This window comes from Manacus candei, unplaced genomic scaffold, assembly GCF_025592945.1.
Source record: "Manacus candei isolate 608988 ecotype Guabito, Panama unplaced genomic scaffold, ASM2559294v1 h1tg000017l, whole genome shotgun sequence".
NCBI lineage: Eukaryota > Metazoa > Chordata > Aves > Passeriformes > Pipridae > Manacus > Manacus candei.
In genome coordinates, this window is record NW_026138065.1 from 19105567 (window position 1) to 19170037 (window position 64471).

The following is a 64471-nucleotide window of genomic DNA, read 5'->3' on the forward strand; positions in this document are numbered from 1 at the left end:
TGATATGGCCATGGATAAACACATTCCTTGCATTTTTTTTCCAGTTGGAAACTGACCCACGTTTGGTTTGAATTAAAGATTCATCGCACTGAAACAAATAACTAAATGGAAAGATATGAGTCCCTTTGAAGAGCGTGCAAATCAAATTTGGGTGATAATTAGCAGCAGACAATTGAAACCTACTGTTTATTTGCACGGAACCTGATGTTACTGAAACATGGCTTGAATTCAGGCACAACTGTGAACCAAGTGACTGAGTTTTCAGGAATTAATTTAACAGTTTAATATCTGAGGTAGAAACAACCATGCTTTTAACAAAACGAGACAAATCTAAATAGGCTCAGACCCTTCACTCTAGCTACTGTCCCTTTCTGTGCAGTTACTGAGCTTTCAAGGCTTTATATGTCGTAATTTGTTTTTCCCCAAAATACTCCTCTCTTGGGAAAGTGATGCATAGGGATGCCATAATTGGAGAGAAGAATAAGCGGCTCACAGTCAAGTTATAATGAAGTATTACCTCCTATAACATCTGCCCAACTTAGTCCCTGTTTGTTTAACTTAGTTTGCCAGGGAGCATAAATACACGTGTCATCAGCTGCATGTTTGGCAAACCAAGCAGTTTTTTCTCAGGATGTGTTTGGCCTCAGCATAAGAGAAAGCACAATTCTGCAGCACAAGTGAAGATGAGAAAAATGTCTCTGCAGCACAGAGCAGGCTAGAGTAGCAACTCCCATAAGACAGATTTGGCCAGAGCACTGAAGTGAAATTTTGGTGTATTTTTCACTTCACCACATGTTTTATAGATTTTTTTTTTTTCAGTCAGCTTGAGCCACTGGCAAATAGAAGGAGGCTGATAAAGATTTTTAAAGTATTAGAAATTACAGAATCTTTGTGATGAAAGGAACTAGAAATCAGGTTAATGAATTCCACAGGAAAAAAAAATGCCATTTCAAGTTTTAAGACACAGATCTCCCTGTATCAGGAGACAGGTCCCAGTCTGAGCTGCTAAAGCCATTACTCCAAAAGGAGGAGACAGTGTTCATTTCACACCCACTTTTATCTGCTGGAGTTATGAACTACGACAGTAAAATTTGATTCCTATAGATTATTATTGCCTCATTGTATAGCGATCTTCCATGACAACAGGGATGTAGGGATGGTCATTAGTGCAGCACAGAAGGTAACACCTCTCCCATGCAGGTCTGGGGGGAGAGAGCAGCATCCTGGGCCATTCATGCTGGAGGCTGCTGGGCACTTTTAAGAAGCATCAAGGGCACCTACTGAGAGAGACTGTTGGTGTTCCCAGCCTTAGGCATGGATCAGCAAGGGGCCATCCCCATCCAAAGAGAGCCCGTGGGTCTGGTCCTTGCTCTAGCCTGAGCAGGGAAACCACACAGCTGTCTTTGCAGCTCTCCACTGGGTTTTGCTCTGAACTTGATATTGCCAGAGAATTTGAGGCAGTCCCTCTCCTTCTCACCCAGACAGAAAACAAAGTGAAGCTTTAAGGAGACTGCTGTCCCACCTTGCTAAATGTGACCTGCCTCCCATATAGGTATTCTTGAGTCCTGTATCAATCATAAAACAGCAAAGCCAACACATGCTTTCAGGACTCTGGAAGTAAGTTTTGCCGCTTTGAGGACAGATAACTCACATAATTTAGCACAGCTACAGAGATAAACTATCTCTGGCCAAGTTACATACTTCAGAATAAATGTGTTTTTCTTCAAGTAGTTTGGAGGGTGTTCCCATATACTTACCCCTCCACCCAGAGAAAGCACATTCCCATACTACCAAAGCAGAATTATTTCTGTTAAAGCTAAGATTCTATTAATCATACCTATGGTCACCTGAATTTTAAGCCTCTCCAGGAATTGGGGCTTGGTCATCTGATTGATTTACCGCACTAACAGATTGCCACTAATCAACTGAATGTATTCTTTTAGCTGTCACAGAAGCTGGCAAAGCTTGACTCCTGTGAACCTGTTCCAGAAAAGTTTATGTTAACGTTATTTAGCTTGTACCAAGCTAAAATATGTAAAAGAGGAGAGACCAAACCTCATCTGAAGTACAGATCACATATCCAAGCTGTTAGAAATTTCAAAGTCCTGGCTATGAGCTAGATGACCTACTATTATAGGTATATCTCTCAGAAGCAAGAAGAAATTATGGCTTTAACTGATGAAGCTATGCTGGAAGAAGCCCTCATGTATTTTGGCCAAAAAAATACAGTTATCATAGAATGTTCAAGGTTGGAAGGGACCTTAAAGATGATATAGTTCCAATCCCTCTGCCATGGGTAGGGAAAAGGAACTGGCACAAATAATACCAATAAAGGGAGAACACAAAAAAAAAAAAAAAAAAAAAAAAAAAACCACCAAAAACCAGAAGCAAGCAAGCATCAACTAAGCTAATCAAACATCTGCCCCTGCCCCCAGAAAATAAAAGCTCTGGGGACACAGTAAAATACACTCCTTTGTACATTTTAGAACACATTCATGCACATTTTTTCTGATGTAACACCATTTATGAAGTCTGCACCTTCCTCACCTCCCACTTCTTTTTAACCTCACACTGCAGCTCATAGATGTTTCATTTATTGCAACATGATGCTTGTGGGAACAGAAACAAGAAGCTCACACAAAACGTTCGGGCTAAAGAGAAGCAAAACAACCTTTTGTGTAAGCTTACAATGGCAAACTAGGACAGACTTCTGCCAAGAACAGTATAGGCACAGAAGATCACGTATTGAGGATGAAATGGCTCCTCAAAATGTCTGTCCAGCCTTCTTTCCAAGCAATTCACTATTTCAGTCTTCAGTTCTACTCCTGTGTTCACTTATTGAAAATCACCTTACTAACAACCCATTCCAATGGCTTTTTATCTTGATACAATTGAATTAGCCCTCTGCAATGCTGAAACAACCTTAGCACTCCTGCAAACACACTTTAACACCTTGAAAAGTAACTCACATGATCTGCCTTAAGACAATCAGCTAAAACAGAAGCAGCATTGTGTAATTCATATGAGTATTAACAGAGATTTCATTTTTTTAACAGAAATGCACTGAATTGAACGTCACAACTAACCAATATTTTCTATTTTGGGCTGGCCTGCTTCAGCACAGGTAAAAATAAAAATCAATCAGGTGATAGGGTTTAAAACAAGGAAAGGAAATTGCAAATTAAATGGGGTTTGATTTTTAGGAGCTGCAAAGACTAAAAACGGAGGACCCTGAGACAGACAAGCTTGGGGATAATTTTGCAAGGTAAGTCATTCCAAATCCCACCACAGCCAACAGAAAACCTGAAACACTGTTCACAAATCCAAATCCTTAGCAGAAATCTAAGACAAATTATAATATTTTTAAGTACAGACACTAGCTGTTCTATAAAGAACACCAGTTTTATAGTGAAATAGACCTCTGGGACTGAATACACTGCAGGCACACTGAATCTCAGAGAACCAGGTTTATCTGCCAGCCCCTTGCAGTATGACCACAGGACAGGCAGCACACAGCTGTGGGACTAAGCTTCTCCAATGGAGAAGTAGACACGATCATGTCAGCATCCTTCATGCTTGGACAATGCTCTCAGGAACATGGTGTGATTCTTGGGGTTGTCCTGTGCAGGGCCAGGAGTTGGACTCAATGATCCTTGTGGGTCCTCTCCAACTTCTATTATTTTATGCAGCCCTTAAAGACATTCTGATGAATCATAATATTGAAATCTCCACTATCGTTCTTAAAAGGAGCAAACCAGCAAGAAACGCTTCAGAGCCCGTTTTTGCGGACTCCCTCCATGCAGTCCGAGGGTGCGGGGGCTGGCGTGGGGAAAGCAGGGCAGCAGGAACCCCGCAAGCTGCCCCGCAGCCCCTTCCCCACGCCGCAGCCCGAAGCATAAGCTGCTTCCTCCACCTCGTGGAGAATCAGGAAACTGATCTGCAAATGCAGCCATCAAGAACTGACAAAATACAGAACATTTAAATCCAGAAAAATACCCCTTCCCCAGCTCAGAAAGCTCAGAATTTTTGTAAATAATTTACCGTTCCATCTGGTCTATCATAAGTGCTTAAAAAACTTCCCTCTGTTTTTTTAGTATAGAATGTCATTAAATAAACAAGAGATTCAGAGAAGCAACCTAGAGATCACTACGGAGAAGGAATGATCAGATCTTAAACTACCTTGGAAGTTATAACATTTATAAATTGTTTTATCATTAAAAAGTAGGGACAGTCTCCTCAATCAATCACCCAAAAAAGGTGGTTTTTTTTCATCTCACTTCGCTCTAGGTTTCAAGAATTTGTACCAGTAAATACCATTGTTATTACACAAGACAATAACTCTGTTACTATTCTACAACAGTTATATTCTTAATAAAAGTGATTTTACCTCACTTGATGCTTATCTTTGTTTCATCAGCTGTCTTGTTCTCCTATCAAGTTTACATGACAGTATTGGATTTATCTTCTCTTCATCAGCTACTGTTTCATCAGTACCAGGTACTTTACCTGGTACCTTTAAAAAATGTTCCTGTGGGTTTAGAATTTCCTGTCTCTCAACTCTCTTTTTGCTATGTTGTTTTTTGGTTGTTTTCTTTGCTGGTTTTGGGGGGTTTTGTTGTTTTTGGGGGGGGGCTGGTTGGTTGGTTGTCTTTGTTTGGGAGTTTTGCATAGCAGAAATTAACACTTCATTCAAAGTAATTTTAATAGAATTACAATATTAACAAGTTTTCCTGGTTTATTCTTGCTTCCATAGCCTCAGATTTTGTCTGCTATTTGACTGCTAACTTACCTTATATGGATGTTTTGATTGAAGTGTCGGTATTGACACCCACCCCAACACAAAGTATTGTACCACACAGCTGAACTAACCAAATGTATTAATTGTGTGCTAATTGCATAGAAAGCAGCAGTGAAATTAGGTTTTAAAATCAACACTCCATTAAGACAGCTGGGAGAAATTCACACTTTGCAGTACTATTGTGTCTGTCTGCTTAGAGAATCTATACATGCTAATTCTTTCTGAAAAGTCATCAAAATGCAGGATTAAAACGCCCTGCAGAGCAAATTTCAGCTTTTACCCAGACTCTAGTGTTTACCTGCCCCCAGTTCCTTCTTCCTTCTCTTGGGAAAACAAAAGTTTAAAGGAACCCAACCAAAAAAAAAAATCCACACTCCTAAAAACTCGTTAGCCAGAGGTACGAGGTTCTTCAACCTAAACACAGTCACCTGGCTAAGGGCAAAGGAGGCCAGACCCTTACACAGGCTCAGTGCAGTCATGCATCCCAACAGCTAAGGCAGCTCTAACATCCTCACCCAGCTGGTGCCACACACCCCTGATTTGTGAGGATCCTGACCCTGGAGGTTCTATACGTTCCTATGAGTAAAAGAGGAAACAGGATTGCACAATCCTGAATACAGGGTTTTTTTGCAATAATCTGTACCAAAACTAAATGCCACTGTAAAGAGCTGTTACCAATTAGCAGGGCTAGCTGACAACTTCACTACCACCTCTACAGGCAGCAGTTCCCCGATCGGATTTACCCTTTTCCCTGCTGTGGCTGTTAAGTGCCTGGCCAGCCGGATGGCAGATGGCTCCTTGGCTGGTTCCATCATAGCACAAAGGCACTAAACAAATAATAATGTTTTTGCTGCAAAGACTGATTTCAAGGTAGAGAAAAAGCAGAGGCTCAAATGTCTGAATAAGGCCCATCTAAGTTTGCCACCTGTGCTCAGAGAGCAGTTGCCAGCACTGCTTTCACCATGAGCTGAAGGAATAGATCAAGACTGTTCTCAGGGCGGGAGCTGCCAGCTACTGCAGTGGATAACAGACAATTTAACAGAGAGTGTGGATGAGGACAGACAGAGAGTATTTCTAATGGTGAAAAGAGACAAGGCCTGTTAAAATGAAGAGCATTCACTGCATCCAATGAGCATCTTATGAATGACTGCCTGGAGTTACAAGCCACAGAACACAGGAGACTTTCTAACAGAGGATCAGTAGCTGTTGGCATGTGGTAAATATTTAAGAAACGGCTCTGCTAAAGGTGACACCTACTTTACTGACAGTTGTTATTTTGGCTTCACAAAGACTGGTACTGGGAGTGCCCAGGAATCTGGGAGGTGGGTGCTCTTATCCCAGCAGAGTCAGAGGAGGAAATCTGGCTTTTGGAGGAGGTTGAGGAAGTAGGAATTGATGCTTTTTCCTAGGGGACAGACTCTTACCTAAGAAAGGCAGATGCTGTTCAGATGGAGCTTCTGTCTCATAAGGCTTGGTGAAACTTTATACAGCACACAGATAAGCCTTCAGATATACCTGACTCAAGTACAAGATACCTGTGCTGTGTATGGAGAGAGGCGTCCATGGAAGAGCAGGCAGTCACGTAATTAAAAAGTCAAGTAATTAAAGTAATTAAATAGTCAAGGATAATCACAGGTCCAGAAGCTCAGAATGTGGTGAATGTGTGTAAACACATGACTGCACTGTATGACCATGTGCACACAGCAGCATTAACATGTTCTCACCACTTAATCTGTAAGAGCACAAAAATTAAAAATATGCTCCCTTAAGCAGGATAAATAGTCCAAATTGCTATTGCACCTGCAATTCTGTTTTTCTCTAAAACACTAACCATTTGATTGGTAACAATGTCTTAACATGTTTCTGACAATATTCTCTTTCTAGGTCATGAAGAACTGAAATTCATGTATTTTTCAATACACCCCATCGCCTGTGTGACCCCAAAAAGTTCAATTCAAAACTGCAGTCAGTGAAACCAAAGCTACTTTTAGGAGTGCACACTTAAATAACCTTTCTACACAACATCTATTGAATATTACTAGCACAGAATCATTAAGGATGGAAGAGACCTCTGAAGGTTAAAGGTCTAAGGTCCCTGCTCAAGCAGGGTCACCTAGAGCAGGTTTCCCAGGACACTGTCCACGTGACACAGTACTGCAGAATATCCAGGGCAGTGCTTGACATCTACTTAGTCAGTCACTCCATCAGATGTCTTAAATTGCCTTATTTCTTCATTATAGGCCTACAGTTTTTAGTAGATGCTTTTGGTTGAGGAAAGGCATGAGATCATTATTTCAAGGCCCTCAGAGACCATAGGCTGCATCACCACAGACAGCAAATATAGTCTGGATATAAAGATTAAAAGGATAATTACTGGAATAGAACAAATGTCTGTGCAAAGGACTGACCTGATGTTGTGTAAGGGAAACAATATCTGGGGGGAAAAAATTCTTCACAATGGGATTTGGTTACATCTGTATAATGTTAAAACTGCCCCTCATTACTCAAAGCCCACCAGAACCAGGCCATTTGGCACAATTATTTAAGACCTTTTACAACTGACGAAGTCCTTTACAAACTCGCCAAACAGGCAAAGCCAATTCACAGATTGCCAAAAATTCACCTCCCCAGTGAGGCCATGAATCAACACATACACGAAACTAAAATTAAACTGATATGACTGTGGATAAACATATTCCTTGCATTTTTTCTCCAGTTGGAAATTGACCCACGTTTGGTTTGAATTAAAGATTCATCGCACTGAAACAAATAACTAAATGGAAAGATATGAGTCCCTTTGAAGAGCGTGCAAATCAAATTTGGGTGATAATTAGCAGCAGATAATTGAAACCTACTGTTTATTTGCACAGAACCTGATGTTACTGAGCTACCTCTGGAACAGACAAATAGAGCTGCATATTCTGCTTTCCACCCTCCTTTTTCTTTTTATAAAGCTTTTACAGAAGATTGCCAACTCACTAACGCCAAAGCTTTTGTAGCCTTGTTAAATAAATAAAGGGGAGGAGGAAGCAAACGAAAATCCTTTTTTTTTTTTTGCTGTTCTAAAAAATAATGGACCTTTAACAACTTACGTCTGCTGCTTCTCCTCTTCCTCTCCCGTACACATGACAAAACTGGATTTTGAGTCAAATATTGCCTTCAGATTGCAGCACAAACAAACAGATCTGTATTTGAGCACAAGGTTTTGAGGCTTCTTTAACCCAGTCACACCATCTGTGGCATGGTTTACTCCAACCTTCAGTCTCAAATTCTTTCAATGCCTGGACCCTGGTATCAGAATCATAAAACTACTATTAACTAACTTTTTGGACTGAAAGAGCATGGCAGATGGGAAAAAAAAAAGGAAATAAATCCAGTTTTCTCTGTCACCCATCATTTCACCCTGATATCTAGACTAGTATTTATTTCTACTAAGCTAACCAGGTAAGAAAGAAAATACCTTCACTTCTCTTGGGGTAGATGCTGCAAATAGCATCTGCATGCAAATAGTGGAGGGGGTCTTAGCTAGAGAGTTTACAAATTGAAAACATAAACCTGAAATCCCCCAAAAGTTAATACATCTCACTTATGGAAAATGGGAGCACAGATAAAAAGTGATTATTATTTCTAGGATCCTGCTTGATCACAATGGCTCTGAAACAAACCAGGTAGCCTCTGACAGTGCTGCAGAAGCATTTCAAAGTGACTTAAGGCTAGAAGTATCTGAGAATGCTTTATTACTTACTTAGGAGCTTCAAATCTATTGCCAAAATGAAACGAAAGAAAACAAAATCAGAGTGGGGTGGCATCTCCCTTTTGGCTTCAATAAAATCAAATGTGGTATAATTCAACTTTTAAAAAACACAAGTCTTCAACTCTGGGAGGTAAGTTTTAACTCTCAGAGTGGCTGTCACAGAATTAAAATTGCTCTCAATAGATGAAAGTAACATAACCCATTTTCATAAAGGGAATACTAATTACTAGAGGTGTCATAAAGTTGTACATGTTTTCATTAAAAACTCAAAATATACTCTAATCAATGGGGAAAATTTAACCTCAGAAAAAAACAGTGTAGTAGCAAATAGATTCCAAACCTCCCAAAGACTATGTTGTCAATGATGTTCATTCAGTATCATAAAAACACCTCCCCAATTCCACAAAATTTTGGAATTGACTCACAGTTTTTAGTAATGTTCTTGCTCAATTTAAAATCAGACCTTGCATATTTGGTGTGTTCTTTCACAAACAGCTATCAAACTGTGTGCTGAGCCCATCCTTGCAACTATTAAGACATACAAATCCCCATCTGAATACAATATTCACTAAATTCATTCTTCACCCAGTGACATCCAAGTATTTTCACAGAGATGCAAGGGGGGAAAAAAAGGCAGTACGTTTAATATTTTTAAGTATGTTAATCATGTCATCTACTACATAAATGGATACACTAGTATACAACTCCCTGTGTGTACAATACATCCTATGTTTTCAAAATCAAGTTTTAGTCATTTAGATCTCAAAGGTCCCCACAAAATCCACCCCAAACACACACCTGCCCACCTTCCTGCTCATCTCTTCCAAACTCTGGAGCCTCATCTCCCTCAGCCTCATCTGAATTTCCTTCTCCATACACAAAGCTTTCCAAGTCCCTGTTCCTGAGCACTCAGCATCCAGCCTTCCACAGACACAGCAGACTATAGTCTGCTCTTTGCCCTTGTTAACAGGGGCCTTCAAAATCCCTGATTAGTTTTCCCATGCAAGTAAGGGGAAATTCAACTGTCCAACCTCACTAATATTAACCACATCCATTTTTATCCTGTAGGCCATTTGTCAGCCTCAGATACACCCAGCAATATCACACAGTGAGATGAACCACAGCATGTTTCCACTGACAGTGACTCCACATCCTGGACAGTCTACTCCAGTGTTTAATAACCTCTTCTGTGAAGAACTTCCTCCTACTATCCAGCTTGAACCTTCCCTGGTGCAGCTTGAGGCCACATCCTCTCCTCCTGTCACTAGTTGCCTGGGAGAAGAGGCCGAGCCCCCGCTATACATAAATAATACAAAAGAGCTTTAAATTCTGATTTAGCCTGTTCCTCCATTTCTAAAACTTTTTTCCCCACAAACTAATATGATATAAAGTCCAGAAAAAAATAAAACAGGGGTTTATGCTCAGCACACAACAAGGCAACTTAAGAGGTTTTTGCTTTTACAACAAAAATATTGGTTTAACTGAATACTTTGTGTCCTTTGATGGTTTTCTTCCCTCGTACAGGAAAGCTCCCTCAAGCTTGCTTGGTGTTTAACTACTGCAACTCGTTATTATTTATACATTTTTTTCCATTTCCTATACAATGACCAGTTGTAAGACTAGTATCACACACAGACAAAATACACACAGTGCATTGCATCTGTGCAGCAGCTCCCCTGCTGATCAGGTCTTCACTGGAACTTATTTTTGGCAATGACTTTCTTTAACCAAAGTCACAGCTGACTCCCCCCAGGTTGTCATGAAGACTTCTTGCATTTCTTGAAGCTGTCCAACAAATGCATTGTTGTGAAAATGCCAAGAAAAAGAGCGTATAATTTTAAAGGAAAAATTCAAATGGTTCAACACTTCCTGAAGACGAAAGGGATTTCTCTAAGGTTTAAAATTACTTATTTGCCAAGCTTATTCTGGAAGTTCTTTTTCTTTGTTCAGATCCTCAAAATGAAAGGTGTTCTGACTTTCTCAAATAAGCTGCACATTAACACACGTACCCAAATCTTCAGAAATTCTGCCAGGAAAGCTGGAATAAACATAACAAATCCTACATAAAAATGCTACTGAAAGGCAATTAAAAAAATACACCAAGTTCCTGTAACAAAAAAAATGTTCTAAAGTGAAGACAGCTGCGCAGTAAACTACATAAAATGTTCACCAACACAAAAAATTTGCCTGGTAATTCTATAGGGATATGACAAAAAGAAAAAAAAAAGATGCTTAGCCATCCTAACCCAAATAGAGATTAAAATAATATATAAGTGATTTTATTAATTTTGTTACTGTCCAAATCAATGTGGGAAGGCACGTTTATTTTGTCTCATTGGCAAAATAACAAATACTGACCATGAAGACTTCTACCTTTCAACACTGCAGGCCCTACTCCAAGTTGAGAGGCAGTGCACTTCACCAATGTTCTGTTTCCATAGCATCCAAAAATAAAGCGCTGAAGTTCCAGGCATAAGAGTTTTACTACATCAGAATCTCAGCATGATTTCTGAAAACTTCAATCACAGTAAGAAAAGGTTTATCACCCCTCTAAAAAAATAGTAGGAAGATTCATTGTATCACCTGCAATTGCAGTATCTTCTCACAGCCAAAAGGAAGGAACTGGAAATATTGCAACACAAGTACCTATAACGAAATACAAGGTACTCAACTCTAAATCCTGTAGCAGGGATGCAGTGGCTGACTAACAAAAGCCCACTCTTTTCTTTTGTCTCCCTGAGGTATCAGGAAAGTGACGTGTCTGCCTTGTGAAAAAACAGCGGAGAAGGAGAGGATGTCTCAACAACCACACCAGGGCAAGAGTTCTAACAAGGTAAGACCATTGGCTCTCTTGTAATTTGAAGATTAACATTACTGTATGTAGTTATAAAGCTAGAAGAAACAAATCCTAATAGTGTATGTTCAGAAAGAAGCATAAGGAGTATGGAAAGTTGGCCTATTGAGTATTTTATAATTTGCATTATAAAAAGCAGAGGAATAAGAATATTTTGCAATCGTGTTACTTAAAACTGAGAACAATTCTCTTTTGCAAATGTAAATACTCAACTTGGTTAAATCAAGACAATCACAGATAGACATTTTTTCCCAAATCTTTGGCTGTATTGCAATGGTTGTTTCAATTTGTAATCTCCAACTAAACATTTCCTATCCATGGATTAACAATATATTTACTGACTTGTGTCTTTTAACAGTATTTATCCAACATAACAAAATAAACTGCAATTTGTTATACTTTTTTTTTTTACAAAACATTTTATAAATATTTTTACAAAATGTATACAAAGCAATTTCAAGTGAGACATACTTTACAAATGAAGGTATTTAAGCAAATAAAGTCCATACCACACTGACAATAAGTGACACATCCTCTTTAAGTGAAGTCAGTCTGTAAGGCCTCCCTACTCTAACAGATAAATTATACTAAAATCTTCAAAATGAACATAGTTTTCTTAATTGCCAGTTTAAAATTTGTTTTACTATTAGGCAGTATTAAATAACATTGAAATCACAATGCTGATCCAGCAAAATAATGAAAACATGTTTAAAGTCATGCACATTCACAATACTTTGCTGGACTTGAGCCCATATGATTAATAAACTTTTTTTAAGCACCACAAAAATACAATTCTTTCATTTACTGCTTCATCACGTACCAGAATTCCTTTAGAATTGAATTCAAAGGAGGGAACAACAGGACATTAACAAAGATCAATCTTGCTAGGATTGTTCAATGGGTTCCTCTCACAAGCAGTTCAGAGAAATGTGTCTGACCAAATCAATCACGATTACTTTTTGTAATTTGCCATTTTTTATATACCATTTCCCCCCCTCCCCAAATGAGATCCAATAGAAGACACATAGCCTGATACATCAATTATGTATTTGCTGTAGAGAGGCTGGAAACCCCGCATCCATTTTGAGGTGGTACAAAAAGCAAGGGGATTAATGAATGTGCAACTTCACTTTTTTTCCTTCTCTATAAAAGAAAAATTTAACTGGTTAACATACAGCTGTGAAACTTACTGCTCTCCTTCCAAGATAGTTTAGAATGGTTAAATTTCCAAAATGATAAAATAAAATATGCATCAGGATACACAGCCATGAGCATATTATTAAATCTAAAAAGGCAATAGGTGAAGTCTATATTGTCAGTTTTGCCAATAAGAAAACAACTAACTGCTTGAGAGTCTATTCTATGGACACCGAACTAAAAATTTAAAACTGGCAATACTTCTTATTATATTGAATATGTTATACAACACTTGGGAATGTTGGGTTTTTACAAACAGGTACTTTATAATTGGCACAATTTTTTTAAATGGCAATTAGTAACATACAAAAATCAGTATTTCCATTCATGTTGAAGGGGAAATGAATTTTAAGGAAGTTCATCTTTCTCACATTGCTTTCTAGATTTGGTTTCCTTTAGTGGTCAGACAGTGGACTGTAGTTCAATACTGAGTTGCACTGTAATCTTCTACTATCGCAAGGATCTAATTCTGCTTTCTTCTGTGCTATTCAGACGGACTGAATTACACAACAGCAAAACCTTTTGTTTTCTCTCCTGGCAATCTGACTGACAACCACAGCTTGTCACAACGAGCCTCTATCTCACGAAAATCATAATCAGCAAGTCTGAAAAACGGTTGGTAATTTTTCTAAGAAACTGTGGAGAAGTTCTGGGGAAGAACACGAGCATACCTTAAAAACCACAAAAGCTATATCCTCCTGAGCAGACATATGTACTGCACGCACGTGACCAGTGTCAGCGCGCTTATGTGCACAAAAGCACTCATGACCAAAGTAAACTAGGACAAAGCAGCATGGGCAGCAAAAAAAAAAAAACAAAACAAAACAAAAAGTCATAGATTAAAATAAATAAATAAAATAATAAGATTCTATCTTAATAACATGACAGCAAGCCAGATACAAACCATGCAATGGTTTCACTCGGCTCTACAATATGAATTAATAATTACACATTTTTTGATATGTTTAAACAATGGGATTGCTGATCAACTTTGGTCTGTACATATCTTGATAATTATGACTGCTACGGTGGATGATTTAACATTCTCTGACAGCAAAATAGCAAAAAAAAATCAAAAATAAACACTGGCCTTTAAATTTAATCAGAGTAAGGCTAACGTCCTCTTAAAATATAAGCTACAAATACAGTTTTCAAATAAAAGTGCTTTTGACACTTGGTCTAAAAAAAACAAACAACAAATAAAAAAAAAAAGAAACATTTATACCACTTCAGAAAGACTCAAGGCTGACTACATCCAATTATAAAATGCAAAATCTTTTCCTCAAGAGTTAACATATATATGTATTATATATATAAATTCATGGCTCTCTCATGGCCTCATCCTGTACACTTTGCCATTTACTGGCTTCCATTCTACCTTCCTTAGTCAAGCATTTATTACTTCATATCATGCCACTGTGACTAAGATCATATAATATCATCCCACAGACTAAAGTTACCCACTACAAATATATCATCAAGTACTAGTTTCTGCTCAGAAAGCAATAGAAAAGCACTTAAAAGTTTAAATTATGAAGCCTTGTAAACACACTGATGATTTCCTTCCAACTCAAGAATCCTAGAATACAGATTCATCAACAAAGCAAATAATCACTTCTGAATAGAGGTACAGTGGGTTTTCCAGAAAAACTAAAAATTTGATGATTTGTGGAAGAGAGGGTAGGGGAGAATTGTTGCTTCCATCACTCTTTAAAAACATTTTCTTAATAAATATATCCTTTCAAATGACTGTGATTGTCAGTATATTACCGTATTATATAGGGCCTGACAACCTGCAACCTTGTTTTATGTTGCAGCACTGCTCAATTAAAAGCGCTATCATAATAATACTTGAAACAGTAAGGCCCTAACAGACTGCATTCTAACAAGGATTAACTTTACTTGGATATCTCACTGTAACCACAATGAGTATTGCTCTCAAACACAGAACAGAATCTAGTTTAGAAAGGTTAACCTTAAATGCATGTCAGGCTGTACTTGTGGTGTCATTCACATTTGCTTCTGCTAAGAGAAACATAACTTGTCCATGGTACTGTAACTATTAACACTCTAAGATACTATTTACAGCTGCTTCTAAAATAGAGTCAGTTTCTACAACACTTTCACTGTGGTCTGGAATAAATTTTTCCAGGCAGTTCTCTTGTGAAGCAATAGGTGAAAAATTGGGAAATTCTAGTTCAACAGAGTCGCTACTTGCCGCCTCGTTTTGTGGCTGTCTCCCAGCTTTTTTAAGTTCCAAGATGTTTTTAAATGTAGTTTCTAAACTCTTACTGAGCAGTAAGTCTTGCTGGGTTTCACCAGAGCCTTTCCTGTTATCAGGATGCAAAACCTCATTCTTTGGAGAGCTCCTCAGAGTTTTGTCTTGAAGAGAATTATTACACGTTACCTTTGAGAAAGATTGAATTGTGTTCCTTGATATCTTATTCTGTGTCCCATGACTGCCTCTTGACACAGCTTTTGACAAGTCTTCAGAACTCGAAGAATTCTCAGTGGACTTGGCAAGATCTTTCCCAGTCATCCTTTCTTCAGAAAGGGCCACGTATTGGCTCTCAGAAGAACAATTAGCTTTTTCAAACTTTAAAGCTTTAGTGAGGCTCTCTGATTTTTTAGTAGAAGCTTTTCCTTCTTGTGGGGTCAGAATGTTGTTAGGCACTAGAGGAAGTTTACTGTGATTTGTGGACTCTGCTGAGCTGGATTTTGGTCGATCTCTTGCTTGGGTTTTGGTACTCTGACTTCGAGAAGGTAATGTTTTGCTAGACTGATGGTCACTTTTGCTGGTCTGTGCTTCTTCAGCTGTTTTCTCAAGTTGTTTGGCAGAACAACAAAAATCAGCCTGATAACCATCTGAAAATTAAGTAGCAACATTTTACTAAAATTACCTCCACATAAAAATAACTGACATTCCAATATTAGCTTCTGAGTATTAAAATTCAAATAACATCCACAGCCTACAGATTTGGGTCTTCAGGAGACGTTCATACACTTAAGTGTTCTGCTGCAAACAGTGCAAGAGATTATCACTAAATTAATCACTAAATTAATCAGCATACTAGGCACGTATGTGCACTTTAAAACCAGATTAAGGGCTCTTCCCAGCATTCTCAATATGCAAACACAGTCTCTGGAAGACTAATACTTTCTACAATACATCCTGTGAATATCTTTTAAAATACGCAGAACTTTTAAACAAATCGTAGCTGTTATCTTACACAAATAATGTGTTTCTAGGTGCTACATTCGACAACATTCTGGTTAAAAAAGGCTGCCATTTAAGTGGCCATGATACTCCAAAAGCAACATTTCATTAAGATGAATGAGAGTATCCATGCTTCATAGAGTGGTGTTCTTTCTGGCAGCAAGAAATTCACAGATTCTTCCCTGCTAGAACTGACATCATGCAGAAGTCATGACTATTTTCAAAAGAAACTCAGAAATATTTCTGCCAAACAGGTCAAATATTTTTTTTTTTCCAAAAATAACTGCTTCAACCTTACACTGTCTCTAAATTGTTAGATTTTGGAGTTATGAAAAGTTACCTTGCAACTGCTTACTCAGTATTTTGATTACTGCAATCCACAGCTATCAGTGCCCCACACTGTGGCCACAACTATTTTTAAACACTCCACACTTAATTTAGAAGTTAAGCATTACTTACCAGGATCGACAAGTGCAAGACGCTTATCCCGGGTCAGAGATGCCCTTTCCTCCTGGTTAAACATCCTATCAATCATAACCATTTCTGCAGAGGGATTTATCCGCTGCAGGAAAAGGAAAAAAAAAAAAATACATCTCTGTAGTGACTCATATGTTGGTACCAAATCAAAACATCTATTAGTTATTCTTCAGAGAAAAAGAAATTTCTTTCATTAGATATTTATGATGAATATTCACAATTCAACAATCTTCAGTCTGACCCAACCACTACTGAAACTTAATCATAAAGTATTACTCACATTTTACGGTAAATTTTATTTGGTAAAGATTTTAAACCAGGGAATTACTATTTCAATCATAAAAACTGTACTTTTTCAGCACTGAGTACATTTACTACTGTATACCACAATTGTTTTTACATCATACAGTATCTTTCTCTTTTAGAGAGACAATCAGCAAAAATCTGCAATGGGACCACCCTATCATCTTCTCTACACTTCTCTTCCATCCTTATAACTAGTTGGTGTTTGGTTTCATTTTGCTGACAGTGCCTTCAAGCCAGTTGGATCCATCTGTCATGCAAGAAAGCTCACTGCACTAAGTCACAACACAGGCAACTAGTTTCAAACCTGAATGATATGTGAAATAACCCCTTCAAAATTACTGAACGGTATTTGCTATACAACATACTAGATGCTAAAAGAACAAATTTCAAACTCCTTCCCCTCTTTGCACCTGCAAATATTTGATGGTTAGGAACTTTTTAAAGGAACTGATAGATTCCAAAACTGTACTTATTCTAACACTTATAGTCTGTATTCCTGACTCTAAAGCAGAGTTATATGTCTATTAAACTCAAAACTTTTCCAGGCTCGAAAACTAGCATATCTGAGACCACAATGACATTTCCTGGTCCTTGTAAAATACATTCTTAAAGTAACTTTGTGCATTTTATTTTACCTCATATCTGGGATTGTGAAAGCACTTGAATCAGAAGCATTTCTGATGAAAATATGAGATTCCATCTAGCTTCTAAGGACAAACAATGATTTCCTAAATTGGGATATGATTTGGCTCCAATTATAACATGCCTGGAGTCCTCTAAATAGACATTTTCAACATTATTTCACACTCCAACAGTGACAAAAACACACAGAAATCACCTTCCTGACTATCACTGTCTGTTCAGTGCAAGAGCAAAGCAGAAGCAGAGAGCAGAAGCTCATGTGCCTTCAATGCCTATGGAACTTGCCAGTTAACAGCTCCCTTGCTTAGGCAGTATCTGAAATACAAACTCAACTCATTTCACTGACTTTAAGATGTGTGCAGACACTGAAAAATGCAGGTTGGCTCCACTGAGCTTGCTGGTGCAATAATAAGTACACTGGCTACACATGCACCTCCAAAACCTTTACAATATATTTATCATCTTCATAAGGTGACAAACAGTATCAACAGAACAAATTGTAATATCAGTTCTCACCTTCCTGTAGGTGTATATTTTTTTAACGAACTGAATTACATCCAATAAACATGAAGTGTACCTGGGTTATACACCTTACCATTGCATCTTCTATCAGCAAACATCTGTATTTGTTCAGCATAGCCTGTGTCCTCTTCAGAAGCTGTGTGGCTACGGATTCAAATTCACTGTCCACTAGAAAGACAAAGTATACTTTCAAACACTGTTCTTCAGTAACCTGCACAAATTTTAAAATATTCCTTTTCTTATTGGTCTGACATACATTAAGAATCGTCTCAATACACTGATTACAAACTTACTGCCAATTTTTAAAAAGAAAATTACCTTTTCTTAAGTCCTCCTCTGTTGGCAGTGATCCCTGGCACACGTGGTATGAAAGGAGTCTTTGAACTGCGTCATTTAATGATCTGAACCGACTTTTATCTGGTGTCACAGCATGTACCTGATCCTTCTGTAATTGTTGTAGAATACTACAACAAAAATTAATGATATATAATTAACAAGTACTGTACAGAAGTTTTTACACTGACAAAAACTAAAAAATTTAGGTTTCTGCAATAAAATTACAAAAGAAGAATGACTTACAAAGCTCCTTTAGTTAACTGTTTAGCAGCAGGCCTTTTCTGTCCAACTAAATGACCATCCACCTAAGTTCAAAATAAAAGACAAATTACAACATATCCCCTCCTTTGCAAAGGCTATCAGTATTTGTTTCTGTCATTTATCAGCAACACTATCTGTAACCAGCACATAAGTATAAACACTTTCAACTATCTCCTCTTCTAATAGGATACTGTATCAACAAAATAGGGAAGTCACATAAATCAAAGGTCTGAAATGCTGTTTGTAGGCAAATACCACTGTAGTGCATATATATGCTTCACTAGGAAAGAGATTGCCAAATTTAGCAGATGAAAAGGAGGAAAGGTACAACTAAAAACTTTTCCAAATAAATTTGCTCTCACGAACTGTCTCTGCATTTCTCAGAAGATGATATTCATATACTCCAAAAAAACCCTTGCAAAGATTCCCAGTTTGTTTGCTTGCTCCCTCCCCCAACCCCAGTGGGGAGAAGAGTTAGAAAAAAGTAAACCTTGTGGGTTGAGAAGAACACTTTAATAACGGAAAATAATAATTACTATAAAATTGTAACGAAAAAGAGAAAGAGAGGGGAATTAAACCCAGGAGAAACAAGTGATGCACAATACAACTGCTCAGCACTCTCTCACTGATGTCCATCCTGCCCCCAAGCAGTGATTGGTAGCTCACAGCCAATTCCCCCATTTTTATATTGAACATGATGTTCTACAGCATGGAATATCCCTTTGGCTAGTTTGGGTCAGTTGTCCTGCCTCTGCACCCTCCCAGCTTCTTGTGCACCTCCTCACTGGCACCGCACGGGACACTGAAAATTCCTTGACTTATTGAGTAAGCACTGCCCAACAAATAAAACATCGGTGTGTTATCAACATTATTCTCACCCTAAATCCAAAACACAGCACTATACCCACTACTAAGAAGAAAATTAACTCTATCCCAATTGAGATCAGGACAGACAGGGAAACACACAAATAAAAGTATTCTCTACCTGTATACTCTGTTGAACTGATGTTGATCCTATCACTTTTTCTTGTGGCTGTGCTGTTCCTAGAGATTGCGGTACGATTTTTCCTCCAGAGTCCTGTCCTATAATAAAATGTTAAAAACACTCTGTCACCCTAAGTAAGAAAAGAATAATTTCATGTACCTATCCTGATAATTTTGAGTTTTTAGGAAGGATATGTCTTACATGCCTAAAAGCAATAGTGCAACTAACCTGTGGGGAAACCGGCTCACACAAATGAAACAGGACTGATATTTTGTGCTGCAAACTACAAAAATCCTCAGACATAAATCACCCCCTACCATAGTACTGCAAACTAAGAAGAAATTCAAGTATCCCAAGTTTAGTGTCCCAACAATTTACTGAAAATTATACAGTAAATTTTATCAATATTTTCAATACTAACCCTCCCTCAAGCATATAAACCAAATTTTTCTAGAGCTCATGAAAGTATTTAAACAGCAAGCATATTTTTCCCCCCCTATATTTTTTGGGTAGGCAGACTTCCTCCAACTGCCTTTCTCCATAACTCAAACAGTATCTTATCAGTCATGCTACGTTACACCCCAAACAAATAAGAATTTATTGGATTTTTTCCCCCCCAAAAAACACCCAACATACCGTGGTAATTGTAAAGAACTGCTGGGCAGTTTACACATTACAGCACACAAGCAAAAGAAAAAAAGCAAGGTAGAGTATAGGACCTTATTCAAAAGAGTTATATATGTACAAAGAGAACAGGAAGGTTACTGAATTTTTCTATTTGACTTGAATATACTGGTATTGTTCTTTTAGTAGCATGGTGCTGCTTGAAAAGCCCAGTATTTTGCCATGGACAATGCATTAACTATTCTAACTGGAAGTGGCACGTTAAAAAACAAAGTGGGTGATGACAGCCTGCACAAAATGTAATCACTGTTTTTCTTCCCTCCGTATCCGAAGCAGCCATCACAACAGAGAATCTAGAAGTTTCAGGGAATTTTAGCAGATGTCTGTATTTTGAAAATTACTTATTTCTACTTTCCTAAGCTGAAAAAAAAGAAAAATGAAAGAAGGTACAATTTTGGATTTTACAGAGGGGAGAAATAATTGCTAATTGCGGAGATTCAACTTTTCACTCTAGGAAATGAAGTACCATGGTTGGGAAAAAAATCAAAGGCAACATTCAATACTGAAAAAAATAGCTTGCATTCTTCTAAAAATTAAATTCCAACAACCTTTAGGACCCTATCAGCATGATCCATCAGTGTAAGTTTGACACACTCTCTTGCTGGAGAAAATTAAGAAAATTATGTTAAAAAGACCTTAGTTGACCTGATAGTGTGTTGCTCAGAAGACTTGTTAGCTGAGGCTGTCTCAAATTATCCTGTGTCTTCGATGCAGAAACTGGTGATGTCTGGTTCACAGCCTTTTTCTGTGCCACATACATAAAATAAATTAAAAAATATTTAAAAAATCACAGTGAAATATTTACTGGAAGCTTTAAGAAACAGAAGGAAAAGGTATTTAAAATTCATCTCTGTGTATACTTTTTTAACCTCAAACTCATCAGTGGTGAAATTTCAGACATCTCAATTTCTCCAAGATCAAGAATTTTATAAAGTAAATCAAAGAGGAATAGAAATTACACTAACAGTACAAATATATACCAGTTACATTCTACAAGACCTCTGATTTGCCACTACAAGACTCCCAAAACTGCAAGATGACAAAGTTGCTTTCACAACAAAAAAAAAACACACAATGGAACAAACCATCCACTGTTCAGCAACTAAAATGATAAATGGTTTATCATACAGTACAATGTTTAAAATAGAAGTACAAACAAACTAAAAAGATTCTGGCAAACAGTGGCATTTGTTCTCTGTAGTTCCCATTTTTAGCTCTGAAATTTCAGCACGGTGAACTTTTTAGCAATAAGAAATATTATGCTTTTATAACTGCTGAAATTCACTGACCCAGCACATAACCTACAAACAAGAAGATGTAGACACATGAAAAGAAAGTTAGAGAGGCCTCAAATTACTCAAACTACAAAATGTAACAACCTGCACTAGCAGTTCTGGCAAAGACTACAAATGTGGTTCTACAACATGTTTGTCCTTATTTTTTAAATACACATTATTTTCTAAGACATTATTTCATTGCAAATTTTGAGTTTGTTTAAAAAAAGAACTATTAGACCTTTGGAAAAAGAAAAAGAAGTAAAATAGTGCAAATGCATTCTCAGATAGTTATCAGAATTTTAAATGATCAAGAACAAACAAACAAAATCCAAAAAAAAGGACAGAGGTGGAATAACTCATTGCTAATCCTGTGACAAGTCTCTGAGTTAAATACTGGCAGCTGACTTTAGAATCTTTTTCTTTTTTTGTTTTTAAACTTTTGACAGTTTGGAAGCTCTCTTATGAAGACACATGAATTTGAGTTGAATATATATCACAGCTGTATCTACTGGAAAAAACAGACCACTTCTCACCCTAAAAGTAAATTCAGATTTTTTTTTTAATTATTACTAAGTAGACTTCTTAAAGCGAAATTTTTTTAATGTTATGCTTTTACAAACTGCTTTAAAAGATTTTTTTTTCTAGGATTCTCAGAACCACTTCTTGTCTTTGCTTCAAATTTGAAAGCTTCTAACTGCTCCAGACATAGGACACAGTGGGCAAAATGCCAACACAGCAAATAACAAAAAAAAAAAAAAAAAAAAAAAAAAAAAAAAAAAAAAAAAAGCCCAAGACACCTTTTCATCTCTAACTTGAAGAGGTCATACCTTGAAAAGCACATAGGTTTTAGTGAGGTCAAACGACTTTTAAGTGCTAAGAATATACCCGAGCCTTTACATGTAGCCTATGGTAAGGTTTTCAGAAGAGCTCACAGTTGTATAAACCTACAGTGCCCATTCCTTTAAACAGGAGCAGAAATAGATCAATGCTGAGCACTTCTGAAAATATTACTAGAAATCACCAAGTCTTCTGAATTAATCAAACTGACAGAGTCATTCACTCAGTGACAGATTTAGAAAATACCAAGTGAAAGGATGTCTCTGGATTACAGTAGTTTTCAGCAGTTCCACAATATCTGGAACAATACAAACCAGTAAAATTAATGTTCTCTGTATTAGCAGCAACATTAAACTTTGCTAACCAGCTTTCAGCACAGCTTAGAAGCATTTCTTTGGCTACACTCTCAAGCAGCTTTCATACCTGACCAAAGGCAAACTGCTGTTGTGTTACTCCACCAGATGTGTGACTGAAGGTGCTGACAGATTTGGAAGAGGACGCTGGAAGACGATGCGATGCACTGACAGAAACTTGAGTTCTGTTCTGTATGAGCTGATCTCCTGTAAAGTTTCCTCCTGATGCGACAGACTGAACGGATGGTCCCAAGCTAGGATGTACTGAACCAGAAGAACTTGCAACAGCAAATCTGTTAGAAGCTGACATATTTGAGACTGTGGACTGCCCGGGTGACATGGCAGTGAAACTCGATCTACCTTGAGAAACATTAGCTTGACTGGGTGACAAATGCAACACCGTTGGTGATGCCTGTTGCATTGGCACCTGCCCACCAACAATTTGTGAAGTTCCATGGTTTACTATAACTTGGTTTCCAGGAGCTGTGAATGTCTGGCCAGAAACAAGCTGAACAGCTGTGTTCTGATTATTCAGCATCTGTCCTGAATACGACTGGTTGGCTCTTAGCATGTTTGTAGAGTTCCTGTTGAGCATTACATGCTCAGCAGACACTTGGCCAGGGACCAGCTGGGAAGGCTGAGTCTGAAGAAGCTGTCCATTTATGGTCTGGACATGATGAACTGAATTAGAATTCACAGACAAACTTGTAGGTATGAGAAACTGGTTTTGAGATGCGTGAGGCTGTCCCATAGGAGAATGGATAACAATACTACCTCCAGCATTGCTAACTGTCTGAGGTGTAACTGATTTTCTGGTATTTTGTTGATTAACAATATTAACAGACATATGAGGACCAACTACTGAACTTTGAGGTGAGTTTGCAGAAGCAAAGGGAATCCCTTGCTGTACATGATGTTGCTGTATTCCCAAGTTATTCACATTGTAAGCAGTCTGCTGACCCATCTGAATCGGCTTTGGTTGGATATTAATAGGAACTTTGTTAGAGTTTGGTGCCAAACCCCTTTGAATGATGATATTATGGACAGGCAATGAAGTCTGAAAATTTGTGCTGTTAAATGGAACAGTTACAGGTTGTGCTACTGGACTTGAATTTGAGTTACTGAACAGCGAGTTCCCATTTGGAGTTTGTCTGTGAACCAAGAGCCCACTACTCATGTTTGCAGGTGTTTGCTGACCATTGCCTTTCAATATTATCTGAGATCCATCGAGGTTATTAATGGTCATCATGGAAGGTTGATTACTAAATGAACCAATTAGCTGTATCTGCCCAGAACCACTGATCTGGTTGCTATTAGACAAATGCTGGCTGGGAACACTAATTCCGACATGTTGCATAAAGCCATGTTGCACACCGACTGTATTGCTTGCAAAAGATGCTCCAACAGGTTGCTGTACCACTTGAGTAACTCCTATAGGTTGCAACGTCTGACCTGAGTAATTAGAAACATTAGAAGCCTGAGTAAAGGATGCTGATGAAGAAGGATGAAGCTGAGCTTGTGCAAACTGTTGGCTAGAACCTACGCTGGCATCCAAATATGCCTCTTCTGCCAAAGTCTGTTCAGTAATATTGGCCTCCTGCAAGGACTTCTGAAGAATATCAAAAGGCTGATCCTCAGTAAGATCAGGCAAAGGAGACGATACAAGTTCATCTTCAAGAAACTGAAGGCTACTGGACAGCTGCAGTCCATCACTAGGCCCCTCTCCAAGCTGACCGCTTACACCTTTTACAGACGACTTAGGATCAGTGCTCTGAAATGCAAAACAAGAAATAATTTTCATAAACTTCAACATCTACCTTGTTTTCTCATTTTTCTTCATGCAAGCAAATTTTCTACACAAAATTCCACTCTTCACATTGCACATATGAGGTGACATTCACCCCATACAGTGGGCCAGCACAACACATATATCACGGACATCTCACTCGTGCCCTCAAACAGACTGCTGGAGCACTACTTTCATTTCCCATCTCAAATCTCCCAATTCCACACCATCTAGTCTGCAGCTGCACTCTTTCAAGAGGATTTGAAACGCTCTTTAAGTACCAGTTTCCCTTCCTCAATCTGAGCACTGGACAGACAAAAGGATAAAAGAAAGGAGGAGTGAAAACACCTCTACTGTAATGCAATTTCGGGCAAGGCTTCAGTAGCAGCAGTAGTAGCAGGGAAAAGGAAGGAGAAAGCTGACTTCTAGCAAATGACATCCCTCTCTAAAATCCTATCAGCATTTCTATAATCACTTAGTGTAAACTTGTGACCATTTCATAAAGTTAAGAAGGAATTATTCTAATTCTTTAAGAAAAATTTTAGAAACAAAGCAGTAAGAAAAGTAATGCTACAGACTTTGTGGTTTATGCTACTAAAAAGATTACTGAGAACTATAAACTTTGAAACTACCACAAATATTAAGTGGCTTTAATGGAAAAAATCCTTCAAATCTACATCCATAAACACTGTGCTAAAGAAAATGAGAACCTATTTACTCTTGTCTACTGTTGTCCTAGTTAGAGCAGTCGGAACCAGTTCATCACTGTGTGGGTGTAACCCAAGCTCTGTATTCTACACCCTCTATGACATTTCCCAGGAACTGTTAACAACAGACCATTCGCAGCAGCTGCCCAGAGCACACCTGACCCCTCAGGCTATAAGCCGGGTGTTAAAAAGCCTGTGAGATAGGAAGATATTCCTATCCTCACACCAATGACTCAGGTGTGATAACTCCTCTCCGGGGAGTCATTAGCACCTCCACACTCAGCCTGAGGGGTCATGTCTGCTAACTGGCCAACAAGAATTCCAAAAATATCCCACAACTCACAATCATTCCCCGCCCTAGGGAAGGTACTGGGTATTCCCACTCAAACATGAGTGTATATAATTTTGAGGTCTTGTGACTTCTGGTACCACTCGTCGGATCCAGAGGAGGATCAGAACTTCAACCAGACTGCAGCCACCACTCTTGACCAGACTGCAACCAGCACTCGCACCAAAAGATTTTCCTCCCCTTTTACTTTGGACTCAGGGGGACCACGTGGGGCTCAGCACAGGAGCCAGAGAACACCACTCTGTTCATGTCCCAGAGTGCTGGGTTATACATCTGGGTTTTGGGGGTTAAAACCAATTGTTTGTCCGTATAATTGTATTATTGTATTATTTTTTATTAAATTGTAACTCTGACTTACAATCTCTTTTGAGTTGGGTTCATTTCTCCTGCCGGTTTACCTTTAAACCAGCACAACTGTGTCTAAGATTTTCCTAAAACAAAATTCTGTCCAGAAACTCTAGACAACACGAGTATCAGGGTTCTGCAGATGGAATGACAATTTAAACGCATAATAATACTTGCAGTAGTTTCAAGTTAGGCAGAGTACATCTTTCTACATTGCATAATTATATCTCAGCTGTTCAAAAACAACATCCAGTGGCTTTTTAGGTCAGGATAAATGTAAACCGTGGGTGTGCAATTACCAGTCACGTTCATACTCTGAGCCTTCACTCCTTGAAGGTCACAGACACTTGTTCTCACCTCATGTAAACAGTGTGACGATGCTGAAAGCCATAATTATCACATGCAACAATGTCCCCACCCTAACTTCAGTTCCCCAAGCATATTTATTCAGAATTTTACCCCAATCTGTTTCTAAAACAGCCTGTGTGTTTTTTGACACTTAGGTCATGTTTTGAAATATTAAAGGATTGTTATTAAGATTAAATAAAGTATTTTCAGATTACAACTATAAAACTACCAGAGGAATTAAACTAGTGCTTAAATGTCTCGATGCCTGCATCTCATGAACACCTAAAGCTCAGATCCTCAACTGTACCCAGTTACCATCGGGCAAAGCAAAAAAGGAATCACTAGGGAATTACTAAGACTCTTAACTGTCAGGTTCTTCAGGAGAATTCCCTATTGTATCTGTAATTTGACTGCTGGTACAATGACTGATCTGAAATCTTTAACGACTGTGTAACTTAAAAAGTTCCAGTTAGTTGTATTAACAATACAATTATTACTACTACCAATAATAATAATAATAAATAATATTACATGCAATCAAGATTAGTAGCTTGAAACTCTCCCATTGGAATAGAGACTCCCAAGTTTCATTTCCTGCACCCACAACTGTTTAACGTCCAAAACCAATTTTATGTGCATAAACTGGAACAAGAGCCCTTCAAAGTTAGTATCTGAATCACCTGCTGTCCAGATTCAGAAAAGCCATGCAGAACACCAGGCTAATTGCAGCAAGAAATCAAGCAACTTCATGAATCTGCTTACCAACAAGAGTCTTATTCTCACTGTCTCCATGAATATTCTGCTCTCTTATGCTATACTGTAATAGGATAATGGAAGCAGTCACCCAGTACAACCCAGGTAACAGGGCAATGGCTAAGGAACCCTCTCAAGAGGGTTGTAACAGACACTGCCAACCGCCACAGGAAACCAACCTGGAATCAGCAGAGCTGGTATGGAATCGTTCAACTTGGGGAAGGAGAGGATGGGGGTGGGGGTAGTGTAAGGGTGTGGGAAGAGTGGACAGTGCTTTCTTGTCCTTCAGGCAGGAGGAACTGAATCTTGCTTGTGTTAGGTGTTGGCTGAGCATGCTTACCCGCTGAGGCACTGAACCCTTGATACTGAATTTGTAAACTCTGCCACTGAAAGGCATGAGACGGGCATCAAGACAGTCAATCCTACTTCATGGTAGCAATTCTGAATATATACAAAGACAGAACTTTCAGTATCTGCAAAAACTTTAATGACAAAAAAATTCAGAAGCCTTTAACTTTTTGGGTATCCCATATGATAAGCAAGGACTGTGAAGTCTGTTTATATTTATATTTTAGATAACCCTTGTTCCTTCACAAGGCACTCTCTATTTGGAATTTGTAAGAATCTCTATTTGTAATCAAGTTGTTCATCACTTAGGTCAGCACAGGGCTCTCACAGGAAGGAGGGAAGAGAAGATGGCTTTGGTATTCATTATGAACATATAAAAGGATGAGGACAGAGCAGAAGAACAAGTGCCGAGAATGAAAATGCAGTGTGTCATCCTAGGAACATACACTAGGAATCCCTGCTCCTCTGACTACCTGCTTTCTAGATTACCTACTCCCCTAATTTCATATACCAGAAAGCTCTTGGCTTTCACCAAATACTTTTGTTTCCTCCAACTGCTACTCCCTATGCAACAAATCCACCTTATGCGGAATCTCCCACTTCCTCTCACTTTCTGAAAATACACCAGAAACACCTGACTTCTGCACACCCACACATGCTTATCAGATGAATGTCTACAAAGAAGTAGGAAGTCTAGGCTATGACAAATGCATGTCATATGTCACCCTCTTCTCCTGAAACCTTGTTTTTCTTAGGATGAGTCCTCAAAACCCACTCTGCCAATGATGCCTACAGGGAGCTGCTGTCTGCTAATGGCAAGCCTGGTACCAAGTTGAAACTACAGCTCCTGGTGAACTGAAAATTGGGCACACCCTATTACAGATGGTACTCTACTCCATGACCATTATCTCAACCAGCTCATCTGGAGAAAGAACTGTCACTCAACGTATACTTCTTTTACAATATTTAATAACGATGTTGAAAGGGGAAGAACAGAGCAAACACTTCACATTCCAATACTGTACCTACAGGAAAGTCACTAGTTCTCCACACACAGAAACACAGTTTTTAGAATTTACTTATGCCAATTATTTAAGGTCCCTACACACCTACAAGTATATCCATGTATCTGTTATGAACATGGGACAAACACACAAGAGTCAAGATAACAATACAGCAGAAAGAGGAATTGCCAAGAAAATCCTGCTCTATGTATTCAAATAACTTAATTGTGGGATTAAGAACTCAGTTGTTTTCTTTTTAAAGCCACAGTAATGAAATCAAAGAAATGTAGGTCAGAAGGAATCTCCCTAAGTCATCCAGTCCAAACTTCTACACAAAGCAGGACTCCGTCAACACTAGAGCAGATCAGCCTTGGCTTTATCACCAAGGATTGGGATTCCACAACCTCATTGTGTGACACTTGGTCCAGGGCTGCAATAGATTCCTGGCAAGAAAGAACACTGAAGACTCCTTGCAACACCTAATGAATTTAAAGTGACTTCCCTAACACAGAAGTTACAGGAAGGAAACAACCCAAGCTAGCTATTCAGTCCAAAATAAAAAAAAAAGGGGAAAAATAATCATTAATTTAAAAAAATTGCCAGCTCAGATTCTACTTAAAGTAAGAAAAAAATCCATCCTAATATACACAGGAAATGTATGCATGACTAACTCTTAAGGTCTATATTTGAGCACTACTAAATCTACAATCACTAAAGTTGCAAGGTCAGTTTACTGGAGGGAGCTACACCAGAGAGCATTTTCACTGCTCAGCAAGCTGGTTTACATATTTACAAAACATGTCCCAACAGCGCAGTATTTTTAATTCATTCCCCACCAAAATACTTAAAATACTAACAGCATGGGGGGGCAGTTCTATGTTACCATTCAGAATTTTCATAGGAAAAGGTTCAAAACCCACATCTACTTCATTCAGTTTTACAAAGGTCAAGCAAAGCCACACAGAAGCATGCAATCTCAATAAATATAATTTCTCTTCTGACCACTTACATTGGAGTTGGCGAAAATTGAATTTGAGTTGGCTACAGAATATTCTGTATTAGTCAAGTCTTCATTGCTCTGGTAAAAGACAGAAATAACTTTAGAAATAATACACTCAGTGAAGCTTTCTATATCTAACACACAGGAATGCTACTTACAGATTTACTACTAGGTCCATGTAGAAAATAATTCAGCGCCTGTGGGTCCCTTAAGGGGGAAAAACAATAAAGAAGTTAGCACTTTTTGGAAGTTCTACTAATGAGACTAATTTAACAAAGGCACATGCTGTATTCATATAAATCAGGTTTATAGTAAAAATACACTTCTTTCACTGAATCCAATGCAAAGTTGAAACTTTATATCATCTGAGGATTTCTGTTTCTGCATCAGCACAATTTTCAGATGTTAACTGTATTTGCTGCCACTGTAACAAGGCATTTCAAGCAATAAGCTATGCTGATCACAAAATCTTAGTTGCACTCTACTTCCCTTTATAAGGATTACTCATACGCTCTTAAAACACATGGTATTTTATGACAAGACACAGTACAAAACCTAAGGAATGTAGTACCACCAAGTAACATGAGAACTGAAACAGGTACCACCTTTTCTACAGCTAAACTATAATGCCTTGTTTAGCTCATATCTAATAATGGGGTATTTAGAAACCTGAATCTTTGACACGTTTTCTGCTGCCCTTAACATATATTAATAAAAACTTATGATTGCCAGAGTAACAGTCCTCTCACGGAGAAAATGTGGCACCTTTTCCAAGCGAAATCAACCACAGAAATAACCGGCTAAATATTATGACTTTCAGTGTATTTCATTAACTTAGCACTACCGCTGGTTAAAACTCAGATGAAAATTCTGGTCTGACAGAATGAGTACTGGGAATTCAAACAAATAAAAAATACATTAATAGACATATATAGACCAAGTAAAAACAGTAAAAGGCTGTGTTACATGGGATTATTCTAACGCAACAATTATATGGCATTTCCTAACATGTCCATTAGCATAAAGACTAAATTGACAGGTTTTTTATTTTAAAACATGTTTATTGATTAACACATAATAATACAACATTTTTTAGAAGCACTGAAAGCATCTCCTTCTTGCTTGATCATCCTAGAAAATAAAGAGGGAACAAGTTAAAGATCTTTCAGGTTTACAACTACTCTTCTAAAAGCAAAACATATGTTTACTCCTCTTTTTTTCACAAAAGTTGTTTACAAAAGACGTATTAGATAGTACTTGGCAGGGACCTTATGGTATATTATGCTTACAACATTGAAGTGGTTACACATATTTTAAAATGAAAATGTCATTTTCACAGTAGATTTCACTGAATTTCAAGAATTAAGCAGCACAGAACTCATGGTCTCATATGGGGCTCTATCATGATTACATGTTTTATCAGTAAAATAACCAGGCCATTTAGTACTAATTACCCTCACTGTCTTTCAATCATGAAAAATGCAATTAAAAATTAAGAACACTTCATCACCTTAAATATTGTCTTTAGTAAGGAAGGAATTTTAAAAGGCACTTACCAAATCATAGATCAGACGGAAAAAAGAAAACGTGTTTTCCATTCTTCTAGGTGCTTAAGACAATTATTTCTGCCAGCAGCAGGAAGAACACTGTAATTTTTCACACAAACACTCATCTGTATAGAGAGCACTTCATTCTCTGGACCACCTGTGATCTTGTACCAGGATCCTCATGATTCACCCTCATGCCAGAGCACTTAATTATCCCAGGATCATCTTTATGTTTCAAGCAGGAAGTGTTTTCATACTGCCACAATCAGTAACCTTGTGCAACAGTACACTGCACAGCGGTGCTTTTGCAACAGCATCCACAGAGCAACCCTCAACAGAGCAACCCTCAAACTACAGCAGCCACCATGGTGGATTTTTGTTTTTTCTGAAGTTAAAGCTCTCACTGGTTTCACTGGAAGTTTTCGGTGTGTAAGAAAGGTAAAAAGCCTATTAAGTTACTACACTTTAAAACAGTAAAAAACTTCTTGTATGAGCTGGAAATGATCATTTAGCAACTGCTACGAGACTGATGTCAGAGTAACTTCTGGTAGAGTTTGAACAAAATATCACATATGAAAAGCTCAATTATCTTCTGCTATGTATTATAGCATATTATCTGTTCCTGAGTACTGACGTGCATGGTAGCTAAAGGAAGGTAACTTGTCACATATAAAATCCAAAAAAAACTTGCTCGAGACCCAGCTATCTTAATTGTTTTTTTAGATTCCCATATAGAATTATAAAACTCCAAATAAATCTGTTAGGGATATAACGGGGGGGGCAGGGGGAGACCACACACAGGGGAAAAAAACACCAACTCACAGGACCATTTAAAATCCTCAATTTTACTAAAATCAAGTATCTTTGAGCAAAATGTTGATAAATACTTGTTCATTGTGAATACTTTAAAGTACAGGGAGTAATTCTTTTTTTTCTAACATTTACATACAAATGTGTATTTATAAGTACGAAAAAATCATTTCACCTTTCCCTTTAGAACACTGCAAGCAGAGTATTAATAAAATACCTAGTTCCACTACTCAAAAAAACCTGAGATCTTTAGATTTTCATTTTAAAAAAAAATAGCTATTTGCAATGAAGTTTGTAACAACATCCCTAGTAATGTACTTCAACACTGATCTGACATTACGAGTAGCTGAGAAGAGAATCCAAACTCCATGAGGACACATTCCCTAGCCCCTCCTGAGGAGAATGTGAGCAAGTGAAGTGTTCGCTAGTATGCACTGGGATTGAAGGCTTTGTGATACACAGATCTCCACATGGAAGAAGTGAATCATATCTGCCCATTTCATTTGCCAGTCACCTCATCCGTACACAATACTGAGATATAATCACCTTCTAGAAGATGATTTTGCAAAATTATTATTTCCAACTTTTCTGCAATAATTGCTTAAGGAAAACTTACCCAATAAGATCAAGGAGACAGGATTCATCATCGTCATCATCCATGACAACTAGAATGAAGAAGGAGAGGATGGATATTTGATATGTATCACATAACAGTTTGCTTTCAACAACAAAACCAATTTAGAATATCTCACTTTTTTCATAAAACAATTTATGAAGCTGACAGTTGTTTACTACTGGCAAAGTTCTTAAATAAATTTGCACTTTCTACAGACATCTGCTGGTTTATCTCAAAATCAAATTCAGTCACATGCAAAGATTTACAAAATCCCATGCCATGTTTTACCCTCCAGGGGATTTTTATAATTTTAAACCAGCAAAAGACAAATGATTCACCAAACTGATTAAACAGAACTTCTGTGACTTAAGGTAGTAAAAACATTGACACTGAATGCAGTCTAAGACTCCAGTTAAAATGCTTCTATAGGACTTTATTCCCAGCTAATACCAGTGAGGGAATAACCAAACACTACAGAACCTACATAGGCTGTTACAAATTAGTAGCTATAACACTGAGCAGACAAAAAGGTAAACAAATTAAGGGCAGTTTCATGAGGGGGCTGCTATAGTCTAGAACCAAAACTACAGCAGAGACATGACAAAACATTAAAAAGAACACTATTTTCTAACAGACCTTTCTTAGCAATAGCTAAATGACACTGTGGCCACTTCCAGTTTCTCCGCAGCAATATTCCAAAGTGTACTTCAATGAACTTGTGATTAACAATACAGTGTTCTGACAGTCCTTTTACCAACGGGTGGGGAGGGAATTCATTGGCACGAGCCAATCTGAGGGCAACTACCCCTTACTGTGTGCAGAGCATTTTTAGCTTCACCGTATCGTGACCACCAACCCTCTTATGCACTGCTGACTCCATCAGGTGCTGCCTCTACCAAACATACTCCATAACTCTCTCCTCTGATCGCTGTTCCTTCAAGCTTCTGTTTGATTATCCTGGGGTCTCTCGTTCACCGTAACTCTCGGAATATCATCTGAGACTATACCTTCTCCTTTGTTCTTGTCAGTAACTCTCAAGACCATCCCATCTAACCCACCAGTTCAATTATCAACCGATGCTAATGTTTCCAAAACCTCTTGGTACCCTAAGCTCTCCTATCTCATCTTCACAGTATTTTTAAATCACCTCAAGTTGATCAGTGCATTCCATGCTTGTTTTTTTCTAAACTTCCCTTAAAAATTCTGCTATCATACTGATCACCAAAATGTATTAATACAGTTTTGGTTTTAATTCATTTTGCTCTCTCTTACTTCTTGCCAAACAGAAGCTGACTGTCCCTGACCAGAGATTCATGTGAATTGTTCTTCAGGCCGTCTCTCATACAGATCTCCATAGGGATTCAGACAGTGAAGGGACTGGAGAACCCACTATACAAGAGGCTGAGAGCACCAGGACCATTCTGCCTGAGAAACAGAAGGTTATGGGAAGATCTTAGCCGTGTGTATAAACACCTGGTGGAAAGATGTTAAGAGTATTGAGCCAAACTCTTCTTACTGGCATCCAGTGAACAAACAAGAGGCAAGGGGCACAAATTGAAAAAATATAAACCAAAAAAGTCTACTTAAACATAATAAAAAACTTCTATTTCTTTTAAAAACTCTGAGGGTAGTCAAATACTAGGCTCAGGTTTTCCAGCAAGGTTATGGAGACTCTGTCCTTGGAGATATACAGAACCCAGCTGGACCACAGCCTTGACCTATCTGCTCTGGCTGAGCCCGCTGTGAGCAGGACAGGGGATGAGGTTATTTGCAGACATCCTTTCCCACCTCAGCTGTCCTGTGATTCTGTAACCTCTTTCCTGAAATTTTTCTCAACTCCACTGATTCTGAAAATAGTTTATGCTGTAGACTAGCAGAGGGTACTGTGTCCTCTATATTCTATAGCCTTATTTGGGTTTTTTCTTTAGCTGTGTTTTATGCTTACAGTGAGGGTGAAGCAGAAACAGAGCACATGTCACTATAAGGATCATTCAGTATCACCTCTCTGGGAGAACAGGAAAACAAAGCATGGCTACAGAAAACTACGTCAAATGCTGACAAAAATCAGCACTCATGAGGTGATTATGCATCTTAAGAAAAGTAATTTCTCCCATGATTCAGTATTACATCTGCTTACTATTGCATACAGCCACCAGCTTGAGCACTGATCTTGCAACTTAACTCTCAGCAAATTGCATGACATTGTACGATGTTACAAAATTTAATGTAAATATGCATTATTAAGAACAAATTAATAAGCAAATAGCATTAAGTGATTAGCATTCTGCTTTAACTGTACTGCTAGTACTACTTACAGAAAGCTGTTATTTCCTCTAACAGCTGAAAGCATACCCATCTCTCAAGAGCAAGGTTCCAAAGACTCCTAGCTAACCAAAATTCAAAAGTCAAAATTATCTTCGTTTTCACACTGCTTTTGAATATCCCATCCCATGTGTCTATAGCAATACTGACAGCATTATTTAAATACAATAAAATGTCTTTGCTTTACCTAACTAAATATTCTCTGTGATTATATTATAATAAGGGTTCACCATTAGCAAAAGTGACAACATAGAACTTTGTTCAATCGATACTCCTGGGGGTATTAAAACAACTAACACAAATTCAGAGAAATTTGGTAATTTCACTGAATTCTTCAAAACTCACATATAATGATCAGAAGGAAAATAAAATGCATGAAAGCACTGATTAGAAAAGATCTTAATGGTAATACATATTCTTCACTATTACGCCCTTTAGCTGAACATACAGTTGGCTTTATTAGATAAACATGATACAAGAAAGATTATCCAACATACTCTAAAAGCCTACCAGTTTATGATGGACAATAAGCCCCAAAGAAAACAGCTGCATTTTTTTATAAACACCAAGAATCAAAACCAGTTCCCTCCTGAAGTGCAACTTCCTAACAAGCTTTAACAACATTCTTGTCATCACTAGCAGAATTCTGTCACACATGAAAAAGAAATATGTCACCTTTTCATTTTTAAGGCTAGTTTACCAATGGGCTAACCTGCATAAAACCATCTCCAAGTTTTCATACAGCTGATCACTGTACATCACAGAGTCACTTATCATACACAGCTCTTGCTACATTCAGAAGTCATTCCAATCAGCATTCACTGCACGAGGGCCTACATGCTCCCACACCTCAAAAATTGCAAATAAAGCACAGATAGATCACTACCATCTTGCTATCCCCACAAATCATGGCACTAACAAGGTGCTGCATGGCAGTGCTTTTGTGAAGTAGCACAGGACCAACATGCAATTTGAACAGCACTCACAGCGGTATGTGGTCTGTGAAAGAACAATCAAGATCACAGCCAAGCCAGAAACCTACTTATTTAGACTAAATTCTGTTCCTATTTCACCACACATACCCAAAATTGACATAAACCATGGAACTGCATATTGTGGTTTAACCTGGCACGCAGCTAAGCACCACACAGCCACCTTGCTTTGCTTCCCAAAAACAGTTCAACTCAGGAGTTGAGACAAAAACAGCTTAATATGACAGAAAAAAAATAATAGCAATGATAAAAGAATATGTAAAACAAGGGATGCACAATGCTCACCACCTGCTGACTGATGTCCAGCTCAATCTAAGCAGCAGGTCATCACCCACCAGCCAATTCCCTTCAGTTTTATTGTTCTGCATGATGCCACATGGAATGGGATATTGTTTTGGTCAGTTGGGGTCAGCTCTGCCGGCTGTGTCCCCTCCCAGCTTCTTGCCCACCTCCAGTCTCCTCACTGGTGGGGTGATGTGAAAAGGTGCAAAGTCCTTGGCTTAGGAGCAGTCACTGCCCAGCAACAACTAAAACATCAGTGTGATATCAAAATCATTCTCATCCTAAATCATACAATTCAAATCATTGGTCGTTCTCACAAAAAACCAAATCCCCTTGAGGTTCATACAGGCCTTCCCCATCCTTCTGCATTAACCACTAAGTGAACCCAGGACCCTGAGTAAATGCAATCCCATGGATGGGTTTGCCTTTGCCTGAAACAGGAATAACCCAGACTGGCTTCCCCAGCATATTTTTCTGTGCGCACTATAGGAACTTTATCCCCTTCTACAGTATGCAGAAGTTCTGATTGGGCAGGGCCAGCCCAATTAGCAAACCCCCTAATCAGATGGCTTTTGCTAAACGTGTATCAAAATGTTTGAATGTCCCAGTACCCCTTGCTCTCAATGTGACCTTTAACTGTCCATTGTATCCTTTGATTTTCCCAGAGGCTCATGCAGGACAGGGAAGGTGATACACCCAACTCAGTGCCATGTGCTTTGCCTATTTCAGCCACTGTCCTCCACGCCAGAGGGGCTTTAGCCACTTGGCTTGCTTGACTGCAGTCCATGTGTCACATTCATAGATAACCTGTACAATAGTATCTGTGGTCAGGTTCACCCCGAGATCACAAGCCCACCCCTATGTTGCATCTCTTACTTGCTGGCCTAAGCTGTCATGGGCTCACCAAGCTACAAATAATTCACCCTTACATGGTCAGTGCAGATCGACCTGAGCCACTTCAGTCTTAGCAGCCTGTTGTACCTGCTGGCTGTTCTTCAGTGTCACTCCAGATGAATACAGATAGGTTCTGTCCCTTTGTAACTTGATGGCATTAAGGGTACACTGTGCACCACTGCCCACCATAGTGTTATCTCCTATGGTTTTGACGTGCCAGACCACCAAATCCACACAGTCCAACAAACCAGGTAGTCCCCCTTCCTCCACCTGGCTGGAGGCAGGGCCCTTCCAGTCCTGGTCACAGTATTTGTTACTTCTTGCAAATACAAATCAGTTCCCTTGCTGGCAGGGCAGTATGAGAAGGTGAAAAGTCCTTGGCTTAGTGCAAGCACTGCTCAGGAACAACTAAAACTAAACAACTAAAACATCATCTGTTATCAACATTATTCTCATCCTAAATCCAAAACACAGCACTGTACCAGCCACTAGGATGAAAATCAACTTTATCCCAGCCGAAACCAGGGCACTGTAGGTTTAAATCTTTTTAACTGATGCCTATTTTCAACAACGATTAGCAAACGATTAGTGTCCTGGTAATTTCAGGAGAGCAACAGTGGAGGTGAACAATCAGACAGAGTACCTGCACACCTAAAAGCAACTAGTTATTCGGTCTACTTAGAAATTTGAGCAACACATGACCTTGACACAGATGATCATTTAAAAGTGTGTTAATAAAAGCAAGCTTGTCCTGTGGAATTTTCCAAACACATTCTCTACAGCACAAGCAGTAGAAAAGTTTGCCACTTTTCTTGCCAACTATCTACTCAAGTTTTCTGTCCTCCTCACTGTTTGTTAACGTACAGTGGGCCAAAGCAATGACTTCTGTATGAAATGGGTATAAACCATATTATAAATCAGGACAGCTTGAACATAAAACTTAACACAATTAATGGAATTAAGAGTTATGTACTCTAGACCAGTGGTCTTCAAAGTGGGGTGCACTCAAATAATTTACAAGGGGCAATCCTCACTAATTAGTCATAACCCAGTATAGATATTCCCTGTAGCTTACTAGCAAGGCCTCTACTATTTTATTTCATATCTTTGCTACTGCACTGGTGAATCCAGTATATACTTCAACCTGTGTCACATGTACTTGTGCAAGCAGCACTGCCTATCCATTTTGGGAAATAACTAGAGTGCCCTTTATCGCACACTCCCAAACAGAATACAAGAAAAGTTGAAAGTAATAAAAATGACAAGAAAATCCCAACTATGAAAGCCAGTCCTCTGGGAGACTGTTATTACTTGGCCTTAAAGCCTCTGCCTTCATTTCAACACTCTGACCTACTACAGTGCAAAAAAGACCAATAAAAGACGAATAGAGCAGTCCTGCCCTCCACTCACCCACTTTCCAGCTCAAGGCTTTGAACTGTCACCCGGAACAGAAAACTGATCTGATAAAATACATCAATCTGTTTCAACTTAGATTAGCTTCTTAATTTGGTTCTGGCTTGCCACAGGGCTACAATAGTGCTAGTGCCAGCACAAGGGAACACGAGTAGGAATGAGGGAGCCAGGTAGTTCAATAGGGGCGGAAGGCAGCAGTGCTTCAGTCAGCTTAAAGCACCTGTGGGGCTGCAGCCACACATGTTAATACAACCATGGCCCTCACAGCAGCCACAGTGCAGGCAACAGTTCCATGAAAGTGATAATTCCCTTCTACTCAGTATTAATTCTACACAGCTTAAATCTGTGTTCAGTTTTGCTGCACACACTCCTCCTAAAATAAATACAAAATAACTTGAAGGAGTACAACAGAGTGCAAATAAAATCCTGCAGGCACATGAGGAAACTACTTTTCTTCAGCTTGGACAACAGAAGGCAAATCCAGGTGCTACCTGCAGCCTGCCACAAGCTAAAAGAGGCACTCAGATGAGCCAAGACAGCCTCGGCTCATCAACACGCAGCAAGACATGAGGCAACAGCCAAAACATGCAACATAGAAAATCCCAACCCAACGCAAGGAAGAAAGAAGTTCACAAACATGAATGTTCAAGCAAGAGGGTAGAATCACCATCTCTGGAAATTTTCAAAACTCAAATAGCCCTGACCAGCCTGTCCTAACAGTGAAGGTTATTCTGCTTATAGCAGGGGGCAGGGCCAGGTAAGCTCCAGTGGTCCTTACCAGCCTAAATTTTAATCACCATGCTAAGCAATCCACAGCATCATGCAATTCATGTAGGGTCTATGATCTGCAGTGTCATTAAAATTAGATTTGTCCAGAAATGGTTCAACTATTCACAAATGCTTCATATACCATACATGATTTTTGTAACTTAAAAAATGTATTTAAACTGTTGTAAACACTGGATTTTAAATTCACTCAAATTATATTCAAGCTTGCCACAAAAGAATTACTTCCCTTTCTCAGAGTCATTCAGAATTTCCTACAACCATAATACATCACTCTAGATACAAAGCGATAAAATATTATTTTCACACTCTGTAAAAAGCCCAAGATAGTGGCTAGCTTAGAAAAGCAACATTTAGAGCAGTAACTTCCAAAAGTGTGATACAATCAACATCAAAACTTGGTGAGCTACAAGTAAATAAATAAAGTGATCTACAAAACTGTTTGGAAAATCTACAGACTTGTAGGTTTTGTGCCAATACATGGAATCCGTTCCTGACTGGCAGCATGCTAGCACATGACTTCTGAGAGTGAACACTGACCTTTGGAAACCAGCGCTTTGGAGCAAGGTAATGACTGCTGCAGTTAAACCTTTATAATGGGAGATAATCAAACTTGTGTTCAGTAACATACATAGCACCTGAAGCAACTACTGTTTAAGTTATGGTATACACCCACTAATCCTCACAAGTTCAGTAAAACGTTGTACACATCCTGTCAGCAGGAATTCTGACAAGATCTCTCATGTTTCATAATGAACCGGACCTATCAAATCTTCTATATTGTTCTGTTGCTCTACCATTCTCCATCCAGAATTTTAATCTACAATTCCAACATTAATAGCAACATCACTATTAAACAGCTGAAGAAATACTTGTCACTGTAATAATAATCACCAAAACCAGAAGAAATCAGTAACTCAAAGTCATTTCAGAGAACAGTATAGTAGTGAACTGAGTATGTAACATCAAATTTGTGGCATTTTCATCCCCCACAACCTTTCTGAACATGGATGTAACATAACTCTATTAACTCAATACAAGCATTCATCCCTTGTTAAAATTACATCCAAGGATTGCAGCAGCATTAAGTGATTCCACACTGACTGCAGAGGTCAAATGCCCAGAATTGAAGTCCTTCTCTCACATAAATTTCCACCACAACTCTCATTAATTTTCACAGTGCTAGTATTTTGCTCAATGTGCTTCTGAACCGGGGAAAAAAAAATCCATTTTATCTCACATTAGTTAACGTGTATCACTTTAGCAGGATGCCCTTCAGGTTGCTAAGGTGCTGTAACTACTGCCTGCCTTACACTGCCAGCTCTCTCTCAAGTTCCTATCAAACAGGCAGCCTTAGATTCATTGAAGGAAACTTTCCCATACAAGAACAACCATTTGCATTCTCTGCAACACAGGAGTGCAAGAAAGGAATATAAACTCAAAGTCTTATCACCATACAGTTTATTCTTAAATTCCAAGTCCATACTACTTTTAAACAACCTATTATCTTGCAAATTGAACAATTTCAGATTCTTGTAACTAACCAAGCTTGTGTCTTATGATCAACTTAAGAGCTGCTCACCATGGCAAGCCCTTTATTTTCAAGAAATTGATTTTTACATGGACAGAATAAAAAAGTTAATATTAAGAGGTATTTCCACTTTCCCCCCTCATTACTGTAAGAAATTATGTGCTGCAGAATAACGACACAGTATTCGATGGAAAAGAGGTAAATATTGAAAAACTTCACTGCAAATTAAAATCTCACTCTCAATTTTACTCATTAAAAATTCCAAAGGCATAACTATCAAATAGTTGTCATTTCAGGATGTTAACAGGACAACAGGAGTTAAGGACACAAAATTAATTTTAAAAGGTACTTTGTAAAACACAAGGATTTAACTACTCACTTATAATCCATGCTGTGTTTATATTCTACAATACAGAATTATTCCTTTTGAGTTTTTTCTTACAGAGTAATCAACAAAAAGCAACTACTGTACTGTCGCAAAATCTACCAGGAATTGTGCTCTAAAAAAGAGCTAATAAAGAAATCTGTGATTCTAACTTGGTAACACAGTGCAATATGCAAGCATTAACTTACTAAATATAGAAACGTGTTTTAATTCCAGGATTGTAAGTCTGAGTAGCACTTTTAAGATGAACTTACAGTGTTTGAAACACTTCAAAGATATCTATCTGTATGCAACAGAGCATGAGAAGAAACCGGTAATTTTAAATATTCGGAAGAATGATGCAAAATCTTTCTAGTGAAAACTAGTCAAAAAAATAGGAACTATTCAGGAGTCAGATAAACAGCAACAAGAAAAGGAATACAAAAGTGCTAGGCACAATGCTATGCATCTTTATGGTTTCTAAGACCAGGCATGAGATGAACAGGTAAAAAAGGGGGCAGGCAGGGTCTTCATATAATTGTGAAGTACCAGCTCCACACACAGAAGGGCAAGTAAAAACCACACACTAAAGCACAGAGAACCTAAAATAGGCTGTTTATCCAACTCTTATATTCTATTTCACCTTAATACAACATTAAAAAAATTATTGATTTGAGTTTGGCAAATGTGGTAACTTAAACTTCAAAATGCTCCAGTGATATTTTATTATATTAAGAAAAAAACAGAAATGTGCATTTCAATTAACAGTATGTATGACAGTAAAGGCCAATCCAGCTACAGCCAACAGACCAAGTACACGTGTGAACCCTCAGTGTGGCTGTCTACAATCTGGTTTCCCTCAGACACACAGTTCAGCATGGAATTTCTAATTTATTCAACACAATTTTTTCCTAGTGCATCCACAGCTGTTCTTGGCAACACGAAAATCTTGACAAGACTTTCAGCAGGAAACAGATTTTTTAAATCACATTGAGAAAAATCAGAGTAACCTCAGCCTGGAGGTCAGGATGCTTGCCTACCCCACGGGATTCCCCAGGCTGAACACTGGGCTGAGCCCATTTCCCCAGCAGTGACTATCCTCAACACTATGCTATGTCCTAGTTTGGGCTCTGTCTTCCAAGCTGCTCCACCGCATACACAATTCCTCGGGAATTTCAATATTCGTAAAACATTTTGAAAGGTCCTGGTCTCATCCCAAAAGAGGCAAAGAAGGAGGTGTAATCTCATCAATTCCTTAGGAAAGAAATATTCGCCTGCCCAAAAGATATTAGATGCTCTTAAGCATTTCTAGAAACTACTGTATGCAATACTGCAGACTATTAGTATATGTTATTTTGTGCAACATGATACTTCAGGGAATGTCGAGTCAGTTCTTCAGATGCTTCTACCTTGTTTCTACTAGAGAATACCGAGTATCATACTTCTCATTCTGTGCATACAGTTTTCAAAGATTCTGAAAAACCAATTTTGCAATTGCAGAATGTAATTTCCTTATGAACTGATCACTTCTCAATTGATCTATAAAGCAATGCCAAATGAATACTTTTTCATTCCCACTCTAGTCCATACTAGTTTAAAAAAAATCCAAAAAACCAAAAACTAATTACCTTGCCACAAGCATGGTTCACACAAGCTAGTGTCTGCTAACAATTACCAATAATTAAAGCTGAACAGTGATTTATACTACTCTTAGTTATTATGTTCTAGCTATCAACTGAAATTTGAATATGATGAATTGATAAATGTGTAACTAATTCAGCAGTGTGGTCCATATCAACACCCCCAAAACCAGGATGAAAATCCTCCATGCTACCAATCCTGTCCGTTCTGGAGGAGATTTTGTCATCTGAATGTGATCTCAGTGAGGCCCCAGATATTTTCTGTAATTGACTTATCATAATAAAATCAAGCTTCAACACCAGATACTGAAATTCCACACTTGTATCAGATTCACAGTAAAACTACTGCAAGTTCAACCTGATCAAGCAGAAGCATAAGATCAAACCTTACAAAAATGATCAGTCTCTTTCAATGAAGCTAAGACTTTCTCCCCAGACCTCCCCTCTCTTCACTTTACCACCCTTTCTTTATACTTTCAATTAAACAAAAGATACTCTATTACATTTTGACAGTGATTTGTCTGCTTTCTCTCTATTCCTTTTAGTAAGGTTTCCCTTAAGTCAGTGTAACAGTGGAAGTAGCTATAGAACATTTTAAAACTAGTGCAAGAAAATAAAGCAATTAAAAACCTTGATAGTCTATTTGTGCTAGTTAATCACATTAATTTTTATTCTGTCTAAAACCTCAACAATTCTTATATAAAGCAAAAAGAATATAGACACAGCAGTTGTTTCTTTTCAACGAGGAAAGCAGGAGCAAATGAACATTCAAAAAAAAAAAAGATATACATATTAATTTAACTATGTGATGACCTTGAAAAAACATCAGGTTGGTGCTTATGCATTTATGTTGGCGCAACAAGGGCCTCAGTGAAACTGTTCACTCTGACTTTCAAACTAAAACAGTGGCAGGTCACATTGAATGTTTGAACAGTTTATTAATCTTGCTGCTTTCCCTCTACCCTAAGAAAGCAAAACACACTTGTTTTTATAGACAAACCCCAAGTCTTGCGCTAGACATGGGTATGTCACCATAAAAAATCTTTAAAGCACAGACGCCTTTTTTTCCAGCAGAACTACTGTAAGAAAGTATGCCAACTCTGAACAACATGAACTACATCACCAAAGAGGCTCTTACGCCTGGACTGTAGCTACTACTCAGACAGGAATGACACACTTTCACACTCTCACTGCTACATTCATGCTAAAAAGCACCTGTAATTAGATTTACCACAAGCTTAATGTAGCTTGAAAAGGCACAGTCATTGACCATTAGAGTCACACTGTAAAACCTAACTGCAGTTATACAGATACAACTTTTCTGGAACACATGTGGAAGTATGCCAGCAAAACTCTGGAGATGCAGCAAGCAGAATACCTAGGCATCCACGTCTCCAGAGCCCTTCCAGCTCCAGACTGTGGACTTACCTCTGCAGCAAAACTTTACAGATACAAAAAGGGCCCTTGGCAGAAAATGAAAATGCACCTCATGCTAGCAGAACTTTGGGGGTTTCCCCTCAGTACAATTAAACTAAATATATGAACTCTACTGGAAAAGGACACATGGAGGGGTTGGGGCAGGAAAACTGCACTTCTCTAAGGTGATGTAAATACTTAGCTACAGTAGTACAGTGACCTCAACTAAGTCCACACACATACTGAGCATGTAATCAACTCAAGAATACAGGTATAACATAGAAAGTAAGCCCTTAAAGTATGCACGAAATAAGAACACAGCCAAATACCTGAGTATCACACCATTCCTGCCACATTTTCATTATTTTCACTAATTAATGAAAAGAAACCACACACAGTCTGCCAGACATTAGGGCATAATAAAGAAATTTTATTATATAAAAATACACTACCATTAGAAAAAGAATTCACTATCTTGATCCCAAGGCTACTGTGAACAAAAAATGTTAAATAATCACTTCAAGAAACAGTGACTTCCATAAAATAAAATTTCTGAAATATGTGAACAAATACTGTGCTCCACATTCAAAATATTTGTAAACAAAGTTTTATAGCTAGTATATTTTTTTTAAAGCTAAAATGTAAAAAAGGTTGTGAAAGTCTTTAGAAAAACAATTTATATACACACACTTCTTTTAGTATATTCCAAGCAACGAATGCATGTATTTCACAGAAATGTTTAAAACCCTTCAATGCCAACAGGCAAAGAATTTAAACACCCATAAAATTAATCCACAATTTAAAAAAATCTCTCACGTCCTTCAGGAATGAACAAAGAGCATAGGGAAGCCTTCCTCTGATGTGTCAAAAAACATAAACTGAAGAACTAAACAAGCACTCCACACTCCTTAGTGGGCACAGCATGAGTTGGTCTGGCAGCATACTTGCTCTTCCTGAGTACAGATGTTGTTCCTATTAAACTCAAGCCTCACGAGCACTGCGCAGATTATACAGAAATGTAAAACAAACGAAAGGTGGTTTTAATTTTAAACAAGCTATTTTCAACACTCCCCCTAAAAACAGCACCAAGCCAACACTTTAAAAGTATATTAAGGTAGAGTTGCTAAATCGAGAAATTTGCAAAAAGCACCGCTTCCTGTGAGATATATAGGAGTGATAAAAATTTGAAAAAATGCTAGTGTGTCCCCACACCAAAAAAAAATTACCAAGACAGTAACAGCAACAAAATGAGTTCCCTACACCCCAACAATAAGTTCCCTGCCCTGGTATTTCTGCGAGCACTTTTAAGGGAACCGAAGGCTTTTCAAAGATTACCTCGACCAAATGCCCTAGTGCATTTCTTTAAAGAAATGCATTTTTTTTTAATGTCATGTTTTATTTTTCTGGTCATCGTTCAAAAGAGGCTCTTTGAAATCTTTTTTCCTTCCTATACTTTGAATGTCACGAAACACGTATTTCAGAGGTAAGAAAACAAGCTTTTAAGGGATGTTGACGGGCTTTCGGCTGGGAGCACGGGCCCCCGTGAACCAAGCTTGTTTAACCCCCCTAAGTCAGTGACACAGGACTAAGAAAGAAGGGGGTGGGTACAGGGAGGGAAGGAAGGCATTTAGGATTGGGGGGAGAGGCTCCCAAAGCCCACGACAGTAACGCTTCCCAGACAGACACAGAAACACGGCCCGAGCGGGGCGCGACGGCACCGCCCCACACGGCGCGGCGAGAGCAGAAAGGACCTTAAAATGGCGCCCGTGGGGGAGGAGAGCGGGTGAAACTGCGCAACAAACGCTGGCAGGGAGCCAGGCAGCGCCATCTTCCCCACACTCCTCCGCTCCCACTCGCACCCGGGAATGCGCCGCATGCGCTGCCCGGCGAGCCCGGGCCGCCTCCGGAGCCGCTCTCCCCTCTCTCCTTCAATCCTTCTCCCATCCCGCGCTGCCGAGCCCCGAGGAGGAAAGGAGCGAGGAGCAGAGAGAATGGGGAAAAGCAAAGGCCTCCATATCTCCTTCCTCCCCACAGTGATTAGGAACAGCTCTGAGTAAATATAAACGTGCCCTCTATACGTCGCTCGATTTTGCCCGGTTTTTGTAATACCTCTACATCTGCTTTCTACCATCATCTGTAACTGAATTTTGCAATTAATACCAAAAGCAAAATACAATTGACACACTGAATCCCGCCCATAAATCAATGAATGTGAACAGTGAGCATTTCAGGAAACCGCCTCCACGACCGACTACTGTTTTAAGGCACAAATTAAAAAATTATTTATAAAACATTGTTTCTTTTACGGAAAATAATCCCAGCAGCACAAAGGATCGGATTCACATCCCCTCTACAGCGAAGCCAAACGGGTCACTCCAGAAAGAGACGCTTTATTGTTGTGTTTTAAAGAGGCATTACAGTTAAATATTGTCTCTCCAAAAGGAAAACGATAATTAAAAAAAAAAAATAAAAATGCAAGGCACATCGGAAAACTTAGTCCCGAAAAGGCGAAAAAAAGCGCATTAGCCCAAACCTACCGCCCGAGCATTTCGCGCACCCACAAAAAGCGGCACCGTTTCCATTCCTCGGTTAAAAGCAGGAGGCACGGAGAGATTCGGAGGAAATTGCAAATAAAGAACCAAACAAATCAAATCAAATCTAATGGCGACACCGAAAACGAGGAAACGACTGAAAAATAAATCCCCAGAAGGTACAAATCTGAGACACAAGCTCAAAGAAAAGACAAGATTAGGGTGGTGGCGAGTGGACGGGGTAAAGGAAAAAATCGAGCCGTGAGTGAAAAAGGAAAAAAGAAAAGAAAAATCCTTCCCAGCTGCACAGCCAGGAGAGAGACGAAGTGTCTCCATTTTCCCGACGAGGAGGAAGAAAAGAGTGTTTCACAGACCACAGAGCTTTAGAGAAAAGCAAAGAAACGAGGGGGGAAAAAAAAGAGGGAGGAGATTTGAAAAGATTATTTTTCTTTCTCCCTCACATACTCTCTCTATCCCCCTCTCTCCCTCTCACTCTCTCTCTCACACTCACACATACACACACACACACACTCTCCCTCCTCTCCTCTTTCCATTCCTCTCTTGATGGCCATCAAGGGGGCGGAAAATAAAAAAAAAAAAAAGACAACAACAACAACTAATTTTAAACCGGCTCAATCAATGAGTCATTAAAAGAGATTTTTCTTCCCTCCTCTCCTGAATTTGCATGGCATCAGCAAGAAAAAAAAAAAAAACCACCCCAAACCTCTCCCCTCTCTGCAGCTATCAGCCTGGACCTGAAACCTTATCTCTCCCTTCAACCCCCCCCCGCCGCCTATATTTTAAGAAACAACTTTTTTTTAAGTGCCCTCAGCAGTCACCACCACCAGCCTCGCGGAAAAAAAAAATAATATATATAGTTCATTTCCATGTGAATCCACATCTGCCCAAACAACAGCCACCCACAAAATATCCCTCTTCTTCCTCCTCGTCTCCCCTCTCGCTCGCTCTCTCTCTAGATATATATTTATATACATAGCCCCAGAGCCAATAGCTCTCTGGGCTGAAACCTAATATCCTGGTTTTGGCAACTCCTGGTTGTTAATTTGCTCCTCTTTCTTTTCTGTCTGTCTGGAGATAGATTTCCCCCCTCTCTTTTCCCTCCCCGAAGGAAGGGAGGAAGGAGGTTGTGTGTTTTTTTTTTCCTTGAAATTTTTATCACAAAATTATAATACACTCAAAGGGAAACTCACCGTCATGAAAAAGCAGTGCCTTGTCAACGGGGTTTCTTCGCCATCACATCAGGGGCTGGCAGTGTAGGAGAGAGAGAGGGAGAGCGAGAGAGCGAGGGAGGGAGGGGGGAGAGCGAGCGGGAGAGGGAGCGAGCGAGAGAGGGGGAAAGAGAAAGCGAGCGGGAGGAGAGCGCGGCACCGCTCGGCTCCGCTCCGCACCCGCACCGGCGACAGCCCCGGCCCCAGCACCGCGCCGGCGGGGCCCGGCACGGCGCAGCTCCGCCGGGACACTGCCGCAGACCGGCGCCCGGGCACACGCACCGCCGCCCTGGCATGATGAGTCCCCGGCTCCAGCGCGATCCTCGCTCCGCGTTTTTACAGACAGGCCCTTTAAAAAGTTTAGCTCCTCTTTTTTTTTTTTTTTTTTGTTTTTGAGAAAGCCGTAGGTCTGGCGACCTAGCCTTAGCTGCTGGCTTTGGGTTAAAAGTTGGGGGGTGTTTGGGATTACAGGAAAGTGAAATAAAGTTTTTTCTCCTATTAAAATGAACATTAAATTAAACAAGTTGGTTGACTTTCTTCATATTAAAGCTGTAAACCCCTACACGTTGGTGTGCAGGTAGATCCACAGAAAAATAAATGCAAGGGTGGGGGATCCCCAGAAAAATAAACGCAAGGTCACCTTGAAAAAGATAAGATTTGATCCCCTTACAAGCTGCAATATTTTGAGTATTTTTAGCTACATTCTCACCAGCCTTGCTGGAAACAAATTACATTAATTTCAACTCCTTAAAAAAAAGTTTTAGGTAACCTAAAAATGTTAATTTGAAGTCAGAGTTTATAGCACTGAGAGTTCATTGATGCTGTTGAACAGTTTACTTCATCTAAAAGCATTGATAATTTTTTTCAAAGGTTTTTGGTTATAGAAAACTAATTCAATTGAAACTATTCACTTCATTCATTAAAATCCTTTAAATAATTCTAAAAATAATTATTTATTCAGATAATTCAGAGAAGCCTGGTTTATTAAAGAAAAATCCTGATTGAAGATTCTTAGTGTGCAGAGATATGTACAGTAATGCTTTTAAAACAACAAAAAAAATGTCTTTAAGACACTTTTTCTGCTAGTAGTTATAATTCCGAAGAACTTTTCTATTTTATTCCTGAGTAACTTTGTTGATACTCCTTAGAGACAAGGATTTGAAGACTTTATTTAGTAGCACATCCTTCTTTATTAGCTTTACAGCTCAAAGAAAACACGGTTTTTAGTTTTTAAATACAACTATATGAAAATGGTTATGGGCGGGGTGCTAAGTAGACCTTCTTAAAGAAGTTGGCCAAATTTCTTATATTAAAAATAAAAAACCAAAAACAAAACTCAGCACCTCAGTAGTTTTTCAAATTGAATCTGGTTATATTATATTTTTAAGTAATCTTGTTTATATGCATGCCCACAGTAGCAAACTGAGGCGAAGTTACAAATCACTCCCTAAATGGAAGGGTTGGGCCAAGCAAACAAGTCTTAGCACGAGTCCAACAGATCCTTTATGCAGCCCAGACATTCGGAACACATACATGGTAGTGCCCAGTCCATCAGCCAGTGTATTGACTTCCCTTTTCGCAAATACAGCAAGGACACAAATAGCCAACAATATGGATGGAAACACCCCATGTCAAAGAACTCTCTAAGAGCTGTAAGCCTATACTCCTGACACCAGCATTAGAAAAATCAAAAAAGCCAAACTTCAAGATCCCTAACTTCAGCAAATGTGTTTCAAGGGGTCAAACTCTGCCCTGAATTCAAGCCTACTCAGCATCACTGGCTTTAGAAATATTGCTCAAGTGAGAATTTGTGAGCTGGAGGGACACCACAAGCATTCTTCTGATCTGATTTACAGGAAGGGACTTTGGCAGAACATCCGATCAGTATGTTATTATTATTATTCTCCCAGTCCTGCAGAAACCACAACAGGAAGTAGGCAATACGATACAAAGAAGGAACTGGAGAAAGGAGGACAAATGATTTTGAATACGTTCTCTTATCATAAGAAACACAAACGAATCTTACATAAATTTTCCATGATGGTACCATAGTTTACACTTACTTTGGTTGAATGATGCTTCAAAGCAGCATTGACAATAATGTTACTAAACAGGTACAGTACAAAAAGGGAAGGAGAGCTAACATCATCTATACAATAAAGCACCCTACAGCAACCAGATTTCTCCAGATCCACACAAGTCAGTGAATGGAAAGAATGGAAACCCTTTACATTGCCCCTGAGTGGACAAAACCAAACCAGAACACACTGTACAGTCTATAAAGTAAACTTGCATGTGTTTCTGTATTTGCTATATCTGTTCAGATACAAAATTGGCTTAGGTAGAAAGAGATGGATGTAACTTTATCAGTCATATTGCAATATGCACTTAATGTCACCTTTAATACTAAAAGGTCTGAATACAGTCATCAGCTCTAATTTTATCCCTTTCTGATGTACTACAGATTTTTCCAGACTGTGTTTGTAAAGAAATACTCTTTTTGGAGTGAGATACCACACTTTAAGAGGATCATTTGGTGTTTCTGAACTGGGTGTCATTGCCCCAAGAGATTGCCCCTCTTCTTAACTGCCTCACTGCATTAATAGAAGAGACCCTTATACGTCAGAATTCTTCTGCCCCAAGGTTATCTGCTCAGAACTGTCATCTTCAACCAGAGTCCTATTCTCCAATTACATATAATGCACAATCAGTTGCTCTCTCAATAACTTCCACAATCACATGAATTCGTTTTCCTGTAGCAGCTTCATAAGGAGTAAGGGGAAATAAACATGAGAAGAAAGGCAAGACCAGTGTCAAAAGGAGTAAGAGAAATCTTTAGAAGACAGACGTTGGTCTAATAGCAGCTACCAGGAACGTCATGTGCACCCGTCACACAACTTACTATTTGGCTGTATTTTGACATCAGCTGTCAAACTGTGACCATGCCATTTGGCAAATACCACTCTCATAGGTGTATAAAGACACCAAATGACATTTGGAGCGATCTGAGATACATCACCCTGAAGTGATAGAGTGTGAAGAAGTGAAAACTACACTTAGATATTGAGAGGGAGTAAATAAGGGGGTACAGAACACTCTCATTCATTCTGTCTCCAAGTTTCTCCTAGATCAAGTCACTTTATTGTTATTCAGCCCATTTTTCCAGGTCTGCATCACACACATTCCAGTTCTTGTGCAATCATAAATTAGTACCCCAAAAGAAGATTAAGCAGCAGTAGATTCATAATGAAGAATTTAAGAACTAAGCTAGGACATTAGAGGAATTAATTCCACAGTTATCCCAAAGATTCTTGCGTGCATACTTGCTGCATCCTTTCTGAGGTATATTGGACAGAAAAGAACACCATTTACTCCACTGCAGCCTTGCTTCCTCAGACCGAGTGTTTCACCTCTATTGATGGCACTTGTTCCTCCCGTGTTTCTTTATCTCTCCATCCCTTAACATGTGTCTTGTGTCAGCTCATCACCAGTCACACCATTTATCTATCTACATACTGCTTTATTAATTACTAACTTAGATAAGAATAAATAACTCTAAGCTTGAAGGCACAGGAACAAATAGGTCATCATTAAAGGGTACAAGCAATAGAGATGCAGAGGTCACACTTGAAAAGTAGGGCACCCAAATACAGTGGCATGAAGGATTTTAACTTGGAATATAAATGTAACAATCCACATGAAAAATTAAGTTCAACATCTGTAGCAAATTTTGAACAATTGCCACCAACATTTTGATGACTCACCAGTAACAATTATCTAAACGTTAAGATGTTCAGCTTGATACCATGCCTTGCAAACACAAAACAGTACTTACAAAACCTGGGCCACAATTTCATGATGTAACTTGTAAAGCTGTATGACTCCAGTATCAATCATCCTACCAAAGACAGATGTAACCAATAGGTATCTTAAGGGGTGATTGTTTAATATGTAAGTAGTAAGACGAGGTAACAAAGAATGAACCTCAGAACAAGAGATGTACACCAACACCAGAAGACAGACAGGTTTCTGTGACTGGAGATTGGGTGAAGGCCAACAGGGCTGTTCTGTGATGAATCTAAAGAACAGATTTTGGAGAACTGTGCTTCTTTGAAATGGGGATCTGACATATGGAAGACAATTAAGTAAAATGAGAGAATATATGGTGACTGGAGCTCCTGTTGAAACAAATGGCAATTCAAAATTATTACTGGAACAGATCAAGAATAACTATATCATGCTCTAGGTTATTTAAATAGAGTCTCATTTTTTTCAGCTTAGAATACCTTAAAAAGGAGAGTTAAGCTTGAAAGATTAATAGCTTTCACTTCCAAGTTAGAATAATCTTAAGATATTCAGCCATTAAAAAGTATCAGGAAAAAAAAAACTCACCTCTAGAGAGAGATCTTTACCTGGAGAAATAATCTTCCACAACTAACGCCACCAAAATTTTTAGAAGAATTTGAACTAAAAATGATGGCAGAAATTGGGAGAACCTTCTATAATATTCATAGTTACTTTGGCTAGGATAGATGAATGATGAAAAAAAAAGGTAAGGATACTGAAATACGAAGGAGTATGTTAATGAATAGATGGGCACAAGGTTGGTTGGTTGGTTGGGGGTTTTTTATAATTAAAACTAGTAGTTATTAAAAACAGCACCCAGGCAATGAAAGTAACAAAAGAACCATTCCTGATACAACTGAGGTATTGTAGATGATGTAGAAAAAAAAATTAAAAATCAAATAAATAATAACGGAATCTAAGCAAAAAAAGGGATACCTAAAACATGATACGAGGCATTACAGGGATACAGAAACACAGTGGAAGAGCCAAAAAACATTTGTGTTCATGACAGAAACGCAAACATGCTAAACTATACTTGTATAAGGACAAGACAAAACGGAGGAACAGAAGGGGCATTATGAATAAAGCACCACCTAAGTCACAGTTTTTGAGACAGAATAGTTTTACTTGGACATTTCTGAGTCCCTACAATGAAACCACAACTGGCTAAGGTTTGGATACAAATGAAAACTGATGTAAAAGTAGTCTTTGTATAATCACTAGAAAGTGTATCAATATGACTGGAATTTATGCTCAGATTTAGACTGAAGAACAAATTCTAATAATAGGAGGAGGGATTCCCTCATTCAAAATGATAGCTGACAGACTTTTTTGTAAGATGAATAAATGACAAAAGAATACAAGTTTAGTTTTATCCATTAAGGAATATACTACAGAAGAATTAATAGAAAAACTTGAATACAATGACTTGAAGTTAATTCTACTTAAATTATTTAGAAAAAGAAATGGAATATGTTTGCAATCAAGATTCACAATTTCCAAATGGAAAATTTTGATATGCTGTTGAACCTCAGTGGTACATTGAACTGCTTACTCCAATAATCTTAGTTTTTTGAAATGCATTAAAAAGAAATAATTGTAAAAGCATCTGAAGTGTAAAGTGAGGCATGAAAAAAATCTCTTAAAAACTCTATAACTAATAGAATTGCCTCAAAAGGAGAGTCCATAAAACAGCATCTGTAGCTTACATACTAGGTCTTCAGAATTTAAGTACAGTCAATTAGCAAGTTAGGATTCTAAATATCAGTCAGCAGCTAGGCCTGGACCAAACCTAAGTGATTTTCTGCTCCCGAGCTTTTGTGTTTAGCATATTTGGGCCTTGCTTTGTTCATCTGGAAGTGCCTGTTGTCATAAAATATTATGCTTTGAAGTCTGTCCCTGGTTTTGAAGGATAACTCATTTATGTATAAATTACTGTTTCTCTACCTTTGGCATTGGAAATACCAGGTTCTCAGAAGGGACCAGCTCAGACTAGTTTCAAAACAAGTGCACCTTGATTGGTCGGAATATAATTAGTATCTTAAGCATTCCCAAGGATTACATTTCAAAGCTTTTGCATTACTCACAGCAATTAAGTTGCACCAAATAAGTTTTATAGTTTTGGCTCTCTCTAATTAGTGATTTAAAAACACACGTATTTTACATTGTCTTGCCTTTCCACATGGCCAAATATATAAAGCACAAAATTTGTGTGCAAACAAAAGCTTTTTAAGAAACAACCAGTATGCCAAACGTAACGTTAAAGGAATTTATTTTTTTTTTCCAAAAGAACAGAGATACAGTGACTCAACATTCACTTTTAATGAAGCCCTATTCCACCGTGAAAAATGTGCAGCCTAGTATCTTAAATGAATCATAATATGGCTTACATCTTTAATGCCTGATCACAGTGCCAGAGAAGTTCAAAGCGCCCTTACTAAAACCATCAGTAGAATACCGTGGTTGTGCAAGCCACTGAAGTACCTACTTTGTAGCCAGAAGTAATTGCTTTACCCTGCTAATCTCTTCTGCAGAAACTCAATCTAACAGGCAGAGATCGCATCTATCAGATAAGAGCTCCATGCAAGGCACAGAGCCTGCTGCTTTTCTTGAAAACACAGCTAAAAGACAAAATAGCATTTTCTGTGTGTGTAACGGTGCAACACACATGCGTTACACACTTTGGAATAAAGTTGTCCCCGCTGGGAATACATACAGATAAGGAATAACTCTACTGACATCCTCTGCTTGAGAGAGTCCAAATCCACATCTCAAGATCACACCACAACTATGGGATTCCGGACTTTTACAAGCTCAGGAACTTCAGGTGTAAAAATCCATTATTATGAGGTCAGACACCCAGTTGCCTTTGCGGGTCTTGCTTTTACTCCCCACTTTTCTTAAAATAATGATGGAACAAGACAAGATCTTGAACCTTCACCTGAACTACACAATACATCTCACTTGAAAAAGCCATAAGTTAATACTGTTGAGCTGTATTGAATCAGTATGAAATATTTCAGGTAGATAGTAGTCAAGAGTGACAACCATGGGACACAGATTTAAACATGGAAGCACACATAATGGAGCTTACGTTTTGGAGTTTCACAGCGCTAAATCAAAGTAAGCAAGTACAACCTGCAACTTCACATAAAACAAATGACACTGTACAGTCCAAACAATGGCAAAAAGCCTTACTGAAATGACTACTATATACTTGCAAACCAGAGAGGCACAAGAGGGGACAAAAAAATAGGAAAAAAGTATGACACAGAGAATTTTGTACCTTACTTTTATCTAATATCCTCAAACAGCCAAACTGCTTGTTGCAGCTTACCCAAATGAGTCCAAGCCTGAGCTACAAGGCTTACATCTTATTCACATAGTTACTCTTTGGGAAAGTGTTCCCTATGGCTTCTGTTCCCTATGGCTTTTAATGGAGCACACTATGCAGCCTGAAAACATAGAAGTTACTGCTAGCAAAGTCAGGAAGAAAACTGAGTCTTTGTATGACCACAAAAAAATATATAAAGATATATACATGCCAATATCAATTATACCAAAACCTCAAATTGTAAGTGTGGAAAGTAATTTTGGAAAATCAAGATGAAGCAGTTGGAAGAATGTTACTGCTCCCTTTTTAATTTTTCATTATGGTCATATGTTTCACCTTTTTATGTCTGGGTTTTTTTGTGCACATTAGTAAGGTGAAAAGATTCCAGTCGCTCCCAGAAGCTCCTATTTACAAGGGGATCTGGTCCTCATTAATCCTCCAATCACCTATAAAAAGACCAATTTAGAATGCCTAGCTTTCTAAGTGCCCAAGTAAAATAAGAAGTTATTATACTACAGCATAAAATACTTAACATTTATTTTGTGCTGTGTACACCAGTGTTTGCTTGCAATCTCCCCATATATAAAGTTGTCTTACCCGCTGCATTTCATCTACTGGGTCACATCCGTGTAACAATACCAAAGCCGTATTCCAGGAGCATTCATGCATAGTGAGAAACAGCAAAAGTCTTTTTCTGTCAATATTCTTATTTATGGAGTAAATAATAAAATTAATTATATGGGATAATAATAATAATTCCATAATAATATTCTATGGGATAAGCACATCACTGTTACCACCTGTATTACCTAGTCTCATGGGAGCATAGAGGCAAAAAAAGCCTGTTAGGTAAAAAGAAACTTACACATCTTTCTGACAAAACACCGTGGAAATAAGGAATTATTTTTTTTATTACAGTGAATTAATTGCACCATATGCCTGTCTAATGGAATATTGCTGCAATTACTGCAGGAGCAGATATGACTTCATTAGAAAAAATGCCCAAGACTTACTAAAAGTTTCATATAAACACATTGGTAGGAAAAAAAAAAAAATCAAGCAACAATATTTCAAGATACCCCTCCTTTTTCATGATTGAGCACTCCCCTTCTGCAAGTTAAGCAAAATTCTGGACCCATTAACATTGCAGTGTTGTGACAGGTGTAATGTTGTAAGAGCTGTAGTGCATCAGCCACAAAGTTACCCATCCTACTGCCCGTCCAACCTGCTCCAAAGTGCTACTGTTACACAACAATTCCTTTCAATCTCCTTATTTTATATTTTAACAATGTTAAGGAAGGAATATTCTCTATTTTAGGGCAAGTCCTTCATGCATTGAAAGGATTAAAGGCATTTCACTGGTTTTCTTCAGTCATCCTAACTGGGCTGACACTATCACATATAAGGTTCAGGTACTCCATACACTCTAACAGTATTGTGTTTAGCCACATTTCTCAGGAAACAGAAAATGTCTACTTTCAAGCTAAGGCTACCTCCAAATGCTAACCTTAAAGGGCATAACAACCTATACTTCCAAACAAGAACATTAAGCAAAAAACTCATGCTATTACCAAACAGAGGACAGTAACTGAAATTCAGATTATCTACTTTAGGTTTACCACCTTTTTGTTTCAATTGATAGTTTTAGGTCTTATGTTAATTTTTAACTTTGAAATGACCAGGGAAGGGAGATGCTATTTGTAGAAATGGACAGGAGTTAAATTTTTTTTTCATATGTTTAAAAAAGAGTGCTTTGCGTTAACTTTCTTTGCAAAAGTTAACGTTCCAGTAAATAGAAGAGCAGTTCTCAAATGAATACGGCAGAGTGATGGTCACTGTTTTTACTTTGTAGCCAGGTGTACTTCATTTCTGGTCCCTGCTGCAAATTTACTTAAAATACATCTACCAATTATAAAAGGCACTCAGAGTCTTCCTTCCTGTGTTTCCATATAGGCCTCTGTGGATTACTCACACAGTCCTCCCTAGAGAGCACAGTAATCCATAGGCATTTGCTCCCACCTTCCCCCTCAAGAACTGAACCCTCTTCTGAAACAAAACACTCCAGAAAACAAACAAGCCGCTAAGAAGGAAACGATGCACCCGGCAGCACCTTTGCAGTTACCTGCAAGGATTAGCAGCCTTTTCTACAGCCCCTTCCCTGCGAGAGGGGGGAACAACAGGGAAGGCCTATTAACAACACACTGCGTTCACGCAACCCCCCCGAAGGCGCTGGCCCTGTGAAGCTGCCCAGGGACCCCGCCCGGGCAGGGGCCGGGACCGCCCGACGCCTCCAGGGCACAGGGGCGGCCCAGGGCAGCAGGTGGAGCGCTGAGCTGGGCCCTGCCGCCTCCCGCCCGCCCCTGCTCCGAGCCGCCCCTTCCCCGCGCCCCCCGCCCGCGGGAGCTCCGAGCCCAGGGCCGGCCCCGCTCCCCATCGCGGGCGCGGCCTGAGAGCGGCGGGGGGGAGGAGGCGGCCGGGGGGAAGGCAGCAGAAGGGCGGGAAGAAGCAGGCAGTTACGCGCTCGCACGGCAGGGAGCGGGGCATGGCGTTATTTATATCCCGGGCGCTAATTTGGGAAGCGGGATAACCCACGGCGCGCAGCACCTGCCACGAACACTCACCCCATCCCGCGGAGAGGCGGCGGCCCCTTTAAGACCGCGGGAGACCCCTCCCCCTGGCCCTCCCGCCCTCTCCCGCCGCGAGCCCCCCGGCCCGCCAATCGGCGGCGGCGACGCAGCCGGGGCTGCCGGTAGCCAATCGGCGCGTGGCTTAGTGACCGCAGGGGAGGGGAGCGGGCAAGATGGCGGCGCCGGGAGAGGCGGCGGGCGCTGGGGTTTCGTTGCAGCCCGAGGTGGCCGCGGGCTCCGCCGCCGTGGTGCTGCCGGAGCGGCTGCAGCGCCGGGAAGCCGAGCGGCAGCAGGGCGTGGAGCGGCAGCGGCAGAAGAAGGAGGCGCAGGTGGTGAAGGAGGAGCAGAGCGAGTTCTTCCTGGCCGCCTTCGCCCGGGAGCGGGAGGCCGTGGAGGGGCTGCTGGCGGCGGGGGCGCTGGAGGAGGCGGCCGGCCGCCTGCAGGCGCTGCAGAAGCTGCTGACGGGCAGCGTGCGGTTCCTCGCGCCCTACGAGGTGCGGCAGGGGCAGGAGGCCGTTGCGCGGCTGCAGGGGGACTTGGCGGCGCGGAGGCAGCAGCTGCAGCCCAAGAAGAAATTCGCCTTCCGTGCCCTCAAGAAAGAAGCGGCCCCGGGCAGCGCCCCGCGCCTCGCCGAGCCCGCCCCGCCGGCCCCCGCCGCGCCCGGGCCCGGCCTGGCCGAGGGGGAGGCGGGCGGGGAGCCGCTGTGCGGGTTCAGCGGCGCCCAGGACGCGGAGCTGGAGCTCGGCCCCGCGGAGCTGCGGCAGCGGGACGTGCTGTTGTCGGAGCTGCGCGGCTGCCGGGTGCGGCTCCGCGGCAACCCCAACACGCTGCGGGTGCGCGACTGCCGTGGCTGCACCGTGCTCTGCGGGCCCGTGTCTACCTCCGTGCTGGTGGACGGCTGCAGCGACTGTCTGCTGACGCTGGCCTGCCAGCAGCTCCGCACACACCGCACCCGCGGCTGCCGCTTCTACGTGCAGGTGACCAGTCGGGCCGTCATCGAGGGCTGCTCTGAGGTCTCCTTCGCCCCCTACTACTGGAGCTACCCGGGTATCGAGAAGGATTTCGAGTCGTCCGGGCTGGACAGAGACAGTAACAACTGGAACCTGGTGGATGACTTTGACTGGCTGGCGACTGACAAGCCTTCGCCCAACTGGAGCCTGATCCCCGAGCAGGAAAGAATCACTTGCTGGGACTGACTGCGGAGGCAGCTCTGTGCTGTGGAAGAGATCCTGGTGTAAACGCATGGATTCACAAACTGCGGGACTTGATCTCCGCTATGCCATTAAATGATTCCGTTTGGTATTTAAGTTGTGAATTGCAGTGTATGACTGGATTTTTTAAATTGAAGAATACCGATCAAACAGTTTACCTGTCTACACAAGCTGCTGCTATAATCTTTATATATCATAGTGAGATTTGCCAACTTCTGCGGTACCTCATTGCTGAGTTTTTCCTAATTAAGGTGGAGTAAGGGCCACTGATGCACAAACAGCAGTGAGCCTCTATTGCGGCTGTAGTGCTGCTTTCACTCTACCAGGCAGAATCTGCATTAGCTGCAAGTAGTGCAAGCTATCCTGGAATGGAAAGATCAAATAACCAGATTTTTCATATTTTTGTTATTCTCAAGTTACAGACAATTGTACACTATGGCTTATGGAGAGTGCAAGAGAATAATTCCATGAGGTAATGGGAACAAAAGGCTAATTTAAAGGAGGAGTTTGTAACTGCACAGTGTAAGCAGACTGAGATGAATCCTAGACTGTGATATAATGATGAGCCAGTTTCTCTTGATATGTTTTAAGTCTAAGTTGTCTTTAGGCTTTTATTTTAAATTAGATAAGCCAAAAGAAAAAAAGCATTCTAATAAACATTTAATGCTTTCCTAATATATTAATGATTGTTTGAAATCAACAAATCTGTAGAGACTGTATAAATACTAAACCTTCACAATCTGAAAATGTTACGTGAAAGGATGCTTCTTATGTAAACAGCTTGAAATGAGTCTTTGAGTATGCATTCAGGGTCATTTACAGCAAGTGTAGATTAACATCGCAGAATTTAGGTAAACTACTCCTCTGCAGTCTGAAACTAAAGGGCAGAGATGTTTAAGTATGTCCCACTAGTTGTTCCATTTGTCTACCAGACAAAAGGCTTTGTGTGCTGTGATCCTAATTTACAGCACTCTGCTACTGCCCAAGTACAGTGGTGACAGGGAATCACTAAAGTAGAGGTGCTATATTCCAGTTCCAAAATTTCATGTTAGCTTGCACAAAGTGCACAGTGACTTGAGTCCCATTTTTCACTCCTGCTAAATAATAATAAAAAGGTAGCAGCATTGTGGAATACAATGTCTTTACAGTGCCCTGCTAGTGGTGGTGAAGTGGCCACTCTCCATACATAAAGTATACACTGCAGTTCTGTGTTTCTGAAACCCCTCCTTAACTTGTGACATTTTGCAAGACATAATTGTTTATCTTGCCTTAGAATCTGCATAAAGCTTTATTTTAAAGCTGCAAAATATTTTTGCTGCTCTGCCATCATATATGTGCCTCTAACAGACAGTAAATGCTAGCTGAACCATCAAAAACTGCATTGCTGCCATGAGAAGTATCTGAAACTTCACTTGACAGGTTTTGAGCAGAAAAACCTTTTATCTAAGTTGTTTTCAGGATATTTAATTTAAAAGGGGAGGGGGAAAGGGATTTTTTTTATATTCTTCACAACTTTGTTTTGTTTACTTCTGTTAATATATACTTTTTGACTGAATTGAGTTTTGCATTTCAAATATATTTGTTTAGAATTGTTTCAGTTGTCCCTTTACTACGCTCTTTGCATGATAACATCATAAAGTGATGTAAAGAATACACCCTTAGTCTTGCTTTAATGTACATAATTAATATCCTTTGTTAAAGGGATATGATCAGTTGAGGCTCTCAGGGAACTTGGTTTTAACACATCCATCCTAGTACAGAACCTGATTCAGTATTCCATCCTTCTTCTCCACACATCCTGGTAGTGACAGATAAATCCCTTTAGCATCCTCTGGTCTTGGGATTGCAAATTGGTCAGCCTGTGAGAACTACAGTAACACTTTTGTTCTGCTCGCCCAAAGCTCTAAATATTCACTCTTGCTTACGAGGATGGACACTGGCAGATCTGGAAGTGGAGGGATCCCGCCAGGCTGATACCAGAGATGTACTGAGGCTTCTCAGTGTAGTTCACACTGGCATGTAAGTGTGGTTCTGAATTAGCTGTTGGTCCATAGCATGCGGTAGTGCCTGAATAAACAGAGCATGAGTCAAAACAAGGAAGTTTAGGCTTCAGTTTTGCTCTGAAGTGGCTTTCTTGGTGACGTTTCTCAGAAGTCAAGTTATTAACATCCCAGTTCATAATGTTTTCTTTCCTCCAAGTACTTAACTTTTGTCAAACCAAAATTAGTAGGTAGTACTCTTCAGGAACATGACTCCAGACTGTTCCAGACAATTACTTTCCCTTAAAGATTCGTCATTACCTTTGTAATACAAAACAGGTAACTGACTCTTGGTCTCAAGCACAGCAGGAAACAAAGATATTCAATCTGAGAACAGCAAGATTGAAAATTTTTGGTCAGACAAATACCTAAATGTGATTTCTAGTTCTAAATATGTACCCCCTACTGGAGTCCAGGCATTTCCCTCTGTCTGCCCCTGCTTCTCTGAATACCAGGAACAAAACCAGAGTTATTTGCCTTCTTTCTTTATCCAACCCTCTTTCATTTAAAGAGATTCTGGTGGGACTCCGGCCAAATTACTGTGTAAACAGACAGGTATAATATACATACATAACACAGTTTCTTACACACTTTTATACATTATATTTTTGAGGGCTTGGATTTTTTTTTAAGTTTCTTCTTACTTAAGCAATAGCTGTATATAGAGAAGGATCAAATCTTAGTTGCTCTACCTGGAATTGCTTCAGGTTTTACTAAAGAGCCAGTTTTATCACATACAAGGACAGATAGGAATACCAAGAAAAGAATCTCTGCAACTTGCAGATTTCAGCATTTCCATTCACATCATAATCTGATTTATCTGACTGACTTGGGGACCCACCTGTTATGCTGAGATGTTTTCCAACAGTAATGACAATCACGAGCCTTTTGTAAGATTTCAATTCCCAACATATTTCTTTCCTGTTTCTGCAAGTACAAACTGGTTTCTAACTCCTACTCTTTCAGCAGCAAAAACTACAGCCCATCACAATCTTACAAATAAATACTCAAAATTAACATCTCAGAGATCAGAGAAAAGCTGTGTTTTCTGAACATGTTACACACCACGTGGATATTGATGGCTGAAGTGCTGGGAACTACCCAGACCAGAACCACCCTAAAAGCTCCACAGTGTGCCCCAGTAAAGTTTAGGAGCCACAGGGTCCAGTGAGCCAAATCACTCTTCCCAGGGTTTACAACAGACCCAGCAGTGAATTGACCAGCTTGCCTCTGTTTCCAGCCTCAGAACCTGCAGTTACCTCATGCCACAAAAACAGGAGCCTACCAAGTTACCTGTAAGGAGGAAAAAAAAAAGTCATAAATCAGACTTTTTTTCTCCACCTGTTTGTCATACAGTGTGGTGCATCAATTTTATCACATTTTTCCTCAGGAGTTTCCCTGTACACACCACATAGTTACGAATGAAAGCAAAACTTATAAACTAGGTTGCATGAGCACACAGTAGCTTCCCCTCATAGGTAAAACCAGAGATAGTTGTTCTTGCAGTGAAACCTCACCACTCCTAAGGAAAGAAAAGGAAAAAAAGCCTCAGAAAGGCACGTTTTGTATCACAGAGCAGTGTGAAAGAAAGTTTGGGCCAGGAAATTATTTAATCGGCTAAGGGCATATCCATAGTTTAAGCATATGTGTATTTTATATCTCATGTTCTTGAAGATGGAAAGATTAAGATTGGCCCAGGATTGCGCAGCAGGCTGTTTAACAAATACCAGATTAAATTGTCCGCATTAAAATCAACTTTTTCCTCTCTCTTCACTGATAAATTTGTGGTTTATATTTAGGTTTTAGCAGGCATAGCTTTTTTGAAAGGTATCAATATTGTACTGTTATATATAGACATTACAATTTTTAACAATATTTTGAATTCGAGCACAGTAATGGTGAGATCAATAATAATTTAAATAACTTATTCTACCTTTTTTTTCTCCAAAATGGGATATGAATTATGCATTTGAGTTTAATAGGCAACCGCTGAGGAGACCATTAACTCAAACACTCTTACAGCAATTAGCTTTTATCTGCTATGGATCAGTTTCAGTATTTTCTGTTTGAAGCAGAAAGCAGCAGTAAGTGCCAAATTAAAGGTGAACCACAGCCAAGATAAATTTTTGTAAAAAAAGGAGATGCAAGGCAAAAGCAGTTTTCTTTTTTAAACTGCCCAAACCTCGTCTCCGTGATCCCCTGTAGCCTTCTCTGTGTCTTAGGTTGGTTGTGCTGCCAGAGACAGCCCTCGGCTGATCGGTTTTTGCTGAAGCTTGCACATGGGTTTATCCCGTGATTGGGATAGTGGGGAAGCATTAACTCCCAATTTAAAAAGTGTTAACTTCATTTTTTGAACGAAGTGTCAGAGTATTGCACATGATTTACTTTCCGAGCATGGTGAGTTAACTTGATGGGTGGGGTAGTTTTTGCCACTCTAAATCTCCAGCTCGTATTGGACTATTGAAACTACTTAAATAAACAGCACATTTCCTCATCTGGGTTGTTTTAGTTGTGGTGATTGCTCTGTGATGACTTTAAAGGTACCACCCGAAGTCTTAAAGCCCTGAGTGTTCCTTCCTAAACATCAGGTGAATTACTGATCATCTCCCAGATAACACTAACTAACTATTTAGGACTGCTTTATTAGGACCCCTCCCATTACCTTTGTTTAAAGCAGAAGAGTAAAGGGAAGAGTGAGCCCTGAAGCATATGCTGCATGTTCTATTTAAGTATTTTATTCCTGAATTGATAGGAAACACCATAGTTATACAATTAGATGACTTTGCTGCATCATACATATCATGGATATCTGAATGTTAAATCATTAAGGTAGGGGGTATTCAGACTGTCATCTGTGCTCCTGAATACCAGATTACCCATATCCAGAGCAGCACCAAGCTTACATTAGCTGTGGCCAGGTTTAATACTTTTTGTCCTGCAGGACATATTTCACTGCAAATCCTCATGATCCACAGACCTGATAGAAAATTCTTTCCACTTTTAATTGCAGTTTCATTATGTCATCACTGACAAGAAAGGAAATGGTTTCAAGTTCCTTTATCTCGAATTAACTTTAGGCTGTCAGATAAATACACATTCCAACTATCTCAAGTTTCTTAGCTGAGCCCTGAAAAGTCAGTAAAATGTAACATGTGCTGCATGGTTGTGGGATATTTTGCCAAGAAGTCAGGAGAGATGTTATTTCAGCACTATGGCTTACTGCTCAAAAACATTTAATGGGCTCTCTCAAGAAACAGCACTTATCCACTTCACAGCAAGCAGAGAGAACAGCCTCAATGGGTAATCACCTTCCTCCTTTCCCTTACACGCTCACCGCTCACTAGCAAGGGCAGCAGCAATGTGAACAACCAGGCTTGCTTTAGAAAAATCCCAGTTACCAGCTGCTCTGCAGGTCTCAGCAATAGCACGGGGGTGGGCCAGGAAAGGTCCACCACAAAAACCTTCTGTTAGCATAGGAAGAAGTAGCAGCTTCCTAGCTTTTGTCCTTGTTGAAAGGACTTTGAGCATTCCAGGATCTCAGGTGGTAACTGAGCAGCACCCATAGTACCACACAGCAGCAGACATCAAAATACTATTCTTCAGTGCTTGAGTTTTTTAATTATTACTATTATTTTTCACACTTGCCTTCCTCCTGGGCAGGTCCCCTTCCCCTGTCTCTTCTTGAAGGCTGGTGGCCATACTGCTGGCAGCCACTAGAGGATGCCCCCAGGGTATTTGGTTGTGGCATCAGCAGGTCTGGTTGAAGGGCTGGAGCAAAACCTCCCAGTCCTCCTCTTGGGCTGCTCCTTTCTCCCCTGCGGCATTAGCGCCCATGTCCTCACACACCTGCAGGTTAATTTTCCATTGTTGGAGGTTGCCTGAGGTTAATTTTGCTTTGTGG

The 64471-nt window shown here is 39.5% G+C and overlaps 2 protein-coding genes across 7 annotated transcripts; one reads left to right on the forward strand and one right to left on the reverse strand.

Annotated features, from left to right (window-relative positions):
* Nucleotides 1-10100: 10100 nt before the first annotated feature.
* Nucleotides 10101-57351, reverse strand: BICRAL (BICRA like chromatin remodeling complex associated protein). 6 transcript variants are annotated; one of them, XM_051783124.1, is made up of 12 exons: nucleotides 57315-57351; nucleotides 32114-32162; nucleotides 29299-29347; nucleotides 29150-29218; nucleotides 22571-24271; nucleotides 20679-20778; nucleotides 19350-19447; nucleotides 18347-18408; nucleotides 18086-18231; nucleotides 17841-17935; nucleotides 16280-16382; nucleotides 10101-15468 (listed from the first exon to the last, which is right to left on the reverse strand). In XM_051783124.1, the coding sequence occupies exons 2-12, from the start codon at nucleotides 32155-32157 to the stop codon at nucleotides 14666-14668; spliced, it is 3270 nt and encodes a 1089-aa protein (XP_051639084.1). In that variant the 5' UTR covers nucleotides 32158-32162; nucleotides 57315-57351; the 3' UTR covers nucleotides 10101-14665. The 6 variants fall into 6 exon arrangements, with proteins under 6 accessions (XP_051639084.1, XP_051639079.1, XP_051639081.1 ...); XM_051783119.1 differs by lacking the exon at nucleotides 57315-57351 and adding an exon at nucleotides 47496-57303; XM_051783121.1 differs by lacking the exon at nucleotides 57315-57351 and adding an exon at nucleotides 46291-57303.
* A 44-nt stretch (nucleotides 57352-57395) lies between these two features.
* TBCC (tubulin folding cofactor C) lies at nucleotides 57396-59206 on the forward strand. Its single transcript, XM_051783173.1, has one exon. The coding sequence runs from the start codon at nucleotides 57494-57496 to the stop codon at nucleotides 58514-58516; it is 1023 nt and encodes a 340-aa protein (XP_051639133.1). The 5' UTR covers nucleotides 57396-57493; the 3' UTR covers nucleotides 58517-59206.
* The last annotated feature ends 5265 nt before the right edge of the window (nucleotides 59207-64471 follow it).

What these genes read in the sequence shown, in the direction of transcription:
- BICRAL (XM_051783118.1), bottom strand. Translation starts at nt 33,428, where the DNA reads ATGAATCTCTGGTCAGGGACAGTCAGCTTCTGTTTGGCAAGAA. An exon ending in ATGGACCTAGTAGTAAATCT is followed by an intron (nt 29,219 to 29,298) that starts GTAAGTAGCATT and finishes GTCTTTTACCAG; the next exon opens with AGCAATGAAGACTTGACTAA. An exon ending in TCTGAGCAACACACTATCAG is followed by an intron (nt 19,448 to 20,678) that starts GTCAACTAAGGT and finishes ATTTTATTATAG; the next exon opens with GACAGGACTCTGGAGGAAAA.
- TBCC (XM_051783173.1), top strand. Translation starts at nt 57,494, where the DNA reads ATGGCGGCGCCGGGAGAGGCGGCGGGCGCTGGGGTTTCGTTGCAGCCC.